General features: G+C 48.1%; 3 protein-coding genes across 4 annotated transcripts; all 3 read left to right on the top strand.

Moving 5' to 3' along the window:
• Positions 1 to 7,512: 7,512 nt before the first annotated feature.
• On the top strand, positions 7,513 to 20,107 carry CSF3R (colony stimulating factor 3 receptor; the record flags this gene model as incomplete). Its single annotated transcript, XM_080692473.1, has 15 exons — positions 7,513 to 7,576; positions 10,236 to 10,532; positions 12,130 to 12,253; positions 12,410 to 12,597; positions 14,282 to 14,433; positions 14,519 to 14,672; positions 14,768 to 14,847; positions 15,265 to 15,478; positions 16,462 to 16,647; positions 17,099 to 17,200; positions 18,311 to 18,457; positions 18,568 to 18,708; positions 18,866 to 18,959; positions 19,188 to 19,269; positions 19,628 to 20,107. 15 exons carry the CDS (start codon positions 7,513 to 7,515, stop codon positions 20,105 to 20,107), a joined length of 2,505 nt encoding a protein of 834 aa, XP_080548599.1.
• A 1,953-nt stretch (positions 20,108 to 22,060) lies between these two features.
• On the top strand, positions 22,061 to 28,617 carry MRPS15 (mitochondrial ribosomal protein S15; the record flags this gene model as incomplete). Its single annotated transcript, XM_080691186.1, has 8 exons — positions 22,061 to 22,190; positions 22,466 to 22,510; positions 23,576 to 23,651; positions 24,320 to 24,368; positions 24,777 to 24,865; positions 26,572 to 26,659; positions 28,081 to 28,272; positions 28,485 to 28,617. The coding sequence occupies 8 exons, from the start codon at positions 22,061 to 22,063 to the stop codon at positions 28,599 to 28,601; spliced, it is 786 nt and encodes a 261-aa protein (XP_080547312.1). The 3' UTR covers positions 28,602 to 28,617.
• Positions 28,618 to 32,099: 3,482 nt separating this feature from the next.
• Positions 32,100 to 67,273, top strand: OSCP1 (organic solute carrier partner 1; the record flags this gene model as incomplete). Of its 2 annotated transcripts, XM_080692105.1 has the most annotated exons (11): positions 32,100 to 32,211; positions 37,911 to 37,940; positions 44,026 to 44,180; positions 50,221 to 50,388; positions 50,879 to 50,959; positions 59,911 to 60,014; positions 61,429 to 61,557; positions 62,082 to 62,151; positions 65,735 to 65,874; positions 66,871 to 66,934; positions 67,157 to 67,273. In XM_080692105.1, 11 exons carry the CDS (start codon positions 32,100 to 32,102, stop codon positions 67,271 to 67,273), a joined length of 1,170 nt encoding a protein of 389 aa, XP_080548231.1. The 2 variants fall into 2 exon arrangements, with proteins under 2 accessions (XP_080548231.1, XP_080548232.1); XM_080692106.1 differs by lacking the exon at positions 37,911 to 37,940.
• Between the last annotated feature and the right edge of the window lie 3,428 nt (positions 67,274 to 70,701).

The following is a 70,701-nucleotide window of genomic DNA, read 5'->3' as shown; positions in this document are numbered from 1 at the left end:
ACTGTGGACCTGGCTCTGTTCCGCAAGCCTCACATTTCACTGCTGTCTCTCAAGATCCTATGAAGCAGATACTATGAGCCCCATTTTAAAGATGACAAACTAAGGCTCAGAGAGGTTTTAAAGTTTGCCCAGGGTCCAACAGGTAGTAAGTGACAATACCAGGCAGTCTGGCTCCTTGGCTCATGCCCTTTAGCCTTGCTACACTCTAACGCGGCTCCCTGAAATCTAACCTTCGAGGCGGGCATGATGGCTCATGCTTATAATCCCAGTACTTGAGAGGCTGAGGCAGAAGGATCACAGGCTCAAGGCCGACCTAGGGAATTTAACAGGACTCTATTTCAAAAGGAAAAGAGCCAGGGTATAACTCAGCTCTTAGTACTGGGGACTGAACCCAGTGGTAGAACATCCCTGGGTTCAGTCTCCAGTACCACCACACCAAAAAAAAATCTGTCATTTCTTTGAATCTGATATTCATTTCGGCAACTTCAGTTCCATTTCCAATTCAGCTCCTCAAAGGAGAAGGGAAGATGGGTGTGTGGCATATGCTTATAATCCCAGCACTTGGGAATCTGAGGAGACAGGAGGATCACAACTTAGCAAGCCTCAGCAACTTAGCAATTTAGTGAGATCCTGTTTCAAATTAAAAAATAAAATGGGGCTGAGGGTGTAGCTCAGAGATGAAATGCCCCTGGATTCAATCCCCAGTAACAGAGAGGGAGAGAGAGAGAGAGAGAGAGAGAGAGAGAGAGAGAGAGAGAGAGAGAGAGAGAGAGAATGAATCTTGCTCCAGAATACAGAACAAGGAAAGCTATTTTATTCAACACCTCATTAGTGCTGGTTGCCACGCTAGCCATTCCACTGCTGATAAGCCATTTAATACTCAAAAAACGAAAAAAGGGGAAAAAAATGAACTGGGAAGAGTCATTATTCCTGTGACAGCCCTGGAGAGAATAGACAACTTCTCCACAATCCTGGAGCCCAACATATCTGTTGAGTATCCTCTCTATACCTCACACTGTGCTGAGACCAGAGAGGAAGAGATGAGAAGGCGGTTTCTGTCCTTAAAGAGTTCACAGACCAATGGAGGAGGCAGAGGATGGACAAGGAGGGTGGCACCTGATGCACCCTGGGTCAGGAACAGAGGTGGCAGGGACTCAACAAGGCCACAGGCACAGAGGTGTCCATGTCGCAGAGCCTGGTCAGGCAGAGAAACATGAGCAAATCGAGCGGGACTACAGGCAGAGGCTGTGCACCTGGGAAGCGGGAGCCCTTGGGGCTGGAGAGGGAGGTGGGGGCATCTTGCTTGTGCTGTTATGGAGTTAGGGTGGGATGAAGGACTCTGCAGAAAGGCAGGGAGAGGAGATGAGCTGCAGAGTAGTGAGCAGGACAGAGATGGCACCTCTGCAAGGAAGAACTGGGGCTGCCTTTGTTCACCACCGTGTCCCGCACCTGCCTAAGAAGCTGGACTTCGAAATGAAGATCCCAGGCCCTTCCTCTCTACTGCGGACTGATGGGGTGACTTGGGAGGAGGGGATGGTGGCTAATTCACCAAGATGATGCAATCAGGAATTAGGAACCTTTTTTTTTTTTTTGGTACTGGAAATTGAACTCAGGGGTATTCTACCTCTGAGTTACAGCCAATCCCTTTTCTTTCTTTCTTTTCTTTTTTACTTTTGCTTTTTTGTGTGTGTGTGGCAACAGGGATTGAACCCAGAGACATTCTACCTCTGAGCTATGCCCCCAGAGAGACTTTTATTCTTTATTTTGAAACAGGGGCTCACTGGGTTGCAGAGGACCTCACAAGTTGCTGAGGGTGGCTGCAAACCTCCAATCCTCCTGCCTCAGCCTCCCAAGTACTGGGATTACAAGTGTGTGTCACCATGCCTGGTTCATTTTTTATTTTGAAACATAGACTCACTAATTGCTGCCACTGACCATGAATCTGTGATCTTCCTGTCTCAGCCTCCCAAGTACCGGGATTTCAGGTATGCACCATCATGCTGGGCAGGATTGGAGACAGATTTGATGAATTGAAAGATTCATCCATTCAAGCACTCAATCAGCAAACATGCATTGAGGGTTCACTGTGTGACAGGCAATGTTATAGAAGCTGAAGTTGTACGTTTTGAACAGAACGGACAAATGACATCCTCATGGAACTCCATTCTAGTAGGGACAGCTGCTATCACATGATGAACAGGAATATAGGGAGAAAGAGAAATGGGCAATGGGAGAGAGGCTGCAATTTTCTTAAAGGTGCTCAGAGAAAGCTTTAATGAGACAGTGGCATTTGAGCAAACACCTGGATAAGAGGAGAGGGAGTGGCCTCAGGTAGCTATCTGGGGGGAAAGAGTCCAGGCCAAAGAGGCAGCAAGTACAGGTAGCAGCCTAACAAATTCAAGAGACAACAAGAAAAACAGAGTGACTAGGACACATCAGCCAAGAGAAGAGTAGGAGAGGGATCAGGCAGGAAATGGGGTGCCTTGCAGACTACTGAAAGGGCTGTGCGTGTGTGTGTGTGTGTACGTGTGTGCGTGTGTACGTGTGTGCACGCGCGCGCGCGCGCGCGCGTGTGTGTGTGTGTGTGTGTGTGTGTGTGTGTGTAGTACTGGGGATTGAACTTGGGGACATTCTACCTCTGGGCTACTGTTTTTTGAAACAGGTTCTTGCTAAGTTACTGAGGCTGGCCTCAAACCTGCAATTCTTCTGTCTCAGCTTCCCAGGTACTGGGAAAGGGCTTGACTTTGTGAATGAAATAAAAGGGCTTAATTTTGTGAATGAGATGGAAGCCATGAGGCAGAGGGCCACATGATCTGACTCCTGTGTGATCAGTATCACACCACCTGCTGAAGGAACCATAGACAGCTGCAGGGAGGATGAATGGATGCAGAAGAGCGGGGAGGCAGCTATCAAAACTGATCTAGGCAAGAGGAAAGAGTATTGGTGTAATACCCTTGGCATGAGTGGTATTTATTTATTTATTTATTTATTTATTTATTTATTTATTTATCTTTGCAGTACTAGGGATGGAACCCAGGGGCATTCTACCTCCAAGCTACCCCCAGCCCTATTTTTTATTCTTTTTTTTTTTTTTTGAAACAGGGTCTCACTAAGTTGCGGAGGGCCTCACTACTTAGGTCGCTGAGGCTGTCTGCGAACCACAATCCTCTGGTCTCAGCCTCCCGAATGCTGGGATTACAAGCATGCACCACCACGCCTGGCTTATTTATATTTTTGACATGTTATCATGAAGATATTCAAACATAGAGCCAAGCTAAATTTTACAGTGAACATGCATATGCCCATAATTCTGGTTATTTTCTGAAAGATGAGCCAGTGGGATTTTCAGAGCACACAGAGCCCAGGGCAACTGTAGCAGGTGGCTGTGTACTTAGATGTAGAACCAGACTACGGTCCAGCTCTGCCCCAGCACACCAGACCCCGAAGCTCACTTCCCCAGGGATAATATGTTATCAACATGTTGCCAAGCTGTTGGTACCTGCCTTTATTGAATCCTGAAACTGATAAACTATGAGCAGTCTGAACCCCCACAGACAAGCATTTATATACAATTGCAGGGAAATCATGGGATATAGACAATGAAAGGCATAAAATGTAATTTATTTTGCTCAACTAGAAAATATTCGGTACAACAGGCCCATCATGAGCAAACCTTACTAATTTTTCTCTTGTTTTGCTTTGTGTTTTAGTACGAGAAGTTGAACCCAGAGGCATTCTACCTCCAAGCTACATCCCTAGCCCCCACCTTTTTTAAAATAGGGTCTTACTAAGTTGCTGAAGCTGACTTCAAACCTGTAATCATCCTATCTCAGCCTTCCTAAGTGCTGGGATTACAGGCATGTGCTATCACACCCAGCTAAATATTACTAATTTTTAGGGAACATAGGAAGACCCCAAGCCCCACCAGGACATCCCCCTGTCTTGTCCCCTAAGCCCCCTATCTCTATCTATCCCCTGACTTGTGAGCAGTGATAGAAAGACGTACTGAGTTATAAATCTCCCTGCAACCTGACCTCTGTCTGAGTACCATGGAGATCAGGGCCTCAGAGGACTGAGGGAGCCTCCAGCCGGGTCTGTCTCCCAGGCATGACCTCAGGGCAGGAAAAACAGGAATGGCACCCAGACAGATTGGAACCTGGGCCCTGCCCAGCCTCCAAGCTTTGAGCTCAGGAAATCCGAGGCAAGAGAGGGGGCAGCGGTTGCCGCATCCCCCAGCCCTTTAAGACCCTTGAGGCAGGAAGGCTGCAGGGCCTCACCAGCTTCCCTCGCAGGCTCCTTCCTAGGAGGAAGGGGCTGCCTGTGCCCACGAGGGCACAGGGGAAGGCAGGAGGGAGGCCAGGAAGGTGTCGCAATCCCCAGGCCCCTGCCCTGTCATTAACGACAGGGCAGAGGAGAGAAGCCAGACTGCTGCCGGTTTCAGGAACTTGCCTGGAGGAGGACAGGCCTGCAGGCCAGCAGGGAGGTGCCTGCTGAGGACCCCAGCGTGAAGTGTGAGTTGGGGATACCAGGGGAGGGCGAGCCCTGGGTTTGATGGAAACCTGAGTCCCAGGTCACTCACCCAGCTCAGCCCTGTGCCCGTGACCATAGCCCTAGGTCTGGGTCAGCTCTGGCCTTCGGGATTGGTCCCTTAGAAGCAGGAGTCTATGGTGGTTCCACCAGAGAAGTTGCAAATAGCCAAATCTCTTGGGCACGGAGTGGGCTCAGGCATCACCATAACCATTCTCCCTCTCTGTGTCTCTGTCTCAGGAGCCGCACAGTTGTGTGTTCGTCTGCATCTCTTCCAGTTCCCATCTCGATCATCTCTATTTTACTTTCTGTTCCATCTTTTCCTAACTGTCTCTGGTCAGCTTCCTCTCTGGGTTTCTTTCTGTTTCCAATTATCTGTGGAGCGCTCTCTCTCTCTCTCTCTCTCTCTCTCTCTCTCTCTCTCTCTCTCTCTCTCTCTCCCCCCCCTCCTCCTCCTCCTCCTCCTTGCTCTCCTCTATCACTTAACCTTAAACTCTTGGTCTCAGCCTATTTCTTGCCTCTGAGGACCTCAGCTCCTCTGAGTCAGCGTCCCTGACTCTCAGACTCTATCTCTGTGTCTTGGCATCTCTTCTGCCTCAGTCTTTATCTCTGTGGGTCTCTGTCATTGTCTCTGTTACTTTGAAGTCTTCGTATCTCAGTTTCTCCCTCTGCTCGCTTGCTCTCCCTCCCCCTCCCTCCCTACCTCTTTCCACAGAAAGAATTTCAAAAAAAGGAAAGCAGAGTGTGGTTGGTGGGTGGGCGGGCCCGCAGCGGCAGGTGGGACGCAGGGCGGGCAGACAGCCAGAGCCTGCGGAGATAGCTATAGGGGCATGCTGAGGGCCAAGGAGCTATAAGGAGGACTCGGCATGGGGCTTTGAAGCGGCAGGATCCCAAAGACACAACTAGGACGGGGTGACCGCACGGCTGTGGGAGGGGCACCCAGACATGCTGGATTCCATGAGGCGGGTGGTGACTAAGAGCCAGCCCCCAGCCAGGCACAGTGCTACGTGTTTTTCTCATGACTGGCTCATTTCACTGTCACAACAACCCTGAGAATCGGGCACTACTGTTACTCCGTTTTCACAGATGGAGAAACTGAGGTTCGAGAAGGTGGAGAAGTAAGTTATCCAAGGTCACAAAACTGGTAAGTAGGGGAGCTGGAGGTCAGGGTGAGTGATGAAGCTCAGAGCTGGACTCCCAACCTTTTTGCATCCTTTGCATCCTTCCCCCATGAGAGGAAGACCGTGCTCCAACAGGACCTAGCTCACCTGGGACACCCAGGGCTGCTGTGGTACCCAGGGACGGATGCCACGTGCCCCTACCCAGCAGCCTAGGGGAGGACGCCAGGGCCTCTCCGGGTTTGGTTGCCTACTCTGGACTAGAACCAGTGGGGAAGATTAAAGGAATACCTCACTGTGCACAGTCTGGGCCTAAAATTGACCCCTGCTAGAGTAGCAAGACCAGGCTATGATTTTAAAAATGCATTAAAATGGGAACCAGTGTCCCCAAATCTGGGCCTGGAGGCAAGGGATGATAAAACCGGTATGCTATAGCAAGAAGGTGTGCTGTAGATGATTAAGTAGACAGGGATCCTCTGGACAGTTGTACAAGTTTCTCAAATACAGCCTGCTCTCCAGTTGCGAGGCGTAGCATCTGTCCAGAGGAAAACTTTTTCTCTGATTTGCACAAAGGTGACTTATGAGCTTGCAGTCACCAGGTGTCCTAATACTGTGATATATGGATAAGCTGGGGGTTCAGGTAAGGGCTTTTCAAAGAGCAACATCCCACCAGGGCCCTTCTAATTCCTGCCTCTGTCCCAGAAGGAGAGAGATTCTCATAGCTTTCCCTCTATGGAGCCAGGGGACCTGCTAGGAGACCACCTGCATGTATGGATCCATATACATTGGTGCAGGCTGGTCAGCCATCCACTGATCAGCCAAGAGCATGAGGATCAGGTATCTGGCACGAGACCCCAGTGAGAGCAGGGTTGAGGGTTATGCTGCACACCCAACTTGGTGGCAGAAAGACTGGTGTACAGCCAAAGACTGGAGCCAGTGCTCATTCCATTGAGGCCATGACTACCTGTCTCCAGACCCCAGAAGGCTTCCAGAGGTTTACGCCCAGAACTGGGGGCATACAGAACCCCTCGTTGTGTCCCACCTGATATCCTCTGAGTCCACTTTTCCCTGTAGCTACAGTCCCAGCTGCCTGCAGGTATAGCCTGAGAGCCCTGGCCTCAGGCACTTGGTGGAGTCTCTGATGTCCTGGGCAGGGCTTTCCTGGCAGAACCTGCCGGTACCCACAAATGTGTAACCCGGACATGCCAAGGAGTTAACACTCCAAGGGGCATCCCTGACCAATGGGGCGGTAGGAATCGGTGAATAAATGCTTCCATTCTTCCTCCTATCCAAGGGATAAATCATGCCTTGGGTAGGCAGTTCCGAGTGTTCCACATGCCTCCTGTAGGAAGGTCCAAGCAGGATCAAGCCCCAGCTGTCCATTGGAGTGATCAGTCAACGACCCTATGCTGGCTTCCCCTCTTCCCCCATTTCATTCTACCCACTCCCTCACCTGCTTCTGGGATCCCCCCAAAAGAAGCTGCCTGCATGCAAGTCCTTGCCCTGGGCTTTCCTTCCTGGAGAATGCCCAGTGTAGACAGGAGGGGAGAGGAAGAATGCTGTTCCTTGCTCCCTCTTTCCCTGCCTGTTCTTGGAAGGCAAGTTTGGTAACAGTTGTGGTGGTCACCAATATATTCCCTATGTGCCGGGTATGGTGCAAAGCCCATGACCATTTTGTGTCTTCTTCCCAAAACTCTATGCAGTGTAGGCAGGCCGCTGTTACCTGCAAAGAAACTGAGGCTCAGAGAAGCCAAGGAACCCAGCCAAAGCTGCCCTATGGCAGAGCAAGGATTAAGCTAGCTCTGCTTCCAAAGTCATGACCTTAACCCACACCCCGCTGTCTCCAGGTGAGCACCAAGTTGGCGCTATGGCAGGGCTGGGAGCCCTTGGCCTGACCACAGCTGCCCTGATCATCTGGCTGCTCCCAGGAAGTGAGTGTTGGGGGAGGGAGGAAGCGGGAGATGGGGGGGGGGATTGCAAGGGGGAGAGATTAGGGGTGGAGAAGGGAATCATTTCCCTGCAACAACACATAGCTCCTGAGATTCCCAAAGAATCTAGACTAAGAGACTCTAGGCTAAGCCACAGACAGTGTATCTGGGTTCCTAACCACAGACTTCACCCACCTAGAGAAGAGAGCACCTGGGCTGATCAGCCTAGAATGTGCGGGGAAGGCAGATCCAGATCTTAACTGCAAAGATTCAAAGACTCTGCTGGGCTGTCGGATGGAACTTCTGGGTCTATGCAGCCTTGGTGGGCAGCAAAGAATCCAGTAGAAGCCACGGGAGATGAGTTTCATCCTGAAATACGGAAGGCCAGGGAGAGCTCGCCAGCCACACACACTCTGTCTTGAGACATGGAGAGTTTCTCATCTCTGGGGATATGAGAACTGAGGCCAGGATTAACTGTGGTTGACAATTTGTGTGATAGTGATGTTTAGGCTTTTCAAGACACATGTAGTCTTCTGTTATTTTTATTTAGTTTTTGTTATTTATTTATTTATTTATTTCGTACTGGAGATTGAACCCAGGGACATTCTATCTCTGAGCTACACCCCTAGCCCTATTTTGTTTTGTTTTTTTTTAAGAATCTTTTTTTTTTTTTTTTTTTTTTTTTTGCGGGTCTAGGGATGGAACCCAGGGGCATTTGACCTCCAGGCCACACCCCCTGCCCTGTTGTTTTTTTTTTTTTTAATTCTTTATTTTGAAACAGGGTCTCACTAAGTTGCGGAAGACCTCACTAAGTAGCTGAGGCTGCCCGCGAACCGCGATCCTCTGGTTTCAGCTTCCCGAATGCTGGGATTACAAGCGTGCGCCACCACGCCCGGCTTAAAAGAGAATCTTGTTAAGTCGCTGAGGCTGGTCTCAAGCCTGTGATCCTCCTGTCTCAGCCTCCCAAGTACTGTGATTATAGGTGTTGCGCCACTACACCTGGCTGTCTTTACCACTTTAAAAATATATGAAGCATTCTTAGACAGCAGGTCATACAAAGACAGGCCGCCCTGCATAGAGAACACAGCATTAGACGGCCTTTTGAAGTAAACCACTGTGTGAAGTCCTCCCAGCCTGAAATGCTGAGTCTGTGAAACGGTAGGAGCCCCAGGTTGAAAATCATGATCGTGCCCTGTCACCCTGGGTCAGCTGCTTCTCCTCTTAGGACATCATCATGCCTATCAGCAAAATGGGCCTAAAAACACTTGAGAGAGGAGAGAGGCAGGTGTGTCAACAAGTGTGTGTTCAACCACTTACTCAAGAACTAGTCCCCCAGGGCCCACTGGCACTGGGAGCATACGGTGACCAGATTGGCCAAGGTCTCTCCTCTAGCTAGGGAGACAGATGAGCAAATAATCATGACTCTCTAATTACAGAGGAAATAAGAGCTTTGGAAAGCCTAGGATGGTTGGTCAGGGCACCGTCAGGTTCCCAGCCTAAACGTTAACAAGTGGGAGAGAGAGAGAATGAGCGAGGTCGGAGAGATCACGAGGTTTCCCAGGAACAGCAAGGGGGCGCTCAGATGACCGCAGCTGAGAAAATGGTCAGTGCTGGACAGAGAGGGCGAGGCAGGGCCAGGACACAGGGCCGTGTGAAGGATTCAGGTCTTTATCCTAACCACAGCGCAAGTACTTACGTGCCGGTCTCTGTTCTAAGTGCCTTACGTGTACTATCACATCTATTCCTTCCAGCAACACTATGATAGGGACTATTTGTATCCCCGTTTACAGATAAGAAAGCAAGGCACAGAAGGTTTCAGTATTAGCTGGACACTGTAGCTCACACCTGTAATCCCAGTACTTGGGAGGCTGGATCTCAGGTTGGAGGGCAGCATGCGGTAATTTAGCAAGACCCTGCTTTAAAGTATAAATAAATAAATAAATAAATAAATAAATAAATAAATAAATGGGTCTGGGGGTGTAGCTCAGAGGTAAAAGGTCCTGGGTAGAAAGAATGGAAGGAAGAAAGAAAAGAAGAGTCTAAGTGACATATACTAGGGTCACATAATTAGCAAGCAACAGACCCAGGATTTAGACCCAGGCAGCCTCATTCCAACGTCCAGGCCGGTCCCCATTCTACCAAACTGCCTTTCTGAGCAATAGCTCGCCTTTGAAAAGCTGTGAACAGGACGGATCCGCACAATCAGATTTGATTTTTGAAAAGCTTGCTGTGGCTGTGGGTTCTTATCGGTCATCATCGCTTTCACCATCCTCGGGGAGAGCACTGGGGAGGGGGCCAGGCTCTCTGATGGGGAGCTGGAGCTGGCTTGCAAGAACTGATTGTGCACATCTCCCCCCAACTCTGCACTGAGCAAGGGCACACCGGCGGCTTGAAATCAGCTGTGCTGGGAATATTTACACCACGGGAAGTGGCGCGTACTACAGATCAGGGTCTGTTTTGCTCTGGAGAGTTGGTTGGTTGATAATCTTTACCAGCACCCCTTATAGTCCTGCAGTCCCTATGCCTGCCCTTCCCTCTCCAGACCCCGTGTCTTGGAGGTAAGACAGGAAGGTGAAGCCCTTCAATCCAGGGGTATAAAGGCCTAGACAAAGTCCGGATCAGCCCAGCAGAACAGTCCTCACGGTCCCCTCTTCCACCCCAGGCCTGGAGGAGTGCTGGCACATCAGCCTCTCAGCCCACGTCTTCCACCTGGGGGACCCCGTCACAGCCTCCTGCTTCATCAGCCAGAACTGCAGCCTCCTGGACCCCGAGCCACAGATTCTATGGAAACTGGGGGCAGAGCTGCAGCCTGGAGGGAGGCAGCAGCACCTGCCTGGCGGAACCTGGAAATCTACTATCACCCTGCCCCACCTCAACCACACCCGGGCCTTTCTCTCCTGTGGCCTGCGGTGGGGCAGAAGCCTGCAGATCCTGGACCAGGCTGAGCTGCAGGCAGGCTGTAAGTTCCTCCCACTACCCACCTGCTCTTCCTCCAATGCTCTCCTACCAACACCAATAAGAGCAATTACCTACTGAGTTCTTGCTAGATAAGTACTTTGTATGCATGAAATCAGAGACAGTCCCTCGGAGTGGGTAATACTGCTTAGTCCCATTTTGCAGGTGAAGAAATGACATTTGGAGAGAATAAGTAGCTTGCTGAAGGTGACACTCTTACGGATGGAGCTGGGGTTCTCATCAGGTAGTGTGACTCTAAAGCCAGTGTGGCAACCGTGGCTCCTCTGTGTGGCTGCTGAGCTGGTCCAAGGACTTGGACCGGGGAGAATAACCTCCACCAGTGGGGCTTGCTCCCGGCTTCTCCCCGGTCGCAGCCTTGTTTTCAAATTGAGCAGGACTAGCCGGGTGTGGTGGCGCACGCTTGTAATCCCAATATTTGGGAGGCTGAGACAGGAGGATACAGTTGGTGGCCAGCCTCAGCTACTTGGGCCCTTTGCAACTCAGTGAGACCCTGCTTCAAAATAAAGAATAAAAAATAGGGCTAGGGATATAGCTCGGAGGTAGAATGCCCCTGGGTTCCACCCCCATTACCACACACACACACACACAAAAAAAAAAAAAAAAAAAAAAAAATTTTTTTTTTGACAGAACTGCATCTGTGCCAAACTGAGGCATAAAGACAAACAAGGCCCAAGGTTTTTGTTTTGTTTTGTTTTCCAGTACTGGGGATGGAACCCAGGGGCATTCTACCTTCGATCTACACCCCCAGCCCTACTTTTTATTCTTTATTGTCTCACTGAGTTGCAAAGGGCCTCACTAAGTAGCTGAGACTGTCCTCGAACCTCAATCCTCCCATCTCAGTCTCCCAAATACTGGGATTACAAGCATGCGCCACCATACCCAACCCAAAGTTCTTTTTGGAGAGTTAGTAATAGTATGTCAGGAGTGGTGACACATGCCTGTAATCCCACTACTTGGGAGGCTGAGTCAGGAGAATCACAGGTTCACAGCCATCCACAGCAATGTAAGTAAGACTCTTAACAACCTAGAGAGTCTGTTTCAAAACAAATAATGTAAAAGGGTGTGTAGCTCAGAGGTAGGATGCCTGGGTGTCGCTGGGATCAAGCCCAGTACCACAAAGGGGGAGGGAGATTCGTTAACAACAGCCACTAACAGATACACAGCACCAGCTATGCGCAGACATCATTCTGAGAACTTTATGTAGAGCAGGTCATTTGGCCTTCGCAGTAACTCTAGGAGGCAGGTGTGTTACCATTGCCCCCATCACAGGTGAGGGAACAGAGGCACAGGACAGGTGAGTAACCTCCAGATCACACAGCTAATGAATGGCGGAGCTGGGATGAAAACCCGGCCACCACACTGTCGCTGGCCACCAGGCTGCTAGCCGTCTGGGATGCCTGGCACTGTGTATGCCTGTAACTTGGCTCCCCCCAGGGATGGCCCTCCAGGCTCCCACTGCATGGAGACTGAGGGACAGACAAGGTGTCCCTAGCAGGACCAACCGAGGCAGGGAGACAAGGCCGGCAGGAGCTTTGTGAGTGGTCCCCGCCAAAGCTCTCACATTCTCACTCTACACGCAGACCCTCCTGCCACGCCCTACAACCTGTCCTGCCTCATGAACCTCACAACCAACACCCTCATCTGCCAGTGGGAGCCAGGACCCGACACCCACCTGCCCACAAACATCACCCTAAAGAGCTTCAAGTGAGTAGGAGCCCTAGCCCCAGTCCCCTTCCTTTGGGTCTCGGAATACAGCCCCAGTGGAGCCATGGGGATGGAGGGGCCAGAGGCCCGGACGGGAGGGAGAAGGGAGCACGGTTTTCCTCCTCCTCTTGGCACCCAAGCCTGGCCTGTTGGCAGGAGCCGGGGCAACTGTCAGACCCAGGAGGACCCCATCCCGGACTGCGTGCCTGAGGACGGGCAGAGCCACTGCTCCATCTCCCACAAACACCTGAACTTGTACCAGAATATGATCATCTGGGTGCAGGCAGAGAATGCGCTGGGCACCAGCATGTCCCCACGGCTGTGCCTTGAGCCCATGGACGTTGGTAGGTGATGCTGGATGCAGGGGAGGAGAGAGGCCCCCTAAAATGGGCAGACCCAAAGAAACACAGAGAGGGCAACACAGACCCAGAGTCAGACAAGGAGCCCCTGAAGACCTAGGCAGAGAAGAAAGTCAGACAAAAAGGGTGCAACTAGAGACGGGAATGGGGCACTGGGCCAGAAGGCTTGTTCACTTTTTCTTTCAGCCAATTTCTGTGTGTGGGGGGGAGGGTGTGGGGGTGTGGGGGTGCGGGGGGTGTGGGTGGGTGTGTGGGTGTGGGTGTGTGCGGTGTGTGTGTGTGTGTGTGTGTGTGTGTGTGTGTGTGTGTGTTTTGCCAGGGAATAAACCCAGGGTATTTTACCAGTGAGCTACATCCACCACTTTTTTTTTTTAAATCATACTCTAAGTTGCCCAGGCTGGTCTTAAACTTGCAATCCTCTTGCCTCAGGCTCCAAAACACCTGGGTTTATAGATATGTGCCACCTTACCTTACACTCTTCCACGAGAGAGAGAGAGAGAGAGAGAGAGAGAGAGAGAGAGAGAGAGAAGAGAGAGTGTCTGTGTGTGTCTGTGTGTGTATGTGTGTGTGTTCTGCTGGGGATTGAATCCAACGCCATTCATCTACCTCTGAGCTACAACCCCAGACCAATTTTATTTTTTATTTGGAAACAAAGTCTCACTAAGTTTCTGAGAGCCTCACTGAATTGCTAAAGCTGGCCTCAAACCTGTGATCCTCCCATCTCAGCCTCCCAAGTACTGGACTTATAGGCATATACCACCACACCCAGCCTCAGCTAATTTCTTGAAGTGCCCACTGTGTACTGGGCACTGTTCTAGGTCCTGGGGAAACAGCAGTGAACAAAACATCAAAAATCCTGCCCTCAGTGCCTGGCATGGTAGTGCAAGCCTGTAATCGCAGTACTTGGGAGGCTGAGGCAGGAGGATCACAGGTTCGAAGCTGGCCTCAGCAATTTAGCAAGACCCACAGCAACTTAGACTGTTTCAAAATATAATAAAGGGCTGGGAGTGTAGTTCAGAGTATAGTACAGTGCCCCTGGGTTCAATCCCTAGTACTAAAAAGTACTAAAAAAAAAAACTGCTCTTAGAATGTTACATTTTGGTGAGCAAAATCAACAAAATAGGTTATTAAGAAGACAAATAAGAGCCAGCCACGGTGGCCCGTGCTTGGAATCCCAGTACTTAGAGGCTGAGGCAGGAGGGTCACAGGCTCAGGGACAGCCTCGACATGGTAGGGAGACTCGGCAACTTAGTGAGACTCTGCCTCAAACTAAAAAATAATAATAATATGGTCTGGAGCTGTGGCTCAAAGATAGAACTCCCCTGAGTTCAATCCTCGGTACCAAAAAGAAAAGAAAAAAAAAAAAGACAACTAAGTAGATGATTGGAGGAGCTGAGGGAGTCACTGGGTATCTGGAAGGAAAGTACTCCAAAGAGAAGCGACAACCAGGGCAGGAAGTTAAAGAGGAACAAACACTTGTGCACACAGGCAGAGCCACAGAAGCATGACAACTTGGGTGGATATGAAGACTCAGAGAGAAAGAGAAAGACAGAGACCACATGGATAGAGATCCGGGAAGGAAATGGAACCCCGGACAGGGAGACGAGAGGGACCTAAGGCAGAGGCCTTGGGTGGGGTGGGAGGGTTTTGACAACCCCGCTCCTTGCAGTGAAGCTGGAGCCCCCCACGCTGTGGACGCCGGTCCCACCCCAGCCAGACTGCATATGGCTGCAGTGGGAGCCCTGGAAGCCAGGCCTGTTTATACACCAGAAGTGCGAGCTGCGCTACCGGCCGCAGCTTGGAGAAACCAACTGGACATGGGTGAGGCGGGGGCTGACCTGAGGGCTGAAGTGGAGGACCGAGGGGAGGGCCCAGAGATCCGGGCTCAGAGTCACACTCCCCCCAGGCCGCGACCCTGTCCTCCAGCACCCTCCACTATGAGCTCTGCGGGCTCCTTGAGATCACAGCCTATGCCCTGCAGATGCGCTGCGTCCGCGCCCCGCTGCCCGGCCTCTGGAGTGACTGGAGCCCCAGCCTGGAGCTGAGGACTACTGAACGGCGTAAGTGGGAGAGCAGGGCAGGGAGCAGCCATCAGAACCCAGCCCAGTTCCTACGACCCTCCCCAGAGACCCTCTCCTCTTGCCCCTTTCCACAGTCCCCGTCGTTAGGCTGGACACATGGTGGCGGCAGAGGCGGCTGGACCCAGGGACTGTGGGCACGCAGCTATTCTGGAAGGTGACTCTCTGAAGGCCATCTCTCCACCCCTGAGACCTCCTCCAGCCCAGGCAGACCCCTGCAGCCGGGGCTCAGGATGCCAACAGGTCTGAGAGGCTCAGATGTGTTTTATGTGATTGCACAAGCTTTGCACGTGCCTGCAAAGCTAGGCAGCGACCTTTCGGAGGTGCTGCAATGGAGGACTCACCTGTGCCTCACAAAGTTCACTCTGTGAATAATGACGTGCCTCGCTGTGTGCACTGAAAGGCTTCCCCCTCCCCTCCCTTCTAAGGCCTGGCATAAGGAACAGAGGCACGAGCCTGACTCCCATCTTGAAGGTCCCAGTTCTAATGACCTGCCCACCCCACCCAGAGGCTCTTCCCCACTCGCCATGAGCTGTCTAACCCTCTTAGCATTTTCCTCCTCTGCCTGCCACAGCCAACGCCCCTGGAGGAAGACAGCGGGCAGATCCAAGGGTACCTGCTCTCCTGGAGACCCTCAGGCAGGGCCGGGACAGCCCTGCCCCTCTGCAACACCACGGAGCTTAGCTGCACCTTCCAGCTGCCTCCAGAAGCCCAGCAGGTGACCCTCGCAGCCTATAACACAGCTGGGACCTCTCGCCCCACCCCAGTGGTCTTCTTGGAGAGCAACGGTAAAAAGGGAATGGCAGCTAGGAAATGCAGAGTAAACTGTGAGGCTGGGCTGCCTGAGTTCAGCGCTAGTCCTATCGCTTGCTCACAGTGAGACCCAGCAAATGACTTCCCTCCTTAGCCTCTGACTACTGGAGATCTAGCAAATGAGGGTGAAACGTGCCTCCTGAGGGCTGCTGACACAAAGTAACTGTACAACAGGCTTATTATCATTAACCAGAACTGCATCAGGCTGGTGATGGTGCCTACATGCACACGTATGCACGTATGCACGTGTGCACACACAGTCCAGTCTGCCCAGAAAGCTGAGAGATAAAGCTCTTCTAAGCTGCTACAGCTAGAATAAGGTCCATTAGTTAACTGCTCCTCCTTAAAGGACCACCCTCCACCATCCCAGCATCCCTAAACATAATAAGATGGGACTTATAATCACACTAACAATAATTGTTAAGATTCCCACCTAGACATGTATGATCTTTGATAAATTATTCAACCTCTCTATGTCTCTTATTTTTTTCATTAATAAAATGGGGACATACTAGTACCTCCCTGGTGTGACTATTATAGGATCCAGCAACTTAACATCTATCAAGGACTGTGCCTGAACCAGGTGCAGTGGTGCATGCCTGCAGTCCCAGTAAAGAAGTTGAGACAGGGGAATCATGAGTTTGAGGACAGTCTCAACAACCTAGCAAGAACCTATTTCAAAATAAAAAGGGCTGGGGTTGTAACTTAAAGGTAGAACATCCTTAGGTTTAATCCTCAATACCAAAAAAAAAAAAAAAAAGATTATACACACACACACACACACACACACACACACACACACACACACCAGGAACTCTATAATGCCTGTGCCTGGAGCTATGCGGTGCTCCTTCCTGGTACCTTCTCATTTAATCTGTATCAAGAATCAGAATTAAAGCTTCTGATTCCGTGGGCTGTTCTTTTCACCTTCATTCCCCATGTCCCACCCTGTCTCCAGACCCACCTCTGGCCAGACTCCAGGCCACAGCCCGAGACCCTCACAGCCTCTGGGTGGGCTGGGAGCCTCCCAGCCCGCGGCCTCAAGGCTATGTGATTGAGTGGGGCCTGGGTCCCCCCAGCCCCCGCGGCAATAAGACCTGGAGGTTGGAACCCAATGGGAGCCTCGAGGGAATTCTGCTGCAGGGTGAGAGGGGCAAGGGAGGTGTGGCAGGGGCCGGGACGGGGCAGAGGGGCGGGGGCGTGGTATGGGCGGGGCGTGGAGGCATGGGGAGGGGCGGGGCTTGTCTGTCTGTCAAAGGCTCAGCCTGAATCACTGTAGATAGGAGTCCTCAACCTTTCCTGAGCCTTCGCAGTTCTCATCTCACGTCCTCACAATCTCACCATCGGGAAGCTCTTCTGTAGACCAACCTGATTCTCTTTCTACAGCCCTGACCCCACCACCTTTCCCGATCTCTCTTCCACTCCTCCCTATCCCAATCAAATAATCTGTAGAAGACACTGCAGGGGCTAGCCCTGCATTGTAACTTCGGCTCGGAGGCCAGGTTAGCCCTCACTAGAGGCCTGAGGTCAGTTGATGATCATCCGCAGAGGTCCGTCTCCAACCAGAGTGACTATCCCATTTTTCCTCTTTCCAGAGAACATCAATCCCTTTCAGCTGTATGAAATCACTGTGACTCCCCTGTACCAGGGCACCATGGGACCCTCCAAGCAAGTCTTCGCCTATTCCCAAGAGATGGGTTTGTCAACCCTCAGGCCTTTTTCCTGAATCCCCTCCTCTATCGCGGGAGGCTTACCTGAGCCCTAGCATCAGGAATATGAGCAGTTTCTTCTTCCCCTACTTTTGTCCCTGGAGAGAGTGGTCCCAGTCCTAAGATGACCCCTGACTTTCACTGGGTCCCTGAAGCTGGATGAACTCAAGTGGCAGGTTAATAGAAACTTGGCAGTGGGTTTGGCAGAATTCAGGAGCAAGACTCTCAAAACTGATCAATGGCCCCAACAGAAAGCAAGTACCACGAGCCGGGTGTGGTGATTTGCACCTGTAATTCCAGTACTTGGGAGACTGAGACCAGATGGTCGTAGGTTCAAAGACAGCCTCAGCAGCTTGGCAAGCCCCTCAGTAATTTAGCGAAATGCTGTTTCAAAATAAAAAATAAAATAGGGCTGGGGGTAGAGCTCAGAGGTAGAATGCCCCTGAGTTCAGTCCCTAGTACGACAAAAGAAGAAGGAGAAGGAGAGGAAGAGGAGGAAAAAGAGCTAAAGAAAGGAACAGAGAAAGGCAGAAAGGTCGGTAGGTGCCACATCTGACAAAAACTGGACAGAGGAAGCCAGGCATAGTGGCCACACCTGTAATTCCAGGACTTGGGACACTGATAGAGAAGGATTGCAGGTTCGAGGACAGCCTCAGCAAGTAGTGAGACTCTCATCAAACTAGTGAGATCCTGTTTCAAAAAAAAATTAAAAATAGGGCTGGAGGTGTAGCATGGAAGTAGAATGTTTCTGGGTTCAATCCTCAGTACCACATACAAGAAAAAAATTGGACCTGCCATAAATTCAGAGAGTGAGTGACAGAAGTCAGCTGGTAAATCAGACAAAATCAGGCCTGACAGTAATCAGGGTTTCGAATCAGACAGAAGTGGGTTTGAATCCTAGCTCTAACACCTATTAGCAGTGGACAGAAATGTGATAAAATCCCTGGGAAGATAAGACTTGGACAGAAGTCCCCTTGGATTGTCTTTCCTCACCCACCTTAGGTGTCCATCCCAGTTCCTAGGTCCAAGGCTCCCCGGAGTCCAGTCCAGCTCTCTGCCCTGCTGCGATCTCTGCAGCCCCGTACTCTCTTCCCACAGGCCCCTCCCACGCCCCAAAGCTGCATCTAAAGCACATTGGCAAGACCTGGGCGCAGCTGGAATGGGCGCCTGAGCCTCCCGAGTTGGGGAAGAGCCCCTTTTCCCACTATACCATCTTCTGGACCAACGCTCAGGACCAGTCCTTCTGTGAGTCACACTCAGCTCCCCACAGCCCCAGAAGGCCTGGGAGGGGGTGCCCAGCAGCCACGGAGGCTGCTTCTGCACCCCAACACAGACTGACATTGCCCCACCCCCAGCCACCACCCTCAATGCCTCTTCCCATGGCTTTGTCCTCCGTGGCCTGGAGCCCGCCAGTCTGTATCACGTCCACCTCATGGCCGCCAACCAGGCCGGGGCCACCAACAGTACAAGCCTCACCCTGACCACCTTGGCCCTCGGTAAGGAGAGAGGGAGGCTGGGCAGAGGGGCTGTAGGAAGGGTACCCAACTCAGAAGATCCCGATTTTGAAAGTAGTTAGGGATCCCTGTTCAGAGGGAGGAGACCCAGCCCTTCCCATGGATGCTCAAACCGCTTCTGACTTTCCCCTCACCCCAGGCGAGCCTGAGTTATACATCTTACTGGGCCTGTCTAGCTTCATGGTCTTTTTCATCTGCCTCTGTGGGATGGCCTGCCTCCACCGCAGTTCCAGGTGAGTCCTTTTGAGAGACGTGCCACCCAGCTCCCCTATCCACCAGGCATTGCAGACAAAGTGGGGCAGTCGAAGTCCTAGCTTCCCAGACCTCAGAGCTATGCCTCGGGCCCTGGCCTCTCCCCCTCCCCTTCTCTGCACTAAGGGGCAGCTGCTGGGGTGAGCGGGACAAAGGATGGGAAGCTGGGAGGGCATTCCTGACCCACCTTCACCTGACCCCTTCTCCAGTAGGAAGAATCCCCTATGGCCAAGCGTGCCAGACCCGGCCCACAGCAGCCTGGGCTCTTGGGTGCCCGGCATCATGGCAGAGGTGAGAACCTGGAGGGAGGGGAAAATGGGCTGTTAGTTCAGGCTCAAGCCACCCTCTGGATGAGCACACGGGCTTTCCCATCACACGCAGCCCTTTGGAGTTAGACAGGCCTGAGTTGGGATCCCACTCAGTCCATTTTGAAGACTCATACACCTCACTGTGAAATGGGGATGCTCGCAGGGCTGAGCCAGAGCGGCACAGCGCAGCACATGTCGGACACATGTCAAGAACGTACAGGTGCTTTGCAGCTGTAACCTTTGTGCTCCACCAGACAGCCACAGGAATGTCCCCGCAACTGCCTGACTCAGGAAGGGACAGTGGCCGGGGCAGACATGTAAAATAAACTATGCCTTCACAGGAGACCTTCCAGCTACCCAGCCTGTGGGACCCCAGCATGCTGCCCATTACCAAGATCACCGTGCTGGCAGAAGAGGAGAAGAAGCCAAGACCCTGGGAGTCCAGTGACAGCTCAGAGACGTGCGGCCTCCCCACCTTGGTCCAGGCCTATGTGCTCCAGGGAAACCCTAAAGCAGCTCCCACCCAGCCCCAGCCCTGGTCTGTCACCAGTGACCAGATCCTTTATGGGCAGGTGCTGGACAGGCCTACCAGCCCAGAGCCAGGGCACTACCTGCGCTGTGACTCCACTCAGCCCCTCTTGGAGGGCCTCACCCCCAGCCCTAAGTCCTATGAGAATCTTTGGTTCCAGACCAGCCCTTTGAGGACCCCACTGTCTCCACCTCCAAGCCAGGAGAATGACTGTGTCTTTGAACCACTGCTTGACTTCCCCCTCTTGCAGGGACTCCGGGTCCAAGGGGTAGAGGGACTAGGGGGCTTCTAGGGCTCCCTGAGTATCCCTCAGGATATGGAATTGCCTCTCAAAGGGCCTAAACTATTCATAAAAGAGGAGTCAGTAAACCTATCACTAAAAACTTCCCAGCCCCAGGATCTCCCTTTCCCTGGCCCCTTGCATCTCCTCCCCACCTTACCCCCTGTAGGTAGGCTGGGCCTCCCAGGCCACCTGCTACTTTAACAGCCAGACGATGCTCTGTCCAGCTCTACCCACTAGCCATTTGTGATTGTTTCCTATCATTTTGACTTCTTAAACTTTTTTTTTAATTTTGGATTTTGTCATTGTTGTTGTTAGAAACTCGTGAGTATGCCTGAGTCTGTTTCTTTTCAGGCCCATTAAGGTCAGGGAATACTTCTCAGAAGGATATATTTGTAACCAGGCATAGTAGCCCATGCCTGTAATCACGACTTGGCAGGCTGAAGCAAGAGGATCAAAAGTCCAAGGCCGGCCTCAGCAACTTTGTGAGGACCTGTCTTAAAATTTAAAAAAAAAAAGATTTTTATATAAAACGTAAAAGATTTTATATATAAAACTTATATATATAAAACTATATATACATTATATATACAATATGTTACACAATATACTATATATACAATATATATTACAATGTATATGGAGAGAGAGAGAGTGTTACTAGGGACTGAACCCAGGAGCATTCATTCTACTTCTGAAACATTATTCTTTATTTTGAAACTTGATCTCACTAAGTTGTGGAGGGCCTCACTAAGTAGCTGAGGCTGGCCACAAACCTTGATCCTCCTCTCTCAGCCTCGGAGGTCTGAGGGTTAGCTCAATGGCAAAGGGCCCCTGGATTCAATCCCCAATACCAAAAAATAAATACACTTCAGAAAGGGGAGGAGAGGATACCTTTTGTAAAAGATAAATAACTAATTAACTAGTGCTCAAGTAAGAGGACTAGACAGAACCATTTATCACACCCTAAATTCACCTGGTAATTGCATTTATTCAAAATCAAAAGAAGTGTCTCTTATTTACCACTGAAAGGTTTGCAACTTGGAGCTAGGCATCAGCTGAAGTTAAGATACTACCCTCCCACAAAAAGTAAGAGGGAGATATCGTCCTGCCCTTCATAATTACATTTCAAACAGATGGCTCCCCAGTCCTTGATAAAAACATCCCTGTGTTGTAAAATTGGGAAGAGGTTTATGTAGCTTATAAAAAGATTTCCACACCTCTCAAAAGAGTAGAGAAAGAATTTACAGTTATAAATTTTCTAAAGTACACGAATAAAGAAAAGTAAAAGGAGAGTCTTTTTATATTCCTAATTTATTCCTTGCTTTTATTTACATTTGCATTTATACCCTCATTTCACATATATCACAACTTAGTTATTGAATATTTACTATTCAACTGGATGTTCTGTATACAACTTCTGCAGACCCCATTTGATGGTGCCCAGAAAGGTTAACTTGACCACAAAATCACACAGTCAGTAACTGGCCAATTTAGGATTTCAGCGACCTTCCAAAATTAGCAATCTCGGTCACCAGGCTACAGGGCTGCTGCGAGAGAGGAGGCGGGAACTTGAGGTTCTGGGAGAATACTAGGTTCGGGAGAAGGTTCCATCAAGCCCCCACAGAAGCCTCAGAATAACCGAGGCACAAGGCCAGGAGCGTAGAGAGGGATTAAGGTGGGATGCATGCACAAGAAAAAGTGGCATTTTAGAGTTTAGACAGCATCTTCCGCCACTAACCACAGGACCACGCCTCGAATCTGGCCAGCAGCTAACCAAATCTCTGGACACGACCCCAACCTCCGGGTAGATGCCCGCCAATCGATTCTCTCGGTCCTCGGCTGCTCCGGTCGAGCAAGTGCTCGATTGGTCGAGCCTGAGACATCATGGCGGCGCCCGTGTAACCCGGTCCCACTGCGAAGGGGACGCGGCCGCGGCGCGGGCCCGTGGGGGTCAGAGGCACCATGCTGAGGGCGGCGTGGAGGGCTCTGAGCTCGATTCGAAGCCAGGCAGTGGCCCAGGCCGCAGGCTTTGGCCCGACGGGAGGAGGGTGCGCCAGGCTTTTCCCGGGCCTGTGTGGCCTGCAGCCTCAACGTGAGGAGCTGAGAAATGGGACGGCGGGAGCAGGGAGAGGGGATCGGCGCAGGTGGAGATTCGGGGTTGCGGGGAAAGCGGAGTAGAGCAGCGGCAGGATAAGGGAGGAAGGGTGGTGGCTGGGGGCGTGGGGGAGAAGTGAGACTCGAGGTGAGAGAGACACGGGACAGCGTGGCGGGAGAGAACAGGGCAACAGAAAGGCTGGAAGGAGTATAGGAAGGAATCGAGGCTGGATATTTAAGGAAATGGGTCTCAGCTCGCTCTGTTCTGCATAGGTCTCCTCCTACAGGCCGCCCGTGGACATGCCGTGCAGAAACCAGGTAGGAAGTCTTGGGTGGAATTTGGGGGCAGAAGAGAGATCTCCTAATAGGCTTGGGGTGGCGAAATGGACGAGGGGGCGAGTTAGATATACCGGATGGGTGGCCAGAGATTCTAAGGAGAAGACCCTCACATCCACAAAGGCCTTTGGAGCAGGGGAGAGTCAGGAGCAAGAGCCTTGGGTGTGGATAAGAGTGCAAATGATGTGGCCAGAGTGAGTGCAAGGCCGGTACCACCCTGGCCCTCCTAGAGTCTAGCACCTTGTGCCTGTCCTTTGAAGATGGAGAGTGCAGTTACCCATTCCAAGGGGAGTATGCATAGTAATTAAGATCTCTCTTATTAGGTAAGTTGCTTTGGGCAAGTTACTTTCTCCGTCTGAGTCTCATTTCTAAAATGAGTGTAAAAGCGTCCATTGGAGAGCATAGTCGTTAGGACTATATGATAACACACGAAAAGCATCCTGAGCACTGTGTCCAAAAAAATGTACTATACATTAGTATTTATTGCTATTAGTGTTATTTGCATGGCAACAGAGCAGAGTGTGACTAGAAGGGCACAGTTGATCTACCTGGTGCCTCTCCCCCACCTCCAATGGGAGCTTTTCCTGTGATCTGTACTTGGTGCTTACGTTTCAGAAGTCCTATAGCTCGCTGTCCTCCCTCAACACACATTTTGTCCATGAAGTCAGCCACAAGTGTTCGTTGAGTGCTTATTCTAGGCTGCCCCATGGACTAAACTGGGGTAGGGTGGAAGTGGGATTTCAAAGCAAGTGGAACTCAGTCCTGTCCCCAGGAAAACCCATCCGAGTAGGGAATCTGACAACTATAGAAGCAGGCAGGTGTGTGAGAGGTACAAGCACAGTGCATGGTCTTAGAAAAAAAGCCATCTCCTTCCAACATGAAATAGCGAAGCTGGTGTCCACCATGTCTTCAGAGGAAAAACCAAGCCCAGAGATATTTAAAACCTTGTCTGGAACTCTGGATATCTCTCATAGAGTTAGGGAATGGGACTGGGAGAACACGCAGTTAGAATTGACTCCTAGTATTTTTCTTCCCTATGCTTGACAGTCCAGACCAAGCAAGATGATGACCCACCTCCTTCCACACTGCTCAAAGACTACCAGAACGTCCCTGGAATTGAGAAGTAAGCAGGAAAAAACCTACTTGAGGGGCAGGAGGCCATGGGAGGATAGGTGAGGCGTAGGGAAAGTGACTTGGAGACTTGGCCTGCTCTGAGGCCTGATTACAAAATAAGGCAGCTTTAGGGACCAGGGGTGGTGAGGGGACAGTAGGGTCAGGGGCAGATGGGACTTCTGGAAGAGCTAACACACCTCAAAATCCTTGTAGGAATCGCTCTATCCTCCCAAAAGCCCTATGGGGGAAGAAATTATGTCCTTTTTTTTTTTTTTTTTTTTTTTTTTTTGCGGTACTGGGGATGGAACCCAGGGGCATTCTACCTCCGAGCTACACCCTCAGCCCTATTTTTTTATTCTTTATTGTGAAACAGGGTCTCACTGAGTTGCAAAGGGCCTCGGTGACTAGTAGCTGAGGCTGTCCGCACACTGCAATCCTCATATCTCAGCCTCCCAAATGCTGGGATACAAGCGTGCACCACCATGCCCAGCTTTATCCTTCATTTTAAACTAAAATTAAAAATAGCATTTCTGAGCCTGGCATGGTAGTGCACATCCCAGTACCACACACACAACACAAAAATGGCATTTCTTTCCTTTCCCTGTTCTTCTTCTCTCACACTCGTCTCTCATTGCTCTGGTTTTTTTTTTTTTTTTTTTTTTTTTTTTTTTTTTACAGGTTTGATGATGTTGTGAAAAGACTCTTGTCTTTGGAAATGGCCAATCGGGTGAGTGCCTGGGCCAGATCTTGGCCTCAAACCCCTCAGTCCTCTCCCTGGGACTCCCTCCTGCCCTGCTTAGCACCCCACACCCAGTCACAGCATTTATCCCACTGCCGCTGTGTCTACCATCAGTACCCCCAGACTGAACACCTCCAGGTAAGGTCAGTTTCTCTCCCCATCGTACCCCTACACCTGACAAACAAGAGGTGCTCAGTAGAGATGTGTGCACGAATGAGCAAACGTGAGCCCGTGGCTTTGGCCTCAGGCTCACCTAGATTTGGGGAGCCATGTGGTGTGGCCAAGGCCGTGGTGCGCCAGTGAAGTCCAGCCCTGTGAGCCCCATGGGCCCCTGCAGCCATGGCCTCAGGGGTGGGGAGGGACCACACAGATTTTCTTGATCTCTGTCTTCAACAGAAAGAGAAGCTAAAAATCAAGCAAGCACAGTTGATGAACAGAGTGGTGGCAAACCCCGAGGACACCAGATCCCTGGAAGCTCGAAGTTAGTCGGAGGGCCCTTGGGGAGTGCGGATGTGGGGAGTCTGCTAGCTGGCACCTGACCTAGGGCTCTTGCCTACAAGCACAGCTTCGATAGGGCTCGGGAGAGACTTGAAGGAGCTATGGCAGTGAAAACTACTTGGCTCCCAAGCCCTGCAGTGTTGGAGGCAGCACCCAGGTCCTGCCTCGGGCCTCTGTGAGGCAAGTCACCAATCCTCTGCTTCCTAGTCTGGAAACACCCCTCATAGCGGGATTATGAGAAGCCAGGGATGGAAGCATACCTTGGAAATGAAAGCTCGTGCTCTGTGATAATAATAGTAAGACTAATATCTCCAGAACCCTTGTGTGCCAGACGGACACTGCAGAGCATTCCCAGAGGCATAATGTTCCTACTGTGGTTTCAGCTGGAGGTGGCAATGATCCTCATTAGATGTGTGAAAAGCCCCACCCCTGCCCCTGCTTTGGGCCCAGTTTATCAGCACTGACCACTGGGAACAGTGAGGCAGATGGGTGGTCCTACGTGGGGTCTGCACATCTCCCCTTTGCCAATGGACTATATTACAGCCTCGCCTCCTCCTCCCCCTGCTGTCTTCATTCTTTTGCCAGAGATTAAAGTCCAGCAAGTTCTTCTCTACTAAGTTCCCATGGAGAGGGTCTGGAAGCCCATCTCCTGGTCCTCCATAGTCCCTTTTGAAAAGACAAGTTTCAGCCTCCCTTGGCCATACTAAAACCCTGAGAACCATCTGGCCCAGGGACCATCTCACCCACAGAAGGGCTGCTTATCTCACCTCGGCTAGTCAGCATTATCACTGCTGAACTCTCCTCGGTTGGCAGGAATGGATGTCCTGTCTGCCAAGGCACCAGCAAGGTCTAACTAGGGTCCTCTCCAGCCACAAGCACTGGAGCTGCACTTTCAGTGTTGCACAGTTTTCTGAAGGCCAGTCTCTTCTAGCATGGACTCAGCTCTAGAGAACCCTTGGGGGACAAAGTCCTGCTCCCATTGTCTTTTTTTTTTCCCCCCTTCGGTACTGGGGATGGAATCCAGGGGCATTCGACCTTCAAGCTACACCCTCAGCCCTATTTTTATTCTTTATCTTGAAACAGGGTCTCACTGGGTTGCAAAGGGCTTCCTTCACTAAGTAGTAGCTGAGGCTGTCCATGAACAGCGATTCTCCTGACTCAGCCTCCCAAATGCTGGGATTACACGCGTGCGCCACCACGCCCGGCTCCAGCTTTACCCTATTATAATGCAGCTGAAGCCTAACCAAGGTGTAGCGGGTCCAGCCACTCACAAAGAAGCAGGCCAGAAGCATGGTCCCCATGCACAGGAGGCATGGGTACCAGGCAAGGAAGCCCTTCCCTCAGCAAACGTGACGGGCAGCTGCTACTTAGTGAGGCCCTTTGCAACCCAGTGAGACCCTGTTTCAAGATAAAGAATAAAAATAGGGCTGAGGGTGTAGCTCAAAGGTCGAATGCCCCTGGTTGATTTTTGTTTGTTTGTTTGTTTGTTTTTTAATAAAAAACTCTATAAGATTAAGGAATTTCCCTTCCATAGGATTTTCTTTGTAGAGGAAAGTAATCTATAGCCTTTTGAGATCTTGAAATTCAAAATGCTCGGGGTTTATAGTGAACAGTACTTGAGCATTGGTGATTGCTATTCCTTCAGTTCTTAAAACATAATGCAGGCCCGGGCCCTTCCTTCCTCTGTGCCCGGCTCTCATCCTCTGTGGTTTGTGGTTTCAGTTGTTGCCTTGACCATCAAGATCCGCAATTATGAAGAACACATGCAGAAACATCGAAAGGTAAGCCCGGGTGTCACTGACAGTTGAACAGCAGCAGCCTGGACCAGAGAAGTCTGGGAAGGGAAGGGCTATGGGTCCTAGGAGGCCAGTGACTGGGACACCAGAGTGCCCACTCCTCCTCCTGCCTCCACAGGAGAAATGGGAGCCACACGGGGCTGCGCCAACTGTCACCAGTGGTTGAGGGCACAAACCTTAGAGCATGTCCACCGTGTCTGGCACACAGTGCGTGCTGAATAACTATTTGTTGAATACATGAATGGAGTCAAGAGTGCTCTGTTCAATCCCCGCTCTGCTGTTTCCATTCAACTAGCTGTGTGGCTTTGGGGAAGTTTGAGGTCTGAGCTTTGATTCTCTTATCTATTAGGGAGGGAACATAAAAAGTACCTGCTCACAGATTGCATGGGATAATAGCAGCAGCTGGCATGATGCACAGAAAGTCTTTAGGCCCTGTGCTCAATGCTTGACATGCATCATCTCACTTAGCCCTTCCTGGTTCTTTCCATTTTACTAAAGAGAAGTCTAGCCATGAAGTAACTAAGTTACTCCTCAAGGCACACTACTAGGAAGTGATGGCTGAGATATGACATGAGGCAGTCTTGCTGCAAGGCCCATATTCTCAACCATCACACATAGCTTCTGGCACAGAGCTGCTATAATTAGACAGTTGCTGTTATCGTTAATAAACACGTGGTTATGAATACAGTCTGGTCCAGTCCCCTGCCTGGCACCTTGGTATTGGAGCTGGTTGACCATGCTCTTTGGAGATCATAGCTTCATTCATTTGGGGTATGGATCACCAGCCCCACTGCAGAGGCCTGTCACAGAGCAGCACCAGCTATGGGTGGCGATCTCTAGGAAGACACAAGGCCTTCCCTCTTCTCTACCCCAGCTAAGCTGTGGATGGGGGAAGAGGGGAAAGGGCAGGAGATTTGGAGTTAGATCAGTAGACCCAGATTCAAGACCCAACCTACGGACCTTTTGTGAATCAGATAACATTTGTTTTTTGTTTTGTTTTGTTTTGTTTTGTTTTTGGTACTGGGGATGGAACCCAGGGGCATTCTACCTCCGAGCAACACCCCCAGCCCTATTTTTTATTCTTTATTTTTTGAAACAGGGTCTCACTGAGTTGCAAAGGGCCTCATTAAGTAGCTGAGGCTGGCTTCGAACCTGCGCGATCCTCCTGTCTCAGCCTCCCAAATGCTGAGATTACAAGTGTGCGCTGCCACTCCCGGCTTCAACATATTTGAACCTTTATTTTCCCAGCTATTAAATATGAACAATGACAATGCCTCCTTCATTATACTAACGTTTGCATAGATTGTTGGGAAGTTTCAGAGAAATGATGAACTGATAATCCTGTTACTTTGAACAACAGTGACACTATTTATAGAATTCTAAAAGTAATACAAACTTTCCTCCAGGATAAAGCCCACAAACGCTATTTACTGATGAGCATTGACCAGAGGAAAAAGATGCTGAAAAACCTTCGTAAAACCAACTATGATGTCTTTGAAAAGACCTGCAAGGAGCTGGGGATCGAGTACACCTTTCCCCCTTTGTATTACCGAAGAGCTCACCGCCGCTTCCTGGCCAAAAAGGCACTGTGCATTCGGGTACGAGTCAATAGCTGGATGCAGGGGGCGGAAGGGAGGGTTGTCTGCTTCCGATAGAGGCATGGAACCGGACCAGGGAGGTCACAGGCCACCAACCCCATGGAGAAAGACTGGGCTTACCTTCTGGGGGAGACAGTCCCATCTGACCTGCTCCAAGTCTGAGGTTTTACATATAGTTACAAAGTTTTTTCCTGCCCCCTTCTAACCCTCAGGTTTTCCAGGAGGCACAAAAGCTGAAGAAGCAGAAAAAGGCCTTAAAAGCTAAAGCTAGAGCTAAACCTGCAGCTGCAGCTGCCCCAAAACAAGAAGAGAGTCCTTCCAAAGCCTGACCAGAGACATTAAAAAAAACAGAAAAACAAAGTCTGTTAAAAATGTTTCTTTATGCCTAGAATAATGACAGTAAAGATGGTACGCTTTTGGCCCAAAGACATGGAGAAGTTTATTCTTCCATTCAGCTCTGGAACCTCAGCAATATCTGAATTAAAGTCTCTGCCCTCCCCCACCAGAGGGCCCAGGCCTGTAGACAGCTGCCTGCATCCACGTGGCTGTGATTCAGCAGAGGCGAGGCTAAGCACACAGCACCCAGTGGGAGGTGGCCGGCTAGGTGGAAGGACAGTCATCTGACGGCCTTCTGGACTGGGCCCCCAGGATGAATAGGGGCTCACTTGGCAGAGAGGAAGGGAAAACATCCAGGCAGAAAGAATTGTACATACAAAGGCAGACAAGTCTGGAGGTGCATTCCGTATTCAGGGAGCAGGGAGACCCATAGTCAAGCCTGAAAGGCAAGGTGCAGCTGGGTGTGAGAGGCTTTGTACATAGGCTGCACAGTGCCCTCTAGGGAGTGAAGAGGCAATGTTTTGATTTTTGTTTTGTTTTTTGGTGGTGCTGGGGTTCCTGGAAACCCTTCTACCTCCGGGCTACACTCCCAGACCTATTTTATATTTTATTTGGAAACAGGGTCTCTTAAGCCAGCAAGGCTGGTTTCGAACCTGCGTGATCCTCCTGTCTTCGCCTCCCAAGCGCGGGGAATTCCAAGTGTGTGCCACCACGCCTGGCGAGGCAATGTTTTTAAATGAAGGAGTAGTAGGGCATGATGGCACACACCTGTAATCCTGTAAGCCCACTAGTTGGAAGGCTGAGATAGGAGGATCACAAGTTCAAGGCTAACCTCAGTAACTTAGCAAGATCCTGTTTCAAATTAGAAAGGGTAAAAATAAAAACCTGAGTGAGCAAAGAAAAGAGCAAGGAGAGATGAGGCCAGAAGGGCAGACACACCACATATAGGTCTCTGGGTATAAATCCACTTGGACTGCCATGACAAAGTACCATGGACTTGGTGACTGAAAGGAGACACTTGTTTCCTCAGAGTTCTGGAGGCTGTGAAGTCCAGGATCAAAGTGCCAGCTGATTCCATTTCTGGTGAGGGCTCCCCTAGCTTGCAGGGGCTACCCTAGTCGGTCCTTCACACGGCCTTTCCTTGGAATACACTGGGAAAGGAGGAGAGTCCTCACTTTTAAAGCCACTAACCCCAGCATTTGGGAAGATGAAACAGGAGGATCTCAGTTAGTGGCCAGCCTCAGTTACTTAGGCCCTTTGCAACTTGGCGAGAACCTGTTTTAAAATTAAGAATAAGGCTGGGTGTGGTGGCGCACGCTTGTAATCCCAGCATTCAGGAGGCAGAGACCAGAGGGTCACTGTTTGCAGACAGCCTCAGTTACGTAGTGGGGCCCTTTGCAACTCCATGAGATCTTGTTTCAAAAATAAAAAGACTAGCCGGTCGTGGTGGTGCACGCTTGTAATCCCCGCGCTTGGGAGGCGGAGATTGGGAGTATCGCGCAGGTTTGAAGCCAGCTGTGCTGGCTTAAGAGACCCTGTTTCCAAATTAAAAATTATATATATATTAGGTCTGGGAGTGTAGCCCGGAGGTAGAAGGGTGTCTAGGAAATAATAAATAAATAAAAATAAATAAATAAACAAAATAAAATAAAAATAAAAGACAAAAAATAGGGCTGGGGGTGTAGCTCAGAGGTACAATGTCCCTGGGTTCCATCCCCAGTACCACAACATAAATAGACTAAAAAATAGGGCCGGGGGTTTAGCTCAGAGGTGCAATGCCCCTCTAGGTATGGGTTCCATACCTAGTACCGAAAAGAAAAAAATAATAAAAAATAAGGCTGGGGTGTAGAATGCCTGAGTTCTACCCCCAGCACCACAAATTTAAAAAAAAGAAAAAGAAGGCCCACCTTCCCCTTCATGACCCAATCTAACCCTAATTACCTCCCCAAAGCCCCTATACCATCTTCAGATACCCTGCTGGACATGGTAGTGCACACTTGTAATCCCCGCGCTTGGGAGGCGGAGACAAGAGGATCGCAGGTTAGAAGTCAGCCACGCTAGCTTAAGAGACCCTGTTTCCAAATTTTAAAAGTATAAAAATAGGTCTGGGAGCGTAGCCCAGAGGTAGAAGGGTTTCCAGGAATCCCAGTACCACCAAAAAACAAAAACATCTTCAGATACCCTATAACACTAGAGTTAGGGCTTCAAGATACTAAAGGGGAGGGGCATAAACATTCAGCCCATAACTGTAGGACTTTGAACTTCTGAGAAGGGAAGCCCTTAAAGAATATCCAAGCTGGGCGTGGTGGCACACGTAATACTAGCTGAGACAGGAGAATCATGGTTCTCGGACAGCCTCAGCTACTTAGGCCCTTTGCAATTCAGTGAGACCCTGTTTCAAAATATACAGAATAAAATAGGGCTGGGGTATAGCTTGGAGGTAAAATGCCCCTGGGTTCCATCCCTACTACCTCAAAAAAAAAAAAAAAAAAAGAAAGAAAGAAAAGAAAACTAGGGCGGGGGTGTAGTTCGGAGATAGAATCCCCTGGGTTCCATCCCCAGTACCGAAAATAAATAACTTGGAGCGGTATGACACAGGTGGAAAGCCCGATTCAATCCCCATTATCAAAAAAGAAAAGAAATCTTGAAAAGAATAAAGAAAATGGGCATTTATGGGAATGGTTGTCCACAGAATTAAAAGCATACAACAGGTGGCCAGGTGAACCTGGAGCTAAAGGTGGAGGTGAGGAGAATCAATGCTCTCAAAACAGAAGTGCCGGGAGGCCTGCTTAACAGAACAGAGGGAACTTCTGAGTTTCAGCAAACAGGAACAGGCCTGGCTTGCTTCAGAGTAGAACAGGAAGCCAGGTGGGCCATGGCTTCCAGTAAAATTAAGGAATCATGCAAATGATTAAAGGGCATCTGTTCTTTCCCCAACTAAAAAGCAGATGCCATTCTATTGAGTGTTTCCGTAGCGTTTTCCGAGATCTCACTGATTCCTCTGAAAAGCCCTGTGAAGAGGCTGTTTCCTCTTTACAAACGAGGAAGCCTGCCCAGAGTCACACAGCTAGAAGAGGCTGCCCCAGCTCTGCCCGCGAGACATTTTGCCGTGGTTTTTCTGGCTCGCCGCCGGGCGGGCTGAAAGGCGTCCGCACCGGGGCCATCAACCAGCGGTCTGCGCCAGTCGGAACCCATCCCTTTCTCTGCCCGAGAGCGACTCGGCGCCACTAGAGAAACTCAAAGCCAGCAATGCCGCGAGGAGACCTACACCCCTCCTCGCGTCCGGCGCTGACCACCTGGGGCGGTCCCTGCCACCCAGACCAATGAGCTTCTGTCTTTGAAGCACCTCTCACCAAACTGTCTTATGATTGGCTCGCTTTCGCGGTCCACGGCGTTGTCCTAGCAACTGAGCCACAGGACGCGGCTGGGCCTCTAGGCCACTATCCACAGAGCCCTAGGGCTCTTCATCTGTCCTGCTAGCTTCCAGCACCATGTCGGTGCGGACGCTACCATTGCTGTTCTTGAACTTGGGCGGGGAGATGCTTTACATCCTGGACCAGCGGCTGCGGGCCCAGAACATCCCGGGAGACAAGGCCCGCAAAGGTGAGAGGCACCCGGCCTGCACAGCCAGACCTGCAACCCGCTACCCAGTCTCTTCGCCCCCACCCCCGCCTTAATACCCACAGCCAGACTCGCACCCCGCAGCACGCAGCCCTACCACCGCCCTAACACCCATAGCCAGATCCTGCCCCCCTGACACCCACAAGACCCAACACCCCTGCACGCTGCACTCTTTAATAGCCAGAGACCTTACCCATTCACTTGGAACCCCTCACAAGCCAAACTGTCCAAAAGATCCTTACCCCGCAGAGGCTATCATTAGAATACCTGATTCTGCCTAATTTCTCCACCTCTTCAAAGGGGAGAGTTGATTTCCCACTTTCTCTTGAAAACCAGTCAGTCCCTTCCAAAACTAGGAGTCCCTGCTGCCCACCACCTGGCAACATACTCTTTGTAATTCCAAGTATCCCCTTTACCCTCAAGGAACAAGTTCTGATTCTCCATTCTTTTATGTAGTGCCCTCCCACATTAGAAGCCATTTCTAGAAATGTTGGGTTCTAAAATAGTATTACACAAGTAGGAAAACATAAGAAAGTCCTAAGTCTTTTCCTTTAACAAGCGGTGGAAGGGAATGAAATTGCAAAATATTATATGAGAGCTTCTAAAACCCAAAATCTGGCTTCCATACACACCACATGGAATTTCCAGAGCAGCGAGCACCCAAACAATCTGCCTTTCTTTCCATTTCCCTCTTTTCTTCCCTTCTCAGCAAAAACTACTTTCACCAAATTTCCTGGAATTAAATGTGAAGAAAGCCAGGCATGAGGGTACACACTTGTAATCCCAGTACTTGGGAAGCTGAGACAGGAGGATCAAGGGCCAACCTCAGCTACTCAGTGAGGCCCTCTGCAACTTAGTGAGACCTGTTTTCAAAATCAAGAATAAAAATAGGGCTGGAGGTGTAGCTCAGAGGTAGAATGTCCCTGGGTTCAATCCCCAGTACCGCAAGAAAATATTATAATTCAGAGTAGAGGAGGAAAAGTTTAAAGGAATCGACAAAACCACATTTCTTCTCTCCAACAATCTATTCTTGGCTGACATTAAATGTACATATTCAGAAATTAACAATATATTGTTTCTGTGTAATCGCATCTAAATTCATGCAGAAACAGATAAGAGAACTCCTATAACACACCCCCCTCCATTCAGTTTGCACACTATAGCCAGTGGGCTTTCTAAAATGCAGGTCTGTCTATACTTCCCCCTGCTTAAAACCCTTTGTCAGATCGCCATTACTGTCGGGGCGGGGGGGGGGGGCGCAAGTCCTGTGCAAGACATTTTGGGGGCCTTCCTAACCATTTCTCCCACCTCTGCCTGCCTCCTACTTTGCATCCTCCCCCCGCCCCGCCCTTGTCAGTGCTGGAGATTGAACCCCTGGCCTCACACATCCTAGGCAACACTCTACCCCTGAGCTATACTCCCAGCCCTACTTTGCATCCTAGTAACACCAAGCTACTTGTGAACCTCCACTGAAACCATGTTCCTTCATGTCTTCATGCTTGTAACCCCATCCCTCCCCTGGCATCCTGCGTCATTCAGCTGAAGAATCATCTTCCTTCAGAAGGCCTCCCCTTGTAGAGAAAGGGCCTTCCCACGCTCTGTACCACACTGTGCTCGCCTAGCCCTCCACGCCTGCTTCTCTGTCACTCGGCCATATTACACGGAAGCAATCTGTGTATGTGTCTCCCCACTTGACTATCTTATTCATCTGTGTGCTCCAGCACCTAGCATAAGGACTAGACCAGAATAAACGGGTGCTCAGTAAATGATTGTTGAACTGCTAATCTAAATTGGCAGTTTTATATGGCATTGTCATTTCTTCCTCAGGAGGGTTGTTTTCCTTGGTGCCCATGTGATGTGATTTCATTCAGCCTAATGGCACCAGCGGATGACAGACCAGGGTTCTCTCCTACTAGTAGTTTGCATCTTGGAAGACAATGTAAATTAGCAATTAAGAGCGTACTCCCTGGAGTCATACAGGTCTGGGTCCCAATTCTAGCTTTGATGTTTAACTAATTGTATGACCTTGGAGTATAACCTCTATCAGCCTGTTCCTCAAAAAAAAAAAAATATGGTAGTAACCACAAATATCTGAAAACAAGTTGTAAGAATTGAATGAAACAACGTTTTTAACATGGTTAGCACAAGTTCCAGAAGAGGTTGTGTGAGGCCCTGTGATACTAGGCATGGGTTTTATTTTAAGAACTCTAGTCCTGGTTTTGCTAGGATTTGCTTTTAGGGAGGTCCAGCCGTCTGTAGTAATTCACTGTCATACACGCATTCATTCTACGGCGTTTGGCTGAGTGTCACACCATGTGACATGCTGGGTGAAAGTGGATCCCGCCCTCCTCTGCATTCACTGGAGGTAGCACCATTGATCAGTCTAGTAACTGATGCTAAAACTGGGGGGCGCAGCTTCCTAATGACAACAATTAACAATAAGACAGTGCTTTTTTTGTTTTTGTTTGTTTCTTTGTTTGTTTTGTGGTGTGGGGATGGAACTCAGAGGCCTTACACTTCCGAGCCATACCTCTAGACCTATTTGTATATTTTATTTGGAAACAGGGTCTCACTGAGTTGCTGAGAGCCTCACTTAGCCGCCGAGGCTGGCTTCAAACCTGTGGGATCCTCCTGTCTCAACCTCCCAGGTACTGGGATTTCAAGCATTTGCCACGTAAGGCAGTGTTTTTAAATGAAGCACTTACCACATACCAAAGACTCCTCTTAAACACCTTATGCCCACAACTATTCTATCATGTAAGTAACTTTTATTCCCATTTTACAGATGGGAAAACTGAAGCTACTTTGCCCAGAGTTGCACAGTTGGTAAAAGGAAGAGTCAAATATTTGGAAAACCCAGGGGTAAGGGGGAGTGTCAGGCTCAGAGCTCCTACTCCTAACCAGTACACCCTCAGCTGCTGCTCTACGCCATCATATCTTTGTGTGGGTCTTAGTAGGTCAGGAGGAGAGACGGAGAACTTTGAAAAAAAATATATCCAGTATTCCCACTGATTTTATAAAAGGAATGACAGTTGTTGGTCAATGGGATTTGTAGAAAGTGCTGTAAAAAGGCAAGGTCGAGAGCAAAGAACTCACAAAGTGGAGAAGCACTCATCTCTCTCCCTGTTTAGAGCAGGTATGGCTGCAGGAGACAGAGCCATGGTGACAGATGCCGACACGCAGGCCTATAAAACACCAGCCAGGCTGAACTAGTCCTCGTGGAAGCTTTGAATGGAAATCGTATTTCTTGTAGATGTTTTCATTATCTCACACAGCTAATTGGTCTCCTGGAGGCCGTCCCTGTTCCCATAAGGCCAATGCAGATGTTGCCGTTCCCCCAGAATGCAGCTCTCCTTCAGCACTCAACAGAAAGGAAGTGTGCTCTTTCCGGGGCAAGTCTTGAGTGTTGCATAGTAAATGTCCCACACTTTAAGCTACTCTTTTTATGGAACAATAAAAGCTACCTTTGCCTCACTCCTATCTTCTTAAAAGCACAGATAAGACCTATTCGGTTTACAGTCCTCATCTCATAGGAGAGGAAACTGAGGAATGGGACCTGGGAAAAACGATTTCCCCAAGATGTGCAGATCACACACAGTGTGGCAGTAAGCAAGCAAATGGCCATGAGGTTCCGTTGGGCCCACCTCCCACTGAAAATATAACTAAAGTGGAATTGTCACAAACAAGTCATCTGGAGAATAATAGAAAAAAAAGGAGAAAGGTGCGGACGCTCACGGTACAATGGAGCCCCCTGCTGGCGCTGAGCTGCATTGCCATCGGGCATAGTTTGGACAGTTCCATCTTATGAGGATCAAAACTCCTCTTCTAAGCTTGGCATGGTGGTGCACACCTATGATTCCAGTACTTGGGAGGCTGAGACCGGAGGGTCAAAGGTTCAAGGCCAGTCTCAGCAATTTATCAAGGTCTCTCAGCAACTTGGCAAGACCCTGTTTCAAAATAAAAATTAGCTGAGCGTGGTGGGACACAAGTTGTTTAGAGTTTATGTAGCTGGTGGGTGGCAGAGCCAGACCTCACCCCACAGAGGATGGTGATCCTCACAGATCTCTACAACCCAGTGCGTGTTTCCTAGTATGGTCTTGGCATTTCTCTGACTGCCTTACTCTTCAGGAGCTATCTTTGCAGTGGCCCCATCTTTTTTAACCATTAAACTAAGGGACATTCTGCCTCCAAGATATACCCCTAGCCTTTTTTTTTCTTTTTTTTTTTCAGTACAGGGGATTGAACCCAGGGGCATTCTACCTCTGAGGTACACCCTCAGCCTTTCGTTATGTATGTATGTATTATTATTATTTTTGTAGTACTGGGATTGAACCCAGGGGCCTCTACCTTCAAGCTACAGCCCAGCCCTATTTTTATTCTTTATTTCTGAAACAGGGTCTCACTAAGTTGCGGAGGGCCTCACTAAGGAGCTAAGTCTGGCTATGAATCTGCGATCCTCCTGTCTCAGCCTCCCAAGTACCAGGATTACAAGCATATACCACCATGCCCAGCTTTTTTTTTTTTTTTTTTTAGTATTAAGAATGGAACCCAGGGACATTCTACCTCTGAGCTACACCCCTAACCCCAACCCTATTTTTTATTCTTTATTTTAAAAGCAGGATCTCACCGAGTTGCAAAGGGACTCACTAAGTAGCTGAGGCTATCCGAGAACCACCATCCTCCTGTCTCAGCCTTCCAGATGCTGGGATTACAAGTGTGGACCACCACACCCGGCTCCAGCTATTTTTTATTTTGAAACAGGGTCTTGCAAATTGTTGAGAATGGCCTCAAACCTGTGATCCTCCTATCTCAGGGTCCCAAGTACTGAGATTACAGGCATACGCCACCACTCCTGGCTCCCTGGCTACTTCCTTCTTTTCACATAGAGATCGTGTGTATACATAAAAAGATAAAAGTGAAACAAATACTGACATAATTCACTTTAGTTCACATTTCAAGTTTTCTGATTTGAATAGTTCCATCTGTGCTCTAGAATGGAAATTCTTACCTTAATAACTGATCTGATCATTTACAAAGAAACCCCCTTTCCTGCCTGTCCTTGGGACTCTTCTTTCCTGGGGGGGCCAATGTTGTTAGAAGCCTGCCATGAGTGGTGTGTGTTCTTGCAGCATTAGGAAGCATGACTTCAAGAGTCTTCCAAGACGAACCCCAAGTTAGGTGGTCATCCTCTGTGAGACATGGCCTTTCCTGGGCAGTTTTTGTTGTTGCTGTTTTTGTTGTTGTTTGTGGTGCTCAGGATTGAACCCAAGGGCATTCTACCTCCAAGCTACACTTCCAGCCCTATTTTATTTTATTTTATTTTTTTACTTGGAAACAGGGTCTTGCTAAATTTCTGAGCACCTCATTAAGTGGCTGAGGTTGGCTTCAAACCTGTGATCCTCCTGTCTCAGTCTCCCAAGTAACTGGAATTATAGGTATGCACCACCACACCTCGCCTTTTGGGCTTTTTTGGATTTTGTTATTAATCCAGTTTTTTAAAACTTTTCTATTTTTTAAAAGTCCCAAATGGAAGACAGCATATTCACATTGGACATTAAATGCACACAGGAAAAATAAACGTTTCGCAGAGCAGATAATTGGAATTGGTATTTGTAAAGCCTCCGTGAAAATAATGTTCTTGCTTCATGAACTGGTGTTTTCTTTTTATATGCTTCATGTAGACGAATGGACAGAGGTGGACAGAAAACGAGGTATGCTATCTCTGGGCTGCATGTGTCCAGTCTGCATCCATAGATTCACCCCGTTATCAATGGGACTTGAAGTGGGACCACTCTAAATAATTTCCAAGTAAGAAAATAGGCCTGAGTACCTCGTTAGCCGAGACCTTGGATATGCGTTTGAATCTTTGACTTCCAAAGAATAAACACATTATGTGTAAGATGAAAACTAAGCCGACTTTTTCCTCATGTTGGTTCCAAGCTTAAACAACTTGGTTGTAGTACCAAAGTTGTTCTCGGCACACAGAGGTGTCTGTTGCATAAGCAAGAGTAAGGGAGCACGTGGCTGCATGGCCGCCGGGAGCGTGGGCAGAGGCCCGGATCAACGGGACTCCTCGTGCTGGACCTTGAGTTCCCCCTTCACTACAACAGGGGCTGTCCACTGCCCAGAATGAAATCTTAGCTTCTCTCAGCCTGTGTATGTCAGAGACTCTCCATCCCTGGGCATTGGGATGCGGTTCATACCTCTCATCAGCCATCCTCCCGATATTGCAGATGCTCTTATCACATCAGATGCGCTCAGGAGATGGCATGCCATACAGACCCCATCTTAGTTTCAACTCCACCTCCAGCTATGTGGCCTTGGATTTTAGACTCTCTAAAACTCCATTTTTCTCTCTAACAGGATGAGGATAAGCCGGGCGTGGTGGCGCACGCTTGTAACCCCAGCATTCGGAAGGCTGAGACAGGAGGATCATGGTTCACGGACAGCCTCAGCTACTTAGGCTCCCCGCAACTTAGACCCTGTTTCAAAATAAAGGCTAAAAAATAGGGCAGGGGGTGTAGCTCGGAGATTGAATGCCCCTGAGTTTCATCCCCAGACCCACAAAAAAAAAAAAAAAAAAAAAAAAAGACGAAGAAGAAGAAAGAATGAGGATAATAATTCAGAGTTGACTTGGAGTTTAAATGAGTTAGTGTATACTACGTTCTAAGCCCAGGGCCTGGAACCTGGTAAGGATTCAAAGCATGACAGCTGTCAAGTCGAGTGTCCTAGCTTCTCTCTTGGCTCAAAATTGTGTGTTCCCATCAATAAGCGGATTTAGAACAGAGGCAATTGGTAAAAATTCCATTTCTTTCATCAAAATAATTTCATCAGACCAAGCTTAAAGAGAAGTCCAATTGAAATGCATGATACATTTTATTATATTTCATAACCATCTTTTGACACTTTTTTGTGTGTATGGTACTGGGGATAGAACCCAGGGGTATTCTTCTGAGCTATGTCTTCAGCACATTTTTTTTTTTTAAACACTATCTGCCCAGGTTGGAGAGGGATTAAGTTACGGAGGCAGGCCACAGACCTGTGGTCCCCCTATCCCTGCCACAGACCTGTGGTCCCCCTATCCCTGCCACAGACCTGTGGTCCCCCTATCCCTGCCACAGACCTGTGGTCCCCCTATCCCTGCTTCCCAAGTATTGGGATTACGAGTGTGTGCCACCATGCCTGGCTTGATACTTCTTTTCTAGTAATTCTTGGCCCATCTCTTGAAGCATGGCAGAATTACAGGTTTTGAAGTGTGGTTCTTGAGGGGTTTTCATATACCTAACTTAATCATGGAAATTTATTTTAATGTAAGTGTTCAAAAATAATAGACTAAGCCGGGTATAGTGGCACACGCTTGTAATCCCCGCACTTGGGAGGCTGAGACAAGAGGATCACTCAGGTTCGAAGCCAGCCTCAGCTACTTAGTGAGGCCCTGTTTCCAAATAAAATATAAAATAGGGCTGGGAGGATAGCCCAGAAGTAGAAAGCCTCTGGGTTCCACCCCAGTACACGATAATAAATAATAATAATAATAATAATAATAATAATAAACTAAAGCCAGGCATGGTGGCACCCGTGTAATCCCATCATGTGGGAGGATTGCGGTTTGAGGACAGCTTCAGCTATTTAATAAGTCCCTCTGCAACTCGGTGAGACCTTGTTAAAAAAGAGAGAATAAGCCAGGCGTGGTGGCACACGCTTGTAATCCCCGTGCTTGGGAGGCAGAGACAGGAGGATAGCGTAGGTTTGAAGCCAGCCGCGCGCTCTGGCTTAGGAGACCCTGTTTCCAAATAAAAAAATGTAAAGATAGGTCTGGGAGTATAGCCCAGAGGAAGAAGGGGTTCCAGGAACCCCAGTACCACCAAAAAAAAAGAGAGAGAGAGAGAATAAAAAATAGGGCTGGAGGTTAGGTCAGAGGTAGAATGCCCCTGGGTTCCATCCCCAGAATAATAATAATAATAATAATAATAATAATTAATAATAATAATAATAATAATAAACGGACTTTATCAGCTGAGCCTGCGACTTGAGAGCCCAGATACCAAACCTCTGATACACTTATGAAAAACCCCTTCCTACCCTCCCCCAGTCTCTTCTTAATGAAATCTGACTCCCTGTAATTCCTGCCTCATAGTAAGTGTGCAAACCTCGTTCGATTGCCAGAAATTAACCAAGACAAACTAAGGTTCCAATTCTAATGGTTGCTCAGGTGCGACGCCAGTGCGGCCTGCCTCGCTTAGGGCAAGGATGACCTCTTCCTCTGCGCGCCCTGGTGGTCACCTCAGTGACTGCACATAGCAGGCCTGGCTCCGCCAAGTGCCAGGTGAAGCAAATGGTGAGAAGAAAATTGTCCACGTATGCCTCCAGGTGCTTTCCAAAGAATGAAATGTGCGGGGAGATGACGGGGGCCAGGGTCCAACTGTAAAACCTCCCGCCCTCCGTGAGGACGCACGCGTGTGCTGCTCTGCCCACAGGGACAGGCCCTGCTGTCCTCTCCTGGCAGCGCACAGCCTCTACAGCCCGGTGCCCGAGCCGTGGTGATGCATATAGCTTCTCTGCCCCCTGGGGAAAGGCTTCACTTTGCTTTTTGCCTCGCCAGAGTCGCTAACAATCACCTTGGGGTTTTCTTTCTTTTAGTACCGATTTATTTAGTGCTAAGCTATTTTCCTCGATCCTGATGAGGGCTCAGCGGCCCTGGAGACGTGACTCAGGTTTTTGTAGGCATTAATACAATCACAGCTCACAGGAGGCGGTACTCAAATTCTTCTTCCTTAGCACCCCTTACCCTGGCCTACAGAAATCTTCACATCCTCTCTTTTGAGGCCCTATGTGCGGCTTTTCCAGTGTACCTGTTTCCTAAAAATATTCTACATTTTATGGATAATCTATGGCAAGGAAAAAAAAAAGAAAAAAACTAGAAAAACCAGTTTATTGCAAGTCCTTGCTTTTTTTTTTTTCCAAAGGGGAAAAGTTAGGCCTGAGCCCAACCCAAACGGGGTTCCTGTGTCTCCAAGCTGTCCACAAGGGAGGTGTTTGTGCCTTTGAAGGGTGAAGGCTGAGCTGTAATGGCTTGATTGTCAGATGCGAAGGACGCCCATACTGGTGATGGATCTGTTTCTTCTAAGCTCTCTGCGTAACAGGATGGAGTCTAGAGTAAAATCCAAAGGCTGTATGTCAGCTCAGCACCTCTGTAAGGAGTCATAGTCCCTTAATTCTTTGTGTTAGGGTGGGAGAAAATTGTGTCCCCTCTCTCCTCTTTCTGAAGTCTTTCCCTTTAACATTTAAGTACAGCCAGCCCTCAAGGTCTCTTTCCCCTCAAAATGCTTTGAGATGCTTTCAAACACTGGTCTGAGCCTGCAGAGTACTTCCATCAGCTAGGTACCAGTAGAGGACGCCTGAGACATTAACCTCCCCGCTCCACTATCCTGTCACTATCTTCAGACAGTGGGCCACAGGCATCACAGGCATGCCCAGCAAAAGGAGGGGAGCTTGCATCTTTCAGAAGTAATCATTCTTTTTTTTTTTTTTTGTGGTACTGGAGATGGAACTCAGGGGCTTTCTACCTCCAGGGTACACTCCCAGACCTATTTTATATTTTGTTTGGAAACACGGTCTCACTAAGTTGCTGAGAGCCTCACTAAGTAGCTGAGACCCGGCTAATCACTCATGTTTAATATTTGAGCTTGTGTAATTATTTTAAGCATCCCAGTTTTCTTTCAAATTTTAATTACTGTGAATGTATACTCTTGACATTCATGTACTCTCAGTTTTAGGCCAGAATAACTAAGAATATCTGTGTTCAACCATACCTGTTTCTATTTCTCATATCAGAGTTTTCCTAGCCCTTAAAAGGGATATCTAGTTGAGTTGTACACAATATTTAAGTCAATGAAGACCTAAAATGATTTGCACTCTCCTTTTATTCATTTGAACAACCATATTGGATATTTAACTATGGAGCAAAATCAATATTATAGATCAAATGTAGAAATCAAGGCATCCTAAAATGGTGCTATCCCAAGTACATGTCTGTAGAAACATCAGAAGTGTTCTGATCTCTAACCAGTGTGTAGCCATGTCTATTTTCCTGACTTTTTTTAACATCAATTGCCATCATTTCTCATTTTTATGAAATTTAATTTTTAAAAAATGTTTAAATTTACTTATTTAAAAAGATTATGTTGCCGGACATGGTGGTGTACACTTGTAATCCCCGCGCTTGGGAGGCGGAGACAGGAGGATTGCACAGGTTCAAAGCCAGCTTTGCTGGCTTAAGAGACCCTGTTTCCAAATAAAAAAATATAAAAATAGGTCTGGCAGTATATCCCGGAGGTAAAAGGGTTCATTCCCAGTACCACCAAAAAAAAAAAAAATATATATATATATATATATATATATATATATATATATATATATATATATGGAGCTGGGCATGGTGGTGCACGCCTATTATACCATTACTTAGGAGGATAAGACAGGAGTATCACAGGTTCAAGGTCAGCTTCAACAACTTATCAAAGCCCTCAACAACTTAGAAAGACCCTGGTTCAACATTTTAAAATATAGAGCTGGGCCTGGTGGCACACGCTTGTAATCCCAGCATTTGGGAGGATTGCGGTTCGTGGACAGCCTTAGCTACTTAGTGAGGCCCTTTGCAACTTAGTGAGACCCTGTTTCAAAATAAAGAATAAAAAAATAGGGTTGGGGTTGTAGCTTGGAGGTCGAATGCCTCTGGGTTCCGTTCCCAGACCCGAAAAAAATTTTTTTTTTTTTTTTTTTTTTTTTTTTTGCTACTGGGGTTCCTGGAAACCCTTCTACCTCCGGGATACACTCCCAGACCTATTTTTTTATATTTTTATTCAGAAACAGTGTCTCCTAAGTCAGCGGGGTTGACTTCGAACCTGTGGGATCCTCCTGTCTCCACCTCCCAAGTGCGGGGATTACAAGCGTGAGCCGCCAAGCCCGGCAAAAAGAAAAAAATTTTTAAAGAAAATTTTAAAAAATAAAATAGTGCTGGGGATATATCTTAGAGGTAAAACACCCCCAGGTTTAATCCCCAGTACCATAATAGATAGATAGGTAGATAGACAGACAGACAGACAGACAGACAGACAGACACAGAGAGAGAGACAGAGAGAGACAGAGATGATACAGAGAAACAATAGGGCTAAGGATATAGCCAAGACATAGAATGCTCCTGGGTTCAGCCCCCAGTACCAAAAAAAAAAAAAAAAAAAAATGTGCATGTGCTGTTTCTCATTTTAAGGAAGAGCTCTAATCTGAAATGCTTACAGGAATCTTTTTCCATAGGTGTGTGTGGTTCTGTGGATTGAACCCAAGGGCCTTCTACCACTGAGCTACACCCCCAGCCATTTTAATTTTATTTTGAAACAAGGTCTGGCTCAATTACTGAGACTGGTCACGAACCTGCAATCCTCCTATGTCACCCTCCCGAGTGCTGGGATTACAGCCATGTGCCACTGCACCCAGCCGAAACCTTTTTCATAAAGATTTATCATGAAGAGAGATAATGAACATGAAAGCATGTCATGACCTCTGAGGCACAGCCCACCTGTGCAGTGCCCTCACAGATGTGTGCGTCTTGGAGCGCTCTCACGCCCTGCTCCCTACTGGGACCCTGCATGGTTTCTCCCCCGAGAGCTGATCTCAGCAGGCACGTGGCATTCCAGCCTTGGATGGGCCCAGCTCTCAGGTTTGTACCCAGAGAGCATTTCTAGATAAAGCCTCCTCCCGTGCCTTCCTGTTCACCTGCATTCTCTCTTGTCTCCACAGTTCTGAACGATATCATTTCGACGATGTTCAATAGAAAGTTCATGGAGGAATTGTTCAAGCCCCAAGAGCTGTACTCCAAGAAGGCCCTGCGCACGGTCTATGACCGCCTGGCCCATGCCTCTATCATGAGGCTGAACCAGGCCAGCATGGATAAGGTGAGCAGACAGCATCTGTCTTCCTAGTCGTATTGCTCTGTGTGTGTGTTTGTGTGTGTGTGTGTGTGTGTGTACGCACACGCGTGTGTGTTACTGGAGATTGAACCCAGGGGTGTTCTACCTTTGAACTATACTCCCAGCCCTATTTTATTCTCTTATTTTGAAGCAGGGTCTCACTAAGTTGCTGAGACTGGCTGCAAACCTTTGATCCTCCTGTCTCAGCCTCCCAAGTAGTAGAATGACAGGTATGCACCACAGTGCCTGGCTTCCCCAGCCCCTTTTTATATTTAAAAAATATAAAATTGATTTTATTTAAATAAAATCAATATTATAGATCAAATGTAGAAATCAAGGCATCCTAAAATGGTGCTATCCCAAGTACATGTCTGTAGAAACATCAGAAGTGTTCTGATCTCTAACCAGTGTGTAGCCATGTCTATTTTCCTGATTTTTTTTACTAAGTGTCTCACTAAGTCCCTGACAGCCTTGCTAAATTGCTGAGGCTGGCCTCAAACCTGCAGTCCTCCTGTCTCAGAACTGGGATTACAAGCGTGCCTGGCTCTTAGTAGAATTTCTTGTACGTATTTGGATGATCATAGACTGTGGCTAGATGAGATGGCATGTGCCATGGTGCCTTGTGAACTCATAAATAATAACAGTAATTGTTGAGTTTTAGAATTGAGAAGGACCTTAGATGGCTTCCATATCAACCCCCTGCCCAAAGAGGATACTGCTTTCATGCCCATATTTTTGAGCCCTGAAACACATGCCCAGGCCCAAACAAGCACACAGCCCTCAAAACTTTAGTTCTTCTCATTTGCAATAAAGCTAAGCTTTGTAGTGAGAAAACCAGGCATTCTTTTTTTCTTTTTCCTTCTCCTCCCCCCGTGCCCCAGTACTAGGGATATTGAGTTCAGGGGCATTCTACCTTCAAGCTACACTCCCAGCCCTGTTTTTGATTCTTTATTTTTGAAACAGGGTCTCACTAAGTTATAGAGGGCCTCACAAAGTAGCTGAGACTGGTTGCAAACCTGGGATCCTCCTGTCTAAGCCTCCTAAGAACTGGGATTACAAGCATGCGCCACCATACCCAGCTAGTCTTTAGTTATTTTTATTTATTTTTTTATTTTTTATTTTTTGTGGGTCTGGGGATGGAACCCGGGGGCATTTGACCTCCGAGCTATACCCCCTGCCCTGTATTTTTATTATTTATTTTTAAGCAGGGTCTCACTGAGTTGCAGAGGGCCTCACTAAGTAGCTGAGGCTGTCTGTGAACTGCGATCCTCCGGTCTCAGCCTCCCAAATGCTGGGATTAGAAGTGTGCACCACCACGCCCGGCTTTAGTCTTTAGTTATAATGTGAGCATACCTATTTATTTGGGAAACATATTATGAGAACGCTTTTTTAAAAATAATAATTTTATATAAATAAATGGCAGAGGATACAGTAGATTCCCAAACTTACCACTTTATCAATAAGTCACCTTTTCAGAAAAAAAAATTACTCAGCAACTCCCTTGGGTGCTTCAACACCCCCGACTTCCACCTGAGGCTACCGCCACCACCCTGGATTGGTCTAGCATTTGCCTCCCCTCTGGGGAAAGGGGGCAGTGTCACTGACTTTAGGAATCTAGGACAGACAGATCTAGTCAGAAGAATTTCTTCTTTTTTTTTTTTTTTACTGAGGATGGAACTCAGGGTCATTCTACCTCTGAGTGACACCCCCAGCCCTATTTTTTTTTTTTTTTTGATGGTACTGGGGTTCTTGGAAGCCCTTCTACCTCCGGGCTACACTCCCAGACCTATTTTTACATTTTTTTTTATTTAGAAACAGGGTCTCTTAAGCCAGCACGCGCAACTGGCTTCGAACCTGCGCGATCCTCCTGTCTCTGCCTCTCAAGCGCCGGGATTACAAGCGTGCGCCACCACACCCAGCTGAGCCCTATTTTTTTTTTTTTTTGGTGGTACTGGGGTTCCTGGAAGCCCTTCTACCTCCGGGCTACACTCCCAGACCTATTTTTACATTTTTATATTTGGAAACAGGGTCTCCTAAGCCAACGCGCGCGGCTGGCTTCGAACCTGCGCGATCCTCCTGTCTCCGCCTCCCAAGCGCGGGGATTACAAGCGTGCGCCACCACGCCCGGCTTATTATTTATTTTGAAACAGAGTCTCACTGAGTTGTAAAGGGCCTCACTAAGTAGCTGTGCGTAGTTGTAAAGGGCCTCACTAAGTAGCTGTGCGCCACCACGCCCGGCTTATTATTTATTTTGAAACAGAGTCTCACTGAGTTGTAAAGGGCCTCACTAAGTAGCTGAGGCTGTCCACGAACCTCGATCCTCCTGTCTCAGCTGGGATTACAGCGTGCCCCACCACGCCTGACTAGTCGGAAGAATTTCATATATCTTACAAATTGTTTTTAATTTTCTTTTTATATACTTTTATTGGCACAATGTAATTATAGATCATAGTGAGATTCAAAGTGATACAAATATAACTGAGCATGGCGGTGCACACTTGTAAATCCCAATACTTGTGAGGCAGGACACACGGCCAGGGCCGTGAAACTACCCTCCGTTGGAAACCTAGAAATAGAATGGAAAGAATGAAAGCTTCTTCACAGCCCGACCCCCCATTTAGCAGCTAACAAGCAGGTAGCTCAGAAGATAAAAGACAGTACAGGCTCCCTCAGATATAAACAAAGCAGCGGCTTCCTCCCTGGACCAGCCTAGACGTACGATCCGGTATTGTCCCCTTAGATACAAACAGAGCAGCGTCTTCCCAGGCCACCCACAGATAAAACACAGAACTAAATGATGCATCACTGACTGCCATCCTGCTCTGCCTCTCGCTTACACTAGGTGAAATAAATCTCACACTTTCCCCTCCCCTCCAAACACGTGGTGACCAAATGTATAAAAGAGCTTTCATGTTCAGGGTTCAGGGCTCAGACTCAAAGCCTTGCTTTCTGAGCCTTCACTAGTGAATAAATAAACCTGCTTTCCACTCTGGCCACTGTCTCCTGTCTTCAGTTTTCCTGCAAAGCTTGGGCGGCTGAGACTAGAGGGACACAGGTTCGAAACCAGCCCCAGCAACTTTGTGAGGCCCTCTGCAGCTTACTTAGTAAGACCCTGTTTCCAAGTAAGAAATAAGCCAGGCATGGTAGTGAACACTTGTAATCCCAGCATTTGGGAGGCTGAGACAGGAGGATCACTGTTCGAGGACAGCCTCAGCTACTTAATGAGGCCCTATGCAATTCAGTGAGACCCTGTTTCAAAATAAAGAATTAAAAAAATAGGGCTGAGGGTGTAGCCCGGAGGTAGGATGCCCCTGGGTTCCATCCCCAAAACCGAAAAAATAAGTAAATAAACAAATAAATAAATAAATAAATAATAAGCACATATCTGTTGTATTTTCCTCCATTTCCCCCTCCCCGTCCCCCTTAGGAAGTTACATATTAGTGAGATTGGTAGGGAAACCTTCCTTCCTGTCTGGTTCCCTTATTTGAACTGTTCCCTTCCTCAATCCTCATTTCCTTTCTCTCTACCTCCTGTCCCCAATCTCCTTTCCTTTCACTGTTCTACTGCTCTCTCTCTCTCTCTCTCTCTCTCTCTCTCTCTCTCTCTCTCTCTCTCTCTTTTTTTTTTTTTTTTTTGGTGGTACTGGGGGTGGAACCCAGAGGCTTTCTACCTCCAGGCTATACTCCCAGACCTATTTTACATTTTATTTGGAAACAGGGTCGCACTAAGTTGCTGAGAGCCTCACTAAGTAGCTGAGACTGGAGGATCGAACCTATGCGATCCTCCTGTCTCAGCCTCCCAAGAGCTGGATTACAATTTTGTGTACCACCACACCTGGCTTCTGGTCTCTCTCATTTAACTGAAGTTTTTTTATTTGCTATTTTCATTCTAACTTCCACTTATGAGAAAATACATTTGACCCTTGACTTTCCAAGACTGGTTGACCTCACTTAGCATAATATTCTGTTTCCAGCCCGATTTTATTTTATTTATCTATTTATTTTTGTGGTCTGGGGATATAACCCAGGGGCATTTGACCTCCGAGCTACACCCCCATCCCTGATTTTTATTCTTTATCTTGAAATAAGGTCTCACTATGTTGTGGAAGGCCTCGCTAAGTAGCCGAGGCTGTCCGTGAACCACGATCCTCCGGTCTCAGCCTTCCAAATGCTGGGATTGCAAGCGTGCGCCATCACGCCTGGCTTTATTATTTTATTTTGAAACAGGGTTTCACTAAATTGCAGAGGACCTCACTATGTTGCTGAGGCTGTCCACTAACCTGTGATCCTCCTGTCTTAGCCTCCCATGTGCTAGGATTACAAGCATGTGCCACCAAGCCCAGCTTATTTTTATTTTGAAACAGGGTCTTGCTAGGTTGATAAGCACCTCACTACTTGCTGAGACTGTCCTCGGACCTGTGATCCTCCTGTCTCGTTTCCCAAGTACTTGGATTAAAGATGTGCCCCACCACACACACTCTGACAGCTTTTCCTTCTAAATACCACATGATCTTCCCTTTCCTGCCCTTTCCATTCCCACCACCTTTCTTCTTGGCCTAAGGCTTGCTTACTGCAGCAACATTTCTTTCCTTTGTTTAGTGAGGAGCCAGGTTTGGGGTACAGTGCCTCCTGCCCTCCCAGCTGCCCATAGCCAGATGGATCAATCTTGCCTCATCACCACCATCACCACGGCAGCTCAGAAAACCTCTATCCTCTATAGCCCTCTAACCCTACCATGTTTACTCCAAATTATTCTGCCTGTCTTTCTAAAACCTTTAACATTCTAGCCTTGCCAACTTCCCCAATTTTATTCCCCACCATCCCCAACACAACCGTTGTTGTGGCTGGAGGTGTAGCTTGGAGGTAGAAAGCTCCTGGGTTCAACAAAAAAAAAAGAAAAAGAAAGCCGGGCGTGGTGGCGCATGCTTGTAATCCCCACGCTTGGGAGGCAGAGACAGGAGGATCGCACAGGTTCGAAGCCAGCCACGCGCGCTGGTTTAGGAGACCCTGTTTCCAAATAAAAATGTAAAAATAGGTCTGGGAGTGGAGCCCGGAGGTAGAGGGGCTTCCAGGAACCCCAGTACCTCCAAAAAAAATTTAAAAAAAATTAGCCGGGCATGGTGGCACACACTTGTAATCCCAGCATTCGGGAGGCAGAGACCGGAGGATCACGGTTCATGGACAGCCTCAGCTACTTAGTGAGGTACTTTGCAACTCAGTGAGACCCTGTTTCAAAAAAATAGGATGGGGAGTGTAGCTCGGAGGTAGAATGCCCCTGGGTTCTATCCCCAGTACTGGGGGGAAAAAAATTAGCAAAACCCTGTTTCTAAAAAAAGAAAAAAAAAAGGGCTGGGGTGTAGCTTAGAGGTAAAATGCCCTTAGGTTTAATCCCCAGTATCACACATACAAAAATAAAACTAAGGAAAAGAAAAGAAAAAACTTAGCCATACCCTGTTTCTAAATAAAAGATAAAAAGGGCTAGAGCATTGCTTGGAGGTAGAATGCCCCTGGGTTCAATTCCTAGTACCAGAAGAAAAACAAAAGGAACTTGGCCAGGGCCGGGGTGTAGCTCAATGATTAAAGCACTTACTTAGCATGTACAGAACGTTGGGTTAGATCCCCAGCACCACTGGAGGGAGGGAGGGAGGAACTGGGCCAGGGTCATACAGAAAGAAGCAAAGGAGTACTTGAATTCAGGTTTTCTTCCTCCAACTCCAGGGCCCAATCCAGAACCCCCACGCAGCTGCCAACATTGTTTCTCTATGTGTCCCTCAGCATTACATGGAAGGCGGCCAGATATCCTGTTTACCCAGAAACGTCCCAGTTACTCCTGATGTCCTGCCTTAACAACTGGCATCACGCTCTTTGACTCTGAGAGGTGCTTGCTTGGGTGCTGATGCATGGTTGCCCGAGCCGTGTGCCAGGCCCAGAGCTGGTGTTCAGTAAGTGCTCAACTGTGCCTTCTCTCGAGGTTCTCACACATGCTTTTATGGTCCTATGTGTTTTGTTTGTGTGGGGCCGACAGCTTTACGACCTGATGACCATGGCTTTCAAATATCAAGTACTGCTGTGTCCCCGTCCCAAGGATGTGCTGCTGGTCACTTTCAACCACTTAGATGCCATCAAGGGGTTCATCCGAGACTCCCCCACCATCCTGAATCAAGTGGAGGAGACTTTCCGGCAGCTGACAGAAGTAAGAGGGTCGTCAGTTTGTCCCTGCGTGACCCTCTCCTCATCCTCACGCCTCTGTAAGGACAGGCAGATCCTATGGCAGAGAGAGCAGGGTAAAGAGTGGCATAGCTGGCCCTCCCAGGACATCCCAAACATGTGCAAGGACCGTGTTGCCGGTACAGAGAGGGCACTCTCGCCTGATTCCTCTACTGTCGTAATGGGAAGAGCAGTGACACACAGCACAGCCATGTGCTCCTAATTTTTCTCAAAGGGAGTTGTTGGTAGATGGCTGCTAACCCTGGGGGAACGGCCTCTCCAGGTCTGTGGAGAATGGGAGACATTGTGTCTCTGCTTGGCGGTGGCATGATAGGGTTTGTCCCACTGGGGGAGGGTGCTAGTGGTCCCGCTGCCCTTTCCTTGCTTATGTGGCTCTGACCACCCCAGACCCTGCCCGGCCACACTGCTCAGCTCCTGTGAGAGTAAACTGCTTCTTTGTTCTTCGCTTTTGGCAGACATACGGGGGGCTCTCTGCTGGGGAGTTCCAGCTGATCCGGCAGACACTCCTTATCTTCTTCCAAGACCTGCACATCCGAGTAAGTGAATGGGCAGTCAGAAACTCTGCAGCTCTGACCGAGGGAAATGTGAGTTGTATGTGCAGACAAGGGCCAAGATTTTGCCCAGCTAACAATGCCTATCGTGTCTTGAACCCATGATGATATGCTGTTTTGGGTCAACATTCTCACTGTTGTGACCCAATAAGCTTGACCACACAGCTTAGAGGAAGGTCGATTTCTTTGCCCACAGTTTTTGGAGATTTTAGGATTCAGTCCATGTCAGGCCAGGTCTGCAGAGCTCAGGATATGGACGTGGGAAGCTGACAGAGGGAGAACATGGGCTCTGCTCTCACATCTTGGGGGACAGAAGCGAGGCAGAGAAAGGTAAAGAGAGAACCTTATATAATCCCCAAGGCGACACCCCCAGGGACCCCTCCTAGCAACCAAGCCCCCCCCACTTCCAACATTGCTACCCTGTTTCTATGAGGATGAGGGCAGCAATCTAAATCCAAACCATTATATATGCATTCTGATAATAAATCTCAGTAGTTTTTTAATAGAGCAAGAAAGACAATGGTGCCACCCTTTTTGCTCAGTTAATATGGGTTTCTTCGAAATACAGTCTCGTCTCTTGCTTCTCTAGAGGGAAAGTGCTCTCAAGGGCCCAGCCTGATCTTGACCCCAAAGCTTTTCCCGAGCCTTATCATCTGTACCTCTCAGCATCAGACGTTGTCAGGAGGTTGCCTCCCACTCCACAGACCTCTCACTTTCCCTGTGTGTTCATGTTCCCTCTTTCTGGCCTTCTCTTATCCCTCCCACCACCTATCCCCAAGCCTTCCCCCTCTCTCTTCACTCATCCTCTGCTCTTTAGGGATATCCCTTCCCCGATTTTGGTAACCAACTCCTTAGCCTTTGACACCTGAGTCTAACCTTTATTCTACCCTTGCCCACCACAACCCGGACCCCTGGCTTGCAGAAACCTCCACCAGGATGCCTGCCAGGGCCAACATTCAGTGTCTCCAACTAAACGAGTCTCTGCAATTCAAGGGCTCCCCAACTTTCTGCCCATTCCCCCACTCATCGACTCAGAACCAGAATGCCACCTTCGATCGCTCTTCCTTGATCTTCACCCAATTGCTTCTAAGGCCCACAGATAACTCCTTTCCATTCCTGTGGCCACTGGTCTGGCTCTGGTCCTCAGACTTCTCACTGGCTATCGCCTCCCTCCTCCTGCCACGTCTACTCCAAAATGTTCACACCCTTACTTTCTTTCTTAATCTTTTTCCTTCCTTCCTTCTTTCTTTTTTTTTTTTTTTTTTTTTTTGTGCGTGTGTGGTACTGGGATGGACCCAGGGTTATTCTACCTCCAAGCTACACCCCCTGCCCTGTTTTATTTTATTCTTCTTTGTGTGTATGTGTGGTACTGGGGATGGAACCCAGGAGCATTCGACCTCCGAGCTACACCCCCTGCCCTAATTTTTTATTCTTTATTTTGAAACAGGGTCTCACTAGGTTGTAGGGGGGCCTCACTAATAAAGTAGCTGAGACTGTCCTCCAGTCTCAGCCCCCAAAATGCTGGAATTACAAGCGTGCACCACCACACCCAGCTTTTATTTATTTATTTTTTTTTTTTTTTGAAACAGGGCCTGAGTTGCAAAAGGCCTCACTAAGTAGTAGCTGAGGCTACTACTCCCTCCTGTCTCAGCCTCCCAAATGCTGGGATTATAAGCATGCGCCACCGTACCTGGCCATGCCCTAACTCTCAAAACCACATTTCCAAGCTTCTGAATTTGGAGCCCATTTCTCCAGACAGATGGGAAAGAGGGTATCATATGGCAAAACAAGCCCAGGCCCTGGAGTTAGACACGCTTGTGTTTGAATCCCAGCTCCATCACTAGCTCCACTACCCTGGGCAAATTATTTCTTTGAGACTTAGTTTCTTCATCTAAAAAATAGGAATTGAGCCAGGCATGGTGGCGCACACTTGTAATCCATGCTCTTTGGAGGCAGAGACAAGAGGATCGTGCAGGTCCGAAGCCAGTCTCACTGGTTTAAGAGACCCTGTTTCCAAGTAGAAAATATAAAAATAGGTCTGGGAGTGTAGCCCAGAGGTAGAAGGGTTTCCAGGAACCCTGGTACCACCAAAAAGAAAATAAGAAGAAATAAAAAATAAACAAAAAATGGGAATTGCAATTCCTAACTTAGAGTTTGTTAGGAGGATTAACCAAAGAAACATATATAATATGCATGCTCACTTACTTTCCATTATATATACCCTTCTGAACATTTAGAACTTCATACCTGTGCATATATAACATACGCACAAAATAAAATTTAAAAAAGAAGGGAAAATAGAGTATATGTAGTGCTTGGTTGTATATTCCTTCTTATGGACCAGGAAAGACAAATAGATTTCAATTGTAATGCCAATTTTATTTTTAACCCTCATGAATAATTTTGCCGTATTTCTAGGGATAGAGCAATAACAGCATCAGTATAAATTAAGATCCCTCATAGTCATGGATTAAATAAGAAATATGACAGTACAAGTAAGATTACGTTAGCACCAAATTTAAAATCAATTTTAGCAGATTGAAAATTCCACATAGCATTGTTATTAAAATGGTGCATATTTGGGCATGTTTTATGGATTGTAGTAATACAAACAGCCATATTGATTTCTCAATTCTGACAAGATAAAATTCATTCTAATGAAAAGACTAGCCTAATAATAATTCTGTAGAAAAATCATTAAAATGTATTAAGCCACAAAATATACGAGGGTTTAATTGGCAAATGGACGTGCAATGAAACACCAGAATGTGTTTATCAAGAGAAATAGGAGTGGCATGTCTTGGCAATATTCTGCCACTGATCTGTGACATCTGGGCTGCTTTTCTATGCCTGGCCTGTAATAGTCTTTCTGCTCAGCTGCAATTTGTGATTGCCTCTACAGATTTTCTGTTTTCAAAATAGTCTTGCTAGTTTTTAGATTTTTTGGCAAAACCAACCAAATCAAGAAAACACAGCTCTGCTCCAATAACTCCTTACTCATTGCTTAATCAAAGAAAATACAGAACTGCTCTTCCAATATCCAAGCTTTCTATGGTATCACCAAATAATGTGAAATGGCCTGGACAGAGATAACCCTACGACCAACTCCATCCGTTGTGCTCAGCAGTCATTGACGACCATCTTTGGAAGGTTCTAAGTCCTCCAGAGTGGCCTCCTCAAGCAAGGCGAGGCTGCTCACACACTGGCCCTCCCATTTATACACCCGCCATCATCCAGGCCCATGGTTTCCATTATTGGAACGCACCATCCCATCTCAACCTCTCCGTAGAATGTTCCCTGTACCCCTTTCACTCTACTTGGGAGAATGTCCTCTAACAGTGCCTACTGTAGCCAGGAACTATTTTAAGTATTTGAGATCCACAAATGAGCAAGTGCAAGTCTCTGCCGTGATGCGGTTCTGTGCTAGTAGGCAGAGACTGGGAAGACAAATATGTCAGGTTATTGTACTGGTCGTTTCCAGGAAGATGGTAATATTAGGTGAAGTTATAAAGAGCAACTGGATGGGTTGTTGCATTAGGTCAGCACTGTCCAGTAGAGTTCTCTGTGGCCATGGAAGCACTCCAGATCTGCGCTGTGCAGTGTTATAACCACTCTCCACATGTGGCTTTTGGGTACTTGGAATATGTGCTTGAGGAACTGAATTTTTAATTTTACTAAATTTCTTTAAATAGTCACACTTGACTGCTTTGGACAGTGCATCTTGAAATGACAGAGGTACAGTCGAGGGCAGCCTTTCGGAGAATCTGACCAAGAGAGACCCAAGCCGAATGGGCAGCAAGGCCAAGGTCAAAGCCCTGCGTGGGAACGTGCCGCGCTCCTCGCGCCAGGAGCAAGTCCATGTGCACAGCTGCTGGGCCTGAGTGGTGCTCAGAATAAATGTAACTTGTCTAGCGTGAACACCAACTACTTAGAACAGATGCCGGCCATACATAAGGAGGCTGGTGCTCACCTGGTGACCTAGCTTCTAGGCCCAAGGAATGAGTTTATTCTAAGAACAAAAAAATACTGGACATTTTAAGGTGAGCAGTAACATGATATGATTTACGTTCTGGAAGGTGAACTATATGGGACAAGGGCAGAGGAGAGACAACAGTTAGGAAGCTGTTATAGATCTAGGTAAAGCCGGGCGTGGCGGCGCACGCTTGTCATCCCAGCATTCGGGAGCTGAGACCGGAGGATCGCGGTTCGCGGACAGCCTCAGCTACTTAGTGGGGCCCTCTGCAACTCAGTGAGACCCTGTTTCAAAATAAAAAATAAAAAATAGGGCAGGGGGTGTGGCTCGGAAGTCGAATGCCTCTGGGTTTCATCCCCAGACCCGCAAAAAAAAAAAAAAAAAAAAAAAAAAAAATCTAGGTAAACCCATCCAGCATGGGGTATACATCTGTAATCCCAGTACTTGAGAGGCTAACATGGGATTGCAGGTCTGAGGCCGGCCTCAGCAATTTAACAAGACCCTCAGCAACTTAATAAGACCCTGTTTCAATTTTTTTAAAAATTAGCCAGGTGTGATGGAACACGCTTGTAATCCCCACGCTTGGGAGGCAGAGACAGGAGGATCGCGCAGGTTCAAAACCAACCACACTGGCTTAAGAGACCCTGTTTCCAATTTTTTTTAAAAGTATAAAATAAGTCTGGGAGTGTAGCCCTGAGGTAGAAGGGTTTCCAGGAACCCCAGTACCACCCAAACAAAACAAAAAAAAATTTTTTTAAATAATCAAAAGAGCTAATCAAAAGGTATAACTTATAAAATGTTCAATCCTCAATATCAGAAGGAAGGGAGGGAAGGAGGGAGGGAGGGAGGGAAGTAGGTTGGTTGGTTGGTTAAACTCAGCTTCTCAGGAGACTGAAGCAGGAGGATCACAAGTCTGAGGCCAGCCTAGGCAACTTAGTGAAACTCTGACCCAAATAATAGTCTGGGGACGCAGCTCAGCTGTAGAGTACTGCTGGGTTCAATGTGAGACAGAGAGATGGAAGAGAGAAGTGCTTGGATTAAGGGCTAGCAGTAGAGTTAGTGAAAATATTCACATCTGGGACGTACCTTCAGGGCGAGACCAGCAAGTCACAAGAGACTGAATGTGGAGACTGGAGGAAGGAAAACTGAGGAGCCACTGCTAAGTTTTTGGTCCCAGCAACTGGTGGTGCCAGATAGTGAGATTGGGGGAGGACTGAAAGGAGGTTTACTTAGGTAGAAAGAGTAACTGTTCTTAGCACACAGTAATCCTAGCACTTTGCAGGCTAAAACAGGATGATGACAAGTTCAAGGCCAATCTCAGCAATTTAATGAGACCCTTAGCAAGTTGGCAAGATCCTAATTCAAAAAATAAATAAATAAATAAGCCGGGCGTGGTGGCACACACTTGTAATCCCAGCATTTGGGAGGCTGAGGCAGGAGGATCGCGGTTCAAGGGCAGCCTCAGCTGAGACAGGAGGATCACAGGTTCGAAGTCAGCCTCAGCAATTTAGTAAACCACTCAGTGACTTAGTGAGACCCTGTTTCAAAATAAAGAATAAAAGCCGGGCGTGGTGGCGCACGCTTGTAATCTCCGCACTTGGGAGGCAGAGACAGGAGGATCGCGCTGGTTCGGAGCCAGCCTCGCTGGTTTAAGAGACCCTGTTTCCACATTTTAAAAAAAGTTAAAAAAATAGGTCTGGGAGTGTAGCCCGTGGGAGTGTATCCCGAAGGTAGAAGGGCTTCCAGGAACCCCAGTACCACCAAAAAATAAAAAATAAAATAAAAAAATAGGACAGGGGGTGTAGCTCAGAGGTAGAATGCCCCTGGATCCCATCCCCAGACCCGCAAAAAAAAAAAAAAAGAATAATAGCTGGGTGTGGTGGCGCACATTTGTAATCCCAGCATTTGGGAGGCTGAGACTAGAGATCCTAGTTTACAGACAGCCTCAGCTACTTAGGCCTTTTGCAACTCAGTGAGACCCGGTTTCAAAATAAAGAATAAAAAATAGGGCTGGGGGTGTAGCTCGGAGGTAGAATGCCCTGGGCTCCATCCCCAGTACCGGGGGAAAAAAATAAAGAAAGAAAGAATTAATGAGCCAGGCGTGTGGTGGCACACGCTTGTAATCCCAGCATTCAGGAGGCTGAGACCAGAGGATCGCGATTCGGGAACAGCCTCAGCTACTTAGTGAGGCCCTCCGCAACTCAGTGAGACCTGGTTTCAAAATAAAGAATATAAAATATGGTAGGGGAAGCCGGGCGAGGTGGCGCACACTTGTAATCCCCGCTCTTGGGAGGCAGAGACAGGAGGACCACTGCAGGTTCGAAGCCAGCTGCACTGGCTTAAGAGACCCTGTTTCCAAATAAAAATATAAAAAAATAAGTGTCTGGGAGTGTAGCCCAGAGGTAAAAGGGTTTCTTGGAACCCCAGCACCACCAAAAAATTAAAAATTAAAAATTAAATAGGGCAGGGGGTGTAGCTTGGAGCTCAAATGCCTCTGGGTTCCATCCCCAGACCCGCAAAAAAAAAAAAAAAAAAAAGAATAAAAAATAAGGCTGAGGGTGTAGCTTGAAGGTAAAATGCCCCTGGGTTCCATCCCCAGGACCACGAAAGAAAGAAAAAGGAAGGAAGGGAGGAAGGAAGGAAGGAAGGAAGGAAGGAAGGAAGGAAGGAAGGAAGAAAGAAAGAGAGAAAGAAAGAAAGAAAGAAAATAGGGCTGGGGGTATAGCTTGAAAGTAGAATGCCCCTGGGTTCCATCACCAGCACCACAAAAAATAAAAATTAAATAAATAAGTTATCTTAAATGCACTGACACACACCTATGATCCCAGTACTTGTGAGGCTGAGACAGGAAGATCACAGGTTTGAGCCAGCCTCGGCAATTGAGAAGACCCCAGCAACATAGGAAGACCCTATTTCAATGTTAAAAAAATAAATAAATAAAGGTTGGGGGTATGGCTCAGAGTTAGAGTACCCCTGTGTTCTCAGTACCACAATAAATAAATAATAAATAAATAAATAAATAAATAAATAAATGTTGTCATTTGAGCTCATGGGAAAACAAGGGGGGGAGATTAAGGACACCCTCAGCTAGGCATGGACTGCCTGGCATGGGACTCAGGCAGTGTGTGTAGCTGACTCAGGGACATGACCACAGCTGGCCATGATCTAGCTGCCAGCAGAGACCCAGTGAAAGATTTTAAGGAGGAGAGGGTCATGATCACATACACATTTTAGGGTCTCTATCGGCAGAATGGAGGATGGATCCAAGCAGACAAAAAGCACAGGGAGACCTGCTAGGCGGCTCCTGAGCTCCAGCAGGAGACCACGAAGGGCCGCAGTGGGGAGCAGTCGCTGGGGTGGAGAGGAAAGGTCAGCTCCAAGGAGCGGCTGGCAGAGGGACAGGGCCCGGGCACTGATTGATCAGGATGGGATGGGGCGGACTGCTAACTTGGCCACCTAGTGTCATTCAGTAAGACCGGGCATTCCAGAGGAGGAGCAGGCTGGGGACAACAAAGATGAGCCTTTCCCAGGCAGGGTGAATTGGAGGTGCATCTGTGGAACCTATGGATGACGCACCTAGCAGGCAAGGGGATGGATGGGTCGTGTGCCCAGGGAGGGACGCTAAGAGGGAGCCCTTGGCACGGAGCTGAGCATAGGGGCATGCGCAGGTGAATCACAGGGGGCGGGGGCAGAGGGACAGGAAAAAAGCACAGGAGAGTGACAGCTCCAGCTGACGCCAGCAGAGGGAGTGAGCTGGAAAGTGACAGCCCACCACCCAGCGGTCCTGCCCAGCCACGGCATGTTCTCTGGCCTCTCCCATGCTATAATCGGCCTTGTTAGAATTGGGCCAACAAAGGGTCTATATACTCCCACTTTCCCCTCCATGTTTTCTCTCTCCATTTTGCTGGACTCACATCCCTTGGTCACAGAATCTCAAAGCCCCCTAAAGGTCATCCAGCCAAATCCCTGACCAAACCAGTTTACACACACACCCCAAAACATGACACGTGCCTGTTCACCCCTACTTCTGAAGCGTCTCCACACCCACCTCCTTCCTGCAGGTCAGGCTCCAGGCCCCGTCACTCCTGCTCTCCCCAGGCCCGTGGCCAGCTCCTCAGTGAGCCAGTGAACACATGCTCTGGAGCGTTTTCTGCCTCCAGTGTTTTTTTCCATGTTAGGCTTGCGTCCTGTGTCCCATTAGATGGTAATAAGAGCCTTAACTACCATTTATTGAGTACTTGCTCTCTGCTGCGTGTGTGTGTGTGTGTGTGTGTGTGTGTGTGTGTGTGTGTGTGTGACTGGATTGAACCCAAGGACATTCTATCTCCAAGCTACACCCTCAGCCCTATTTTTTATTTTCACTTTGAAATGGTCTCACTAGGTTGATGAGTCTCACTACTTGCTGAGGCTGGCTTTGAACCTGCAATCCTCCTGTCTCAGCCTCCCAGGCCCTGGGATTACAGGCGTGGGCCACCATACCTCACCTTCTTCCTGCTCTCTTTGGGAAAGTCACTCACTCTGAAAATGGGAGTAATACCACTCGGAAAGTTTCCCTTGAGGCTCAAAAATAATCTTGTTTGCAGACCCACTGTAATGCTGCATGTTATGATGAGTTCTCTTCTCTTCATGTTAAAAGCTCACCAGGTATCATTACCAAACCTTATGTACTTTTCAGCCTCCAAATGTTTACGTCCATGAAAATATGCTTAAAAAAATGACACTAGCCGGGCGTGGTGGCGCATGCTTGTAATCCCAGTACTTGGGAGGCTGAGACAGGAGGACTGCAGTTAGTGGACAGCCTCAGCTACTTACCGAGGCCCTTTGCAACTCAATGAGAACTTGTTTCAAAATAAAGAATAAAAAATAGCAGTGGGAGTGTAGTTTAGAGGTAGAATGCCCCTGGGTTCCATCCCCATTACTGCAAAAAAAAAAAAAAAATGACATTAACCCTGTTTTTTTCCAGGTATCCATATTTCTAAAGGACAGAGTTCAGAATTCTAATGGTCGCTTTGTGTTGCCAGTGTCGGGGCCTGTTCCCTGGGGAACTGAAGTTCCGGGACTCATCAGGTGAATCCTCCACAGTAATTCTCCAGCAGAATTTGAGGTGCCAGGAAATGAGAATGTGGGCCACCACACAGATCGCAGCTTTGCTGAGCCCACGGGCTCCGCTCGCCCCAGCCTTTCTTCAGTAAAGCACAGCTGCCACCTAGCAGAGGGACCCAAGGCAAGCCACCCGGTTCCCCGGGATTCATTCCCTTTCTGTTAAATGGTCACTCTAAGAATAACAGTGCTCTAAAGTGCTTACACAAGCCAAGCGTGGTGGCACATGCCTGTCTTCCCAGTACTTGGGAGGCTGAGACAGGAGGATCACAGGTTCACGGCCAGCCTCAGCTACTTGGTGAGACCCTCCACAATTTAGTGAAACTCTTTTTCAAAATAAAGAATAAAAAACAAGGCTAGGGATGTAGCTCAGAGGTAGAATGCTCCTGGTTTCTATCTCTAGTACCACACATATAAATAAGTAAATAAATAAATAAATAAATGCCCAGGGAGAGCCAGATATGGTGGCACACCTGCAATTCCAGTACTTAGGAGCCTGAGACAGAGGAGTCATAGGTTCAAGGATAGCCTCATCAAGTAGTGAGACTCTCATCAACCTAATGAGACCTCATTTCAAAATAAACATTAAAAAATAGGGCTGAGGGTGTAGCTCAGAGGTAGACTGCCCTGAGTTCAATCCCCAGTACTAGAAAAAGGAAAAGAGTGTTTGCACAGCATTTGACACCCAGCATGCACACAGGGTTTGCTGCCGGTTTTTGTTTTTTTGGTTTGGTTTGGTTATTTACTGCACTGGGGATTAAACTCAGGGGCATTCTATCTCTGAGTACACCTCCAACCCTATTTTTTATTCTTTATTCTGAAACAGGGTCTCGCTAAGTTTTGGAGGGCCTCACTAAATAGCTGAAGCTGGCCGCAAACCTATGATCTTCCTGTCCTCAGCCTCCCAAGTACTGGGATTGCAAGCATGCACCACCACGCCCAGCTTTATTATTATTATATTTTCACAATCAGCATCTTTATCTTGAAAGAATACATGATTTTTTGTGTGTGTATGTATGTATGTATGTGTGTGTGTGTGTGTGTGAGAGAGACAGACAGACAGACAGACAGACAGACAGACAGACAGACAGACTGGGGGATTAAACCCAGAGGCATTCTATTGAATTTTTTTTTTCTTTAAACAAGATTTTATTTTCCTAAGGGCTGAGGGTCTTGCTAATTGCTGAGACTGCCCTCAAACCTGGGATCTTCCTGTCTTAGCCTCCCAAGTGCTGTGTATGCGTATGCAGGCGTGCACCATAGCACCCAGCCATATGAATTCCTCTTTGTCCTATAATACCAAGAATAAGGAAGCTTCCAGAACTGGTCACACTTGGAGAACATTTCATCCTATCATACTCTACGATACTTTGTCTTTTAGAATGTTCAACAGCAAAGGTGAAGAAGTGAAGAACATAGAATTCAAGCATGGTGGAAACTATGTCACTGCGCCCAAAGAAGGTTCTTTTGAACTTTATGGAGACCGAGTCTTGAAACTGGGAACTAACATGTAAGCAAGTTCTCCTTCCTGAATGAACTCAAACCCCAGGGAGATCACATCATTTGAAAAGCCAGCCTGACCTCCACTGTGCAAATCCCCGCTGACAACTGGAGTCATTTCCCCTTAGATACAATGCGTACAGAGCCCTGACATTTCCCGAGGGCACATTTCCAAGAACTCCAAGCATAGGGCCAGTCAGTAGGTTGAAATGATATATAAATTTAAATGTCATGGAAGAAGAACAGCCAAAGGCTCTGTTGGGATGGAAATCCGGAAACACGCAGCCTTCGTGTGATGCTACGGTCTTTTCAGTGATGTGCATTGCTCCTTGCGAGAGGAGGCCTTTCCACACGGCTTCTCCAGGGATTTTTCCTTGGGAACAAGTGTAATTTGAGTGGTTAACACTCAGTTGTATTCTGTACTCAGAGCACCTCATTTACTTTCTCAAAATGAAAGCTCTGAACTGCATTTATGACTAGAAGAAAGTCGGTGAAAGGGGCCTGGCTAATGTCACCATTCTCTGTTGACACCAGGTACAGTGTGAATCGGCCTGTGGAAACCCATATGTCTGGCGCATCAAAGAGCCCAGCCTCAAGGACAGAGGTGAGCCTCCCCTCCCACCTGCCTGCCTCCTCCCTCCTAGGGGCAGAGCCCGCTGGGGTGAAGGGTGGGAACCCTGCAGATCTTAAAGCTAGCCTGCACTTCGCTCATTGTTTGCAATCTCCATTCAGCCTTACAAGTACAACCGGGTTCTAATTGTAGCTTTTCACGGAGCCTTCCAGTGATCTGACTAATTAGGTAATTTCAGGCTTGGTTCAACCACCATAATTAAGCAGGAGCCACACATGCGGACATGTGATACAGAATTGTGCCAGTGGGTCTCTGGTTGCTGAGCCCAGCCCTCATATGAGTGTGTGCTGGTCACTAAAACATCCCTTTTTAAAGTGATGTGCTAGCTAAGTTCAAAATGGGGTTTTTGAGCTGGGTGTGGTGGCGCACTATATCCCAGTACTTAGGAGGCTGATACAGGTGGATTGCAGGTTTGAGGACAGCCTCAACAAGTAGTGAGACTCTCATCAACCTAGTGAGAACCTGTTTCAAAAATAAAAATAAAGCCGAGCATGGTGGCACATGCTTGTAATCTCAGCATTTGAGAGGCTGAGACAGAAGGATTGTGGTTCGTGGACAGCCTCAACTATTTAGTGAGGCCCCACAATTTAGTGAGACCCTGTTTCAAAATAAATAATAAAAATAGGGCTGGGGGATATAGCTCGGAGGAAGAATGCCCTGGGTTTAATCCCCAGTACCATAAAAATTTTAAAAAAATAAAATAGATCTTGGGGTTAGCTCAGAGAGAATGCCCCTGAGTTCAATCCATCACACCTGTAACCCCAGTACTTAGGAGGCTGAGATTGGAGTATCAAAGGTTCAAAGCCAGTCTCAGCAACTTAGCAAGGCTCTCAGCAACTTAATGAGACCTCATTTCCAAATTTAAAAATAAAATAAAAAGGGAATGTGAGTGTACTTTGGAGGTAGAATGCCTCTGGGTTCAGTCCACAACACCACACACACACACACACACACACACACACACACACGGTTTCTGTTTCTCTGAATTCCATCTTTACAAATTTTCACTAACACCTAGGCGTGGTGGCATACAGTTGTAATCCCAGCATTACAGAGACCGGAGGAACGTGGTTCAAGGACACCCTCAACTACTTAGTGAGACCCGTTGCAACTCAGTGAGACCCTGTTTCAAATAAAGAATAAAAAATAGAGCTGGGGGTATAGCTTGGAGGTAGAATGCACCTGGGTTCCATTCCCAGTACCACCAAAAAAAAAAAAAAAAGAAAAGAAAAGAAAAAATTCCCTAACCAGCTACTGTCTAGCAAAAGGGAGAATCATGGAATATTCAGTTATTAAGCAAACATTTGTTGAAATGCCTCTGTGGACTGGGGATATAAAGCTGGCAAAGATATAGTCCCATCCTGAAGGAACTCATAGTTTAGTTCTCTTGGAAAGACAGTAATAGAAACAAATAACTAATGAAGCAGAAGACAAGCTCACTGAGTATTCTGTGCTAGAAGAAGACATGTTCAGCCGGGCGTGGTGGCGCACACTTGTAATCCCAGCCCTTGAGAGGCTGAGACAGGAGGATCATTGCACAGGTTCGAAGCCGGCCTCGGCTACTAAGTGAGGTTCTCAGCAACTTAGTGAGGCTCTGTTTCCAAATAAAGTATAAAATAGGTCTGGGAGTATAGCCCGGAGGTAGAAAAGCCCCTAGGTTCCACCCTCAATACCACAAAAATAAAAAAAAGGAAGGGAGGAAGGAAGGAAGGAAGGAAGGGAAAGAGAAAGAAAGAAAGAAAGAAAGAAAGAAAGAAAGAAAGAAAGAAAGAAAGAAAGCTGGGCATGGTGACACACACTTGTAATCCCTCCATTTGGGAAGCTAGGATTGGAAGACCACGGTTCGTGGACAGCCTCAGCTATTTAGTGGGGCCCCGTTTTAAAATAAAGAATAAAGAACCAGGCATGGTGGTGCACGCTTGTAATCCCAGTACTTGGAAGGCTAAGACAGCCCCAGACCTGCAAAAAAATTAAAAAAAAAAGAAAAGAAAAAATAGGGATGGGGGTGTAGCTTGGAGCTTGGAAGTAGAATGCACCTGGGTTCCACCCCTAGTACTAAAAAAAAGAAGGAGGAGGAGAAGAAGAAGAAAAAGAAGAGGAGGAGGAGGAGGAGGAGGAAGAAGAGGAGGAGGAAATGTTCTATCCAGGGGATTGGGAGGTAGGAGGCAGAGAACAAGGGCCAAAATTGTGTGTGTGTGTGTGTGTGTGTGTGTGTGTGTGTGTGTTATTGAGGATGGAACCCAGGGGCCATTTATACTCCAGGCTATACCCCAGACCTATTTTATTTATTTATTTGTTTATTTATTTATTTATTTATTTATTTATTTATTGTGGTGCTGAGGATTGAACCCAGGGGCATTCTACCTTCGAGCTACACCCCCTGCCCTATTTTTTTTTATTCTTTATTTTGAAACAGGGTCTCACTGAGTTGCAAAGGGCCTCACTAAGTAGCCGAGGCTGTTTGTAAACTGAGATCTTCTTGTCTCAGCCTCCTAAGTACTGGGATTCCAGTACTGGGTACCACCACACCCAGCTTCCAAAGGGCTTTTCCAGAGAAGGTATCAGTGAAGTGGGGCTCTAGAGTGGGTAAAATGACAAATAGCAGCGGAGGAGAAGAGGCACTGGAGGCGATGGGGTGAGCAAAGGTGGAAAAGCCAGAGGACATGGCGTTCGGGGGAAGCTGAGGGGCAGCTTGAGTGCCTGGCTAGATCATAGCATGCCTGGTGCAGGTGGCATGATTTCACTGGACAGGACACTGGGGCCTCAAACAAGTTGGCTTTGTATTTTAGACAGGATTCAGAAGAGATTCAAGCAAGGGAGAAATGAGATAACTGTATTTAAGCTGGGCGTGGTGGTGCATGCTTGCAATCCCAGCATTTGGGAAGCTGAGACTGGAGGATTGCGGGTTTGCGGAGAGCCTCAGCTACTTAAGTGAGGCCCTTTGCAACTCAGTGAGACCTTGTTTCAAAATAAAGAATAAAAAAATAGGGCTGGGGTGTAGCTCAAAGGTAGAATGCCCTTTGGTTCAATCCCCAGAACTGCAACCAAAAAAAAAAAATTGTATTTTTGACAACCAGCAGCAGTGCATTAAAGAGATCTGAGGGCCAGAAAGGCGGGAGTGAGGGAGGGCAGGTAAATACTGAGTGCGGCCAGTACAGCCCACAGTGGAATGGCTTCCAGGGTGTGTTTCCAGCTATCACCACCAGAGGGCAGTGTGGGAGTTCCCCGGGATGGTGTCCTCTGGGGCCCCCAGTAAGGAAGGGAACTGGGTTAACTGGAGAGGAAACGGGCTTCTCCATTCCTCCAAGGAGGAAGGCAGTCTGAGAAGTGTGGAGCCCTGGACCTTCCACTCATCTTGAAAGTATGCAAATGTCTAGTTTGCTGCATTGCTAGATTCCCTCTGTTGCTGACATGGGTAATTTTTCCTTTGGTTAAGCCTGCTTTCTTTGTTGTAGCTGGACCTGGCTATTGTTTATCTCGTTTTATAATAACCTCTCTGGGTCTCTGGGGGTCTCAGCAGGAAGTGTGGCTACAAATCATGCAACTGTCTCTACAGGAAAACATTACTCCAAACCCTCTTGCTAAAGAAGAGCTGAATTTCCTGGCCAGGCTAATGGGAAGAATGGAGATTAAGAAGCCCAGCGGCCCCGAGCCAGGATTCCGGTTGAATCTCTTTACCACCGATGAAGAAGAGGAGTATGTTGTCAACCCGTCCTTTAAAGACCTATATCTAAAACTCCCAAGTATGAAAGAACATGACCGTTACCAGCCAATGGCACATAGAAATACAGATATAAAAATCACAAATGAAATACCAGCAAATGCAGTAACCTAGTGACAGACTCCCCCAGGATTAAATGGCCTGACCTCTGGAGTCATTCAAAAGAATGCGGATGTTTTCCTCAGCGGAGCGCAGCTGAATGAGAAGTGCCAGGAGCCAAGATGATCATACTAAGTCTGATTGTAAATGTTGGTGGGGCTAGGTTGGGGATGTAGCTCAGTGGTAGAGCACTGGCCTGGCATGTGTGAGGCCCTGGGTTCAATCCCCAGTACTGCAAAATAATAGTAACATCAATAGAATAAAATACTGAAGGGAAGTTGGAACTCGATGTCTTTGGGATTAGGCAGTACCTCTCAAAACTAATAGCAAGTGGTTAGCACTGTACAGTTTAAAAGCACTTTTTCCTGTAACATCTCATGCGATCCTCACAGCACTGGAAGTGGAAGCTGCCTTCTATTTCCCATTCACTGAGTAACCTCACTTATTTCCGTGTGGCAGACCCATGTTAAGTTCTGGGGACAAAGATGGAGTATAAGACCTAGAGCCTGCCCTCAGAATGCTCCAGAAGTGCGAAGCCACTTCAGGGCCGTGCCGTGAATGCCACGATGAGGACTCGGTGGCTGTCCTGGCACCAGCGATTGAAGGGGTGGCCTTTGATCTGGGTCTTGGAATGTGCCAAGCGGAGGCAGGGGAGGAACATTCTTGGCAGAGTTTAGAGGTACAGAAACATCCAAGGACCTGACTTCCTGTAATATAAGGAGCACTGGTTGGAGACGGGGTAGGGAAGGTGGGGAGAAATGGCAGAAGATCAGGCAGAAAAAAAATCCTTTGCAGAATCATCAGACGCAGTTTGCCGTGCTAGCCAGGAAACAGCCCTGACCTCAGGCCTGTTTCTTTTCCATCTCATCCAGACACGCAGCGCTGTCCAGGCCAGAAGAGCTCTCCTATGATGTCATCAACATACAAGCCATACAGGTGCGTGCGTACAGGGATTTCATGGGTCGAGTCTTCATCTTGTAATAACATCAAAGAACCCCCCCTTTCCCCGCTAACCAGTCACTACAGCCCCTGTTCTGACAAACAAGTGGGGAAATGAAATGCATACGATGTTGGGCTGGAAAATTAAACACCTACGACCCAAAGAGCCACCCCACCCCCCGGGCCACGTCCTCCCTCTCCCTCTCCTCTCTCTAACAGGACCAGCAACAGAACGAAGAGCTGGCTCGGATCATGGGGGAGTTTGAGATCGCGGAGCAGCCAAAGCAGAGTTTCAGCAAGGGGGACGATCTGCTGGCCATGATGGATGAGCTGTAGCTGTGCACGGATGGCCCTCCCCACCTGCCCTGGGGAGGGGCTGCCAGGGGAAGCCCTAGGGAAGGCAGGCCCAGGGGGCAGGCCTGGCTGCGGACTTTCCACCAAGTGAGGTCGTTACCCCTAGTTCCTGTTTATATTGTAATGAACTGTGCAAATCTCCCTTGGAGAGCAGCCTCTCCTGAAGACTCACACACATACACATATTTTCAGCCAAATATATTCTGGCTTTTAAACCAGACCCTTACCATTCATTCCTAAAGCATCGTGGGCCAGGGGCTGAGCCCAGAGTTGGAAGGGGACACTCCCATGATCACTTTCTATGAAGTCTCCTACTTCATCTTTCCTGTGGGGACCTGCAAGTCACAGATATTCATAAATCATAGCAAAACCATCAACAAGTGCACACTTGTAAGGAAGGATCGCAGGTTTGTGGCCAGCCTCAGCTATTTAGTAAGGCCCTCCGCAACTTAATGAGACACTGTTTCAAAATAAAGAATAAAAAATAGGGCTGGGGGTATAGCTCAGGTTGTGCCTCTGGGCACAACCCCCAGTACCATGCACTCACACACATACAGAATTTTTTTTTTTTTTTTTTTTTTTTTTTTTGCGGGTCTGGGGATGGAACCCAGGGGCACTCGACCTCTGAGCTACAGCCCCTGCCCTATTTTTTATTCTTTATTTTGAAACCGGGTCTCACTGAGTTGCAGAGGGCCTCACTAAGTAGCTGAGGCTGTCCGTGAACCTCGATCCTCCAGATCTCAGCCTCCCTAATGCTGGGATTACAAGCATGTGCCACCACGCCCGGCCACATACAGAAATTTTTAAAAAATTAACAAGGTAAAGCATGGTAGAACACACCTATAATCCTAGTACTTGGGAGGCCAAGACAGGAAAATCTCAGGTTCAAAGCCAAAACATGGAAACTTAATGAGATCATTTCAGCCGGGTGTGGTGGCACACGCTTGTAATCCCAGCATTTGAGAGGCTGAGACAGGGGGATCATGGTTCATGAACAGCCTCAGCTACTACTTACTGAGACCTTTTGCAACTCAGTGAGACCCTGATTCAAAATAAAGAATAAAAAATAGGGCCAGGGTGTAGCTCAGATGTAGAGTGCCCCTGGGTTTCAACCCCAGTACTGCCTAAATAAATAAACAAGCCAGGCATGGTGGTGCATGCTTGTAATCCCCGCGCTTGGGAGGCAGAGACAGGAGGATTGCACAGGTTTGAAGCCAGCCTTGCTGGCTTAAGAGACCATTTCCAAATAAAAAGTATAAAAATAGGTCTGGGAGTGTAGCCCGGAGGTAGAAGGGTTTCCAGGAACCCCAGTACCACCAAAAAAATTAATTAAAAAAATAGGGTGGGGGTATAGCTGGGTCCATCCCTAGTACTGCAAAAAAAAAAAAAAAATGAGCTGGGCATGGTGGCACATGCTTGTAATCCCAGCATTTGGGAGGCTGGGTCAAGAGGATTGTGCAGATTTGAAGCCAGCCTAAAAAAAATGAAATAATTTGGCCGGGCGTGGTAGCGCCCGCTTGTAATCCCCGCGCTTGGGAGGCGGATACAGGAGGATTGTGCAGGTTCAAAGCCAGCCGCGCTGGCTTAAGAGACCCTGTTTCCAAATAAAAAACATGTAAAAATAGGTCTGGGAGCGTAGCCCGGAGGTAGAAGGGTTTCCAGGAACCCCAGTACCACCAAAAAGAAAGAAAGAAAAGAAAAAAAGAAAATAATTTTTTTTGTGTGTGGTACTGGGGTTCCTGGAAGCCCTTCTACCTCCGGGCTCCACTCCCAGACCTATTTTTACATTTTTATTTGGAAACAGGGTCTCCTAAGCCAGCACGCGTGGCTGGCTTCGAACCTGCGCGATCCTCCTGTCTCTGCCTCCCAAGCACGGGGTGGGTGCCACCACGCCCGGCGAGAAAGAAAGAATTAAAAAAAAAAAAAAAATAGGGCTGAGGGTATAACTTGGAAGCAGAATGCTCCTGGGTGCAATCTCAGTACCTCCTTCCCATAATAATAATAATAATAATAATAATAATAATAATAATAATTCAATCATTTTCTGGGATGTGTTCTGCTTTCTGGGTGAGTTTGGAATCAGAGGACAAAGCAGTTGCCTCAGTCTGCGGGACCCCAGTTTCGACAGCGTTCTCTCCCTGGCATGCTCACACCGCCACCTAGGTCAATTTAAATTACTTCTACCCTTTAAGATTGTACTTCCTCCGAAGGCTGAGACAGGAGGCCCTTTGAAACTCAGTGAGATCCTGTTTCAAAATAAAGAATAAAAAATAGGGCTGGGGGTGTAGATTGGTGGTGCCTCTGGGTTCAATCCCCAGTAACACACACACACACACACACACACACACACACACACACACACATTGTGCTTCTTCTTCTTGCTGGGAGTGGTGGTGCATGCCTGTAATCCCACTACTTGGGTGGCTGAGACAAGAGGGTCACAGGTTCAAGGGCAGCCTTGGGAACTTGGTGAAACCCTGTTTCAAAGTAAAAAGGGCTGGGGATGTAGCTCAGAGGTAGAATGCCTCTGGGTTCAATCCCCAGTGCCAAAGAAATAAATACTCTTCTTTTTTTTTTTTTTTTTTTTTTTTTGGTGGTACTGGGGTTCCTGGAAGCCCTTCTACCTCTGGGCTACACTCCCAGACCTATTTTTACATTTTTTTATTTGGAAACAGGGTCTCCTAAGCCAGCGCGCGTGGCTGGCTTCGAACCTGCGCGATCCTCCTGTCTCTGCCTCCCAAGCGCGGGGATTACAAGCGTGCGCCACCACGCCCGGCTTAAATACTCTTCTTTACCTATGAAGAAACCCAGCCAAGGCGTGGTGGCACAGGCTTGTAATCTCAGCATTTGGGAGGCTGAGACAGGAGGATCGTGGTTGGAGGACAACCTCAGCTACTTAATGAGACCCTTTGCAACTCAGTGAAACCCTATTTCAAAAAATTAAAAAATAAGCCGGGCGTGGTGGCGCACGCTTGTAATCCCCGTGCTTGGGAGGCTGAGACAGGAGGATCACACAGGTTCGAAGCCAGCCTCACCTACATAGTGAGGCTCTCAGCAACTTAGTGAGACCCTGTTTCCAAATAAAATATAAAATAGGTCTGGGAGTATAGCCTGGAGGTAGAAAGCCTCTGGGTTCCACCCCCAGTACCACCAAAAAAAAAAAAAAAAAAAAAAAATTAAAAAATAGGGCTGGGGGTGTAGCTCAGAAGTAGAATACCCCTGGGTTCCATTCCCAGTATGGCAAGAAAGGCAGGCAGGCTCCTCCAAGCCCTCTCTGTTGGGAGGAGAGCTATTCGCTTTACAAAGGGTGCCGTGCATGTACCAAGTGCCTTCTGTTTGTCTCTTTTGAGCAATCTGGCCACCAGCCAGGGCCTGACAGGGTGACAGGTAAAGGAGGAGGTCCCTGCCTG

The sequence above is a fragment of the Muscardinus avellanarius genome, assembly GCF_963383645.1.
Source record: "Muscardinus avellanarius genome assembly, chromosome: 3".
Lineage (NCBI taxonomy): Eukaryota > Metazoa > Chordata > Mammalia > Rodentia > Gliridae > Muscardinus > Muscardinus avellanarius.
This window is presented reverse-complemented; position numbering and strand designations above follow the sequence as displayed.